General features: G+C 34.6%; 1 pseudogene; it reads right to left on the bottom strand.

Moving 5' to 3' along the window:
• Positions 1-16958: 16958 nt before the first annotated feature.
• LOC125110634 (40S ribosomal protein SA-like) lies at positions 16959-66781 on the bottom strand (annotated as a pseudogene).
• Between the last annotated feature and the right edge of the window lie 5308 nt (positions 66782-72089).

The raw sequence follows: 72089 nt of genomic DNA, 5'->3' as shown, positions 1-72089 counted from the left end.
CTGAAATCTCTGTATCCTACAAACTGCTTTCTTCTAGTCTTCTTGAATCCTCCATCTGAATACATATTTTTAAATGTTGTCCAAGAGTGTGAAGGAGTTACAGGCAGAGTTTAGAATTTCCCATCTGTGGCTTCTTCCTTTTCAGGAGTTTCCTCTAATTTCCAGCTACTCCGGTAGCTCCATGCTCTGACTATTGTCTCTTTAGCCAATATCTGTTTGAACTCTAATCTCACTCTGCAATTTCTGTGATAGAACAGTAGGAAATGCTTTTAAGGAAAAAAAAGCTATTTAAATATGGCCTTCTTTCTTTTCAAGAATTATGTCCTCTACAGTTCCTGCCTGTTTTTGTTTGCTTAGTGGTAGCTTCAAGTAGTTTGATATTTTGTGCAGAATTTATACACCATGGTCACAAGATTAATGCAAAATGACCTTCACTGGTCTCCCCCAAACTGGAGGTCCTCTACTGATCAGAAGAATTTTCTTTCAAAAAGAATGTTCACCTCATTACCAATGAAAGTAACAAACATATCTGATGTTATCTCATGTTTCTGTTTTATACTTTCTTGACAGTTCACATTTTTCAATCTATTTATTTTCCTTTGATAAATTGGCAGACACCGAGGATAAAAAAGAAAAATCTAGGAAAAGATAGACTGGTGGTCATGGACCAAGTAGCTTCATAACCAGTTTTAAAGCTGTTAAATCGATCAGTGATATATTACAAGTCAATGTATCAATAACAGACCTTTCTTACCCAAAGTAAGCCATTCTGAAGCAGGTTCACTCTAATATACATGCCACTGAATACCAAGCAATCAAAAACAGTCTCAGCCAAGCAACCATACTTTTACTGATGATGTTGCCCTGTGTGCACCTCTGAAAATCCACCCATCTCTGAATTCCGTGATTTCTCACAACCTGATATACAATTAGTAGTCTGCCTTGCTTGGAGAATTAGCAATTAATTCTAAATAGCTCTTCAGTGCTTGTCATGTCTTCTTTTTTTAATTAATTTTTACTTTTAAGGCCACATCTGTGGCACATGGAAGTTTTCAGTCTAGGGGTCAAATCAGAGCTGCACCTGCAGGCTGATGCCACAGCTACAGCAACATGGGATCCAGGCCTCTTCTGTGACCTATGCCACAGCTTGCAGCAATGCTGGATCCTTAACCCAAGGAGGGAGGCCAGGGATTGAACCAGCATCCTCATGGCATCCACTGAGCCAAAACCTTGCTTCATCTTTTAACAGTATAAATCCTATTTTTAATTTTACTAATTGCTACAATTATATATCCTCTCCAGTGTTGGCATACATCTCTCCTTCCCTCTCACTCTCCACTCTAATATTGTTGAACACCAGTTTTTTGGTATGATGTTCATTTTATATATTTATCCAGTTATCTAATTATATTTAACTACTATGTTTGCCTTTTTTCATTAAGATGAGTTATATTTTATATCCATAATTATACATTATTGCAGTTACTTTTATATTTAAGTTGCTTATTTGTGTGTTCTTTATTTTGATTCATTTTTGTACTGCTTGAAATTTGCCCTCGGCAATATTTATCATGAGTTCTTCCTAGTTTATTTCCTGTGTTTTTGTACATCCAAGATTTTTGTTTTGTCTCATTCTTCCTTCACACTATAATGATAATATGTTTGAATACAGTATTTGTTGATGCAACTTTTTACCCTTCACCCTGAAGACCTAGCCTCTTGTTTTTTAGCATTACTCTTGCAGAGCTATAGGACTATGATAACCTGTATTTTGTTGTTGTTGTTGTTGTTAGTAACCTTACATTTGTTTTCTGCCCTGGTGCCTTTAGGGTGCTTTTAAAACCCTTGAAATAAAATGATTTTATGAATGTTGTTTCTAATTTCCATCTCTGTTCATTTTGCCTCCTATATAGTGAATCCTTTTAATCTGAACTCCAGTTCTTTCTTCTTTATATGACATTATTTCTATTACATTTTTGAATATTAATTTCATTTCCACTTAATTTATTCCCTTATTTTTACTCTAGAAAAAAAATCAAAACTATACATCATGGAATACAAGGTCTTTTACCATTTCATCATTTACTATCTTTTACTGAATCCTTTCAACTCCATACCTAGACACATAGAACTGCTTTCTGAATACTAATTCAACATTCCTAATCAAGATTTTCACCTGATGTAAAGCATTTCTAGAATTCCTAGAGAGAATTGTTCAATGTCTCCATTATACTACCACTTATACTGATGTGTGCCTTATCAGAGCACATTCAATACTCTATGGCTTTTACATGTTCTCCCCTTTTAGACTGTGGGCATCAGAGGGTAAGCAACCTATAATTTGTCCTAATATCATCTGCTTTTACTACATCCTTGGCATAGAGTAGGCACTTTTTAATAAAAGTTTGAAGAATGAATGAACTTACAATTGCATTTTAAGAATCAGTATTCTATTCTCCATTAGAATACTGATCAGGAAGTCATAAAACAGACTTTAACATGCTTGGAAACTTCTAAATTATTTGACTTTGTAGTGCTGTGCCCTTGTGTCCTCACTTGTACTTTGGTGGGGTTTGGGTAAATAATTAATAAGTTCTCTTCCAGCTCTGAAATGTCATTACTCTCTAAATTCATTATTCCATAACCAAAATTTCTTCTGAATAGTAAGGTAGGTCTTTTTAGAAATTCAATGAAAGTTTAAGTTCATCAAAGAAAAAAAACATAACGACATACCTTTTACTATGTGCAAGACACATAATTTATTTCATCACAACCCAACCATGTAGATGATATTATTATCCTCATTTTACATACATACAATCTGAGACACATAAAGATTAAGTACTATGCTCATGTTCACACATTACCTATAAGTGATATGGCTAATATTTGGAAGCTAGGTAGACTTTCCTTGTGTTCTGTGCTCTTAAATGGCATTCTATGCGGCTTCGTATTGTTTCATGCAGCTAGAATTCAAATTAAATATAAATATTTTTGATAAAGTTCATTATTGCTTGTTCATAGTAGGTGTTCATATATATACATGTGTGTATGTATTGAATCAATGCATAAACTTTCATGAAATATCTGAATAAGGTGTTGTTATAGCATGCAGACTATAGATGTATGTACTCTGTAAATATAACAGAGCATATCTAATTGGATTTCTTGCACTTTTCCATATTTACATGTAGTGAATGCTAAAATAAAATGTAACTGAGATCTTTACAAAGCACCAAAAGCAGCCCTAAAAGAAGAACAATTTAAAAATGAAAACATTTTTCAAGTTCTTACGTTTCAGCTCAAGAATGCTACAAATAAAAACATTATTTATAAAATACAGTGGTAATAATGCATCTTTCAGGTTGACATAAAGAATGTATATCAGCAATAAAATTGTCAATATACTAGGCAGGTATAATACTCTAACTGTGTTCAATGCTATCAAGATATAGTGGCATTCAAATGTGAACAGAAATTCAGATCTTAGGATAGCCTTTATATTATATTCTTTGTAATTTTAAAAATAGAATTTAAAAAATCATGTAATGGTGGGCACAACTCTTTCAAAACCTTGATATGTACAGTGTAAGATTAAAAGTACCGTGTATTTACTATATAAAATATACAAACTACTGATAAGCAAAAAGATGTGAACCTATAAGCCTACTATTCGAAAATAACCATTGGGTATATTTCCTTCCTGTCTTGTGTGAGTAGGGTGAGAGAAAGAGAGAGACGAAGGGAGAGAGAATTTGAGCATATTCCAATATGTGTTGAGGATATGTTGGCAATGACAGTGATAATCCACATGCAATGTATCATGTTCCCTCGTAATCTTCAAGGACACACTACCTGCTGCAGAGTACCTGCTGTTTTTGGAACTACTAGCATTTGCTTTGATTCTTTTGTTGTTTCAGCTTCTAAGTCTTACTTTCTGTTCAAAACCACTTGTTGCTACTGCCACTACTGATACAGCCTAACATGAAAATAATCTGTCTATGCCAAGATCTCCCTCCTAATATTGCAGATGAGGAAAACTATCCCTCTCCCATTTTTTGTAGTCCATGAGGTCACTGGGAGCTGACATTCTGGGCTCTACTCTGTGAATCACACAGTCATTCATAGAGACACCTCCTTAAGGTTTCATCTCTACCTACCCTGTTTATAGGAACCCCATACAAATATAAAAATAAAACGAGGTCAGATAAGGGGCCAGATGTTGCTAATAAATCCAGTTTGTTTTCTTGACTCTTTCTGTTTGCAACAGTACTGTAATACCCACCTTCAATATGGTGTATGAAATCATCAATATATGGCCATTTGCTACATACAAAATCAGCAATTTACATACACTTTAACCCAATGACACTCATTTTCTTTTCTTTGAGCCTTAACCTCATAGGCCCTTTGCCCAATTCGTGATACTCCTTCATTGTTCATTCTCTTTTTATTCTTCCTTTCAGTAATTGAACTCTCATTAATTTTAGTTAGACATGGCTACACAGATAGAGACTATCTTTCCTTCTATCCCCCTCTGGCATGGTATCTAGCATACCCACACAGAGCATTAATCTCCTTTGTGCTCTGCTCTGGATCCAGGGTTGGAAATTGGAGTGGGGGGTACTGTCCAGATCTGCCAATTTTAAGTCAGATGGCATTGCAAACTTGCCCTGTTGTCTTGGCCTCAGGGTTCTCATCTTAAAGTGTAATGACCACATCAGATGCCTTGTCCCCTGCCTTCATGCATTGGTTAGTTTCTAGTGTCCCTTCTAACTTTAACATTATGTGATTCCAATGAGCATACACAGTTTCTGTTTAAACTTTTTCAAAGTCACTTACCCATGTATGTAATTTTACTTTCTCCCTTTCAGATATTTTTGAGAAAGCTTGATTTAGTGCCTACTGTGATTATCAAATGATCTTAGCTTATATGTCTTATGTAGACCTGTGCCTCCTTTAAGATGTCCTTTAAGGGCAGAAACCCTGTTTATATTTTGTAGTCCTTATAGCATCCAACAATAAGACTCATTAAATTCTTGTCAAAGTTACTTAATTCATGGTGAGAAAATGGACTGTAGTTTTTTCAATATATAGTAAAGTTAGTACATGAAATATGCACTATAAATTCAAAGACACACTGCTTTGAAATTTTAAGCAGCTAAGGTCCTACTTAGTAATACAGTTTATATATATATTTTGTCTTTTTACCATTTCTTGGGCTGCTCCCGCGGCATATGGAGGTTCCCAGGCTAGGGGTCGAATTGGAGCTGTAGCTGCCAGCCTACGCCAGAGCCACAGCAACGCAGGATCCGAGCCGCGTCTGCGACCTACACCACAGCTCACGGCAACGCCGGATCCTTAACCCACTGAGCAAGGGCAGGGATCGAACCCGCAACCTCATGGTTCCTAGTCAGATTCTGTTAACCACTGCGCCACGACGGGAACTCTGATTTTTTATATTTTTATTTTTGGCTATATCAGTGGCATATGGAAGTTCCCAGGCCAAGGATCCAATCTGAGCCTCAGCTCCAATCTACACTACAGCCAGATCCTTAACTCACTGTGCCATAATAGAAACTATAGTAATATACTTTTTTTTTTCTTTTTAGAGCCGCGCCTGCAGAATATGGGTTGAACTGGAGCTGCAGCTGCCTAACTGCTGGCCTATGCCACAGCCACAGCAGTGTGGTAACTGAGCTGCATCTGTGATCTATACCACAGCTTGTAGCAATGCTGGATTCTTAACCCACTGACTCAGGCCAGGGATCCAACCTACATCCTCATGAATACTAGTTGGGTTCTTAATCCACCGAAGCACAATGGGAACTCCATTAATACATTTCTTAAAGGTTCTAATTAACACTTTGATGGACTGAAAAAATTAACGTGTTTTTCAAATGATAATAATAATAGTAACAGTAATAATAATACCACATGCAATAATGAATCATTTTTGTAGCAGTAAGAAAAAAGCTGCCAATTAAACTATGATTGACTGTAAGATATCCTAATTTCAGAGATACAAAAAGGTCAAAAACATGTCTTTGAATTGATAAATTACTGAAGTAGTAGATAATAATTACTACAAAACAATGCTAGTATTACTACAACCTTTAGAGTGTTAGGTATTATAACTGCCTTACCAGCATGACCTTATTTATACCATGAGCTTGATGGTTCTATTTTATGAACACTAAAAAAAAGGATTAGAGAAAAATAGAAATTTTCCCAAGGTTGTAGCATCTGTCAGACTCTACAGAGTGTTTTTTTAGTAAATATATTATAATCTAGTGCTGTGTAGTTATTTCAAAAGTAGGCACTTCTAACTGGAGAAATTCCTGGGTTTGGATTCTTAGTTTTCATCCCAAACATTGGTGAATTGGAGTGGAATCTCAGGAAGGTCCTATTCCACATGTTTTTTCATACCCATGACATCATTTTCCTTGGTTAGCAAATTGGCTTTGGTTCCTTCATTCTTTTTAACAAGATACCAGGGGGATATAGTATTAACAGAGGGATGAAGTTCATGTGTTGTAGGGATTCCCCAACAAAATGTATTTCTGTAGTTGTTAATCAGACAACGTGTGAAGGATTTGTATCAGGGCTTCTGCATAGATGAAGAATGAAAGTTCCACAATTCTACATCCTTGGAGACATAAACTATAATTGGTGTACTGTATTAAAAAGCTAACAATTAGAGCCCCTGGTTGCTGATCAAGGACATGGTTTTTGTCTATAAATCAAAGACTGCAGGATTTTTGCTCCAAAGGAAATAGAAGACAAATTTGTACTGTCAATTCTCAATTATCTGGGTGCTGATTATTTAGTTTTCTTTCTCTTTCTTTGCTGCTGTGAGGCCCCACAGCACATTTGAGATCTTTAGTACTTGGATAGTGAATAACTTGAGAACTAAAGGATATACCTTCAGTGAGATAATTTTTCAGCTTGCTGGCAATTCTTGACAAGCTTAGATGGATGAAAATGAACAAGGATCATGTGATTGTGAGCAGACTACGCAGCTACATAAATCCCAAAGGTTAGTCATCAACAAAAACAAGATCGCAGTGTCTGTCATTTACTAGATGGGTGGTCTTAGATCAAATATGAACACTGCCAACCTTACAAGGTTTGTGTGAGGATTAAAAAATATATTTGTGTTTTATAAACTGGAAAGTGTTATAAAACACTTTATAAGTCAGAATTTTCTTTCCCTACTCACCATCATCAACCTACAATTCATCTGACCAGCTTAATTAAAGTGTGAATATCACTTAGAATTACTTTTTAGGGAAATGCTTCTCAAATGACTTTCTTCATAAAGGACCATTTAAATTTTTTCTTTCATTGTGAAATTCTAATTTTATAAATAGCAAATAAATTTCTGAAAATAATATAGATAAAAGAAAGATATATGAAATACAGATTCTAATTAGTTGTAATTAAATTCAAAGGGCATAAAATTAATGTGTCAAATTGCTGTAAAAGTTTCTAACCCTTTCTCCCTATTAACTATACTTATTCCATTGTGAATTGGTTACTAACTTTTCAGATACCAGTACTGTTCTGTGGATCACACTTTCAGTAGCATGGGACTAGAGGACCACACAATATGATACTTAACAGATTACAAGACTGCAAAATCTGGCCCCTGATTTCTATTAATGGTGGTCTCCTCACCGTTCTTTGAAGGTGTCACCCTCACTCTTAAAATCAAGTTCACCAAGACTTGAGAAAACACTTTCTTCTGTCCATTATGATCATACAACCCCTTTTGGCCTTGATAACATTTACCATTTAAATTTCCAATTTAACTTCACATCTTAAGAAAACCCCTTCTTGAACACTCAGACTCAGTTATGTTACTTTGTTATGGGTGTTAAATACATCTGGATGTCTTCTTTACAATACTTCCCTAACCTAAAACTGCTGCTTGTAATAAGTTGTTGCCTATTACCAACTACATATTGAAACCTTCTCAAGGCCATGGATTGTGTAAATGTTTTTCAGTTTCTGAATCCCAGTGCTAATAACTGCTTATCACATAGCAGAAATGCAAGAGATATTGCTAATTGATGGACAATTTTTCTGGGCTAAGTTTAAGAGCTGATTATGCAAAATAATTTCCCATAATAAATGCTAATACTTGTGCCCTCTTCTATTTTAAATTATTGAATACATAGGTTAGGTGTGTCATTTTAAACATGTCAACAACACAGAAAATTCTGCCAAACGTCACGTGGAAAGTGAATAATATATATCAGGCATGATTATTTAATTAATTTATTTATTTAGGGCCACACATGTGGCATGTGGAGGTTCCCAGGCTAGGGGTCTAATTGGAGCTACAGCTGCTGGCCTACATTACAGCCTCAGCAACGCTGGATCTGAGCTGCGTCTGCGACCCACACTGAAGCTCACAGCGGCGCTGTATCCTTAACCCACTGAGCGTGACCAGGGGTCAAAACCGCAACCTCATGGCTCCTAGTCAGATTCATTTCCATTGTGCCACAACGGGAACTCCATGTATGATTATCTTTAATACAGTTATGACAACTATTCATTCAAGTACAATTTTACTAAATCAATATGATAAGGATTGTGTCACTTTCATGCAAGCAGTTGAAATTTTCTCAACAGAGCAGTATATTGTGGCAATGGCTTTTACTATAACTTGGTCTCTCTTCGAACAATGTAGTGTTAATGGTTAAGAATCAAGAAGGCTCAATTTTGTGATAGTATGGTTATTTATATCATCTCAAGTGAACCTTAGAAACCTCATTTTATTTCTCAAAAACATTTATTCCAAAAATATTTATATGCCACTGTTTTGTTTATTTATTGAATGAGTAAATATTTTTATTCATGACTTGAACTTTCCATATGACTTATAATATTATATTACCATTTGGTTTGCATCTGTCATAATATATTATTATTTCACCATTTGTTTTGTATCTATCACACTAATTTGTGATTTAAACCTATGGTCATTGCCCCAATTTTTTATTTCCTACTAAATTTTCTATCAATACATTTTCCATCAGTTATCCATTTACCAAACTACATTTTAAAAAGCATGAAAAAACTTTAAGAAATATGCTTAAACATTTTGCATAATTCTCCATTTTCTGTAGTTTAGAGGTAGGATATTTGGTGGCTTGTGTATGAACGAGTGATTGTCTTCAACTCCTTAATTATAGGCTTTACAAACAAGCAGGGAGAATAAAATGTATTAAGTAATACAGGATAATTTTACCACTGTAATAAATAGGAAAAAATAGATTAACTTGAAAAAAATATATGTTCTTCAAGGTATTAAGGAATTGAATAAAGAGAGCTAAGAATATTAACTTTACTTATTAGTTTATTTCACTGTATAACAAATTACTACCCTAAATTTACTCATTTAAAACAGCACTGTATTTGGCTTATAGTTCTGATGTTCAGAATTCTGTGCCAATCATGACAAGGCTCTTTATTTGGAGTCTTACAAGACTGAAATGAAGGTAGTTTTTATCTGAGACTCAGAATACATTCCCAACCTCACAGGTTGTTGGAAGAATTTACTTTATTTTACGGTGGTTGTAGAAATGAGGACTCAGTTTTGCTGTAGTTCTTGGCTAGGGATCATTCTAAGCCCCTACAGGGAACCCCTATTCATTGGCACTTCACAACATGAATGCTTTCCTTCTTTAAGTCAAGTAGGGTCCTTATCTATGATTCTTCTACAACAAGCCAGAAACAACTCTGTGTTTTTAAAGGGTTCTTGTGATTGGATTAGGTCCACTGGATAATTTCCTTTCTCAAAGTTAATCATGAAATATAACACAATCTAGTCCTATTAGTAAAACTCATCATATTCAAGGGCTCAGAACGATACCAAGAAATATTCCAGGTGTAGGAAATCATGGACATAAACTTAATATTTTGCCTCCCAAAACTTTTAATGAAAGAAATCACCAGCTGGTATAAATTGTATAAATTGAGAATCACCAGATAGTTTTACTTATGGGTATTCACTGATTCTGCATTGAACTCAAAATAAATCTTAGCCCACAATGGTGGGATCTATGGTGGAAAAGAGAAATCAGCAAGGGGCTGTCTTGGACATGTCAGTAGAAATTATCCAAATTATAATACATGTATCAAAAAAAGAAAAAAAAAAAGAAGAGACAGGAAGAAGACAAAAAAAGTCTAAGATGCGTAACTGGACTTCCAGACATAAAGGAGAGGGACTAGAGAGAAGAGATATATATATAAGGATAGTATCTAGAATTTTTCAAATCTGTTGACATATCAATCCAAACGACAGATAAAAGAAACTTGCTGAGTGAGAAGCAGAATAAATATTGGAAAACTGCATATAACAATAAACTAGATAAAAAGGACAAGTTAATAGCTGACAGAGGGGGAATAAAAGCACTACCTACAAAGTCTCCACAATAAGATTTTCAGATGACATTTCAAAAGAGATTGTGGAAGATAGAAGACAATGCCAGTCTATATTTATAATTCTGAAAGGAAAACATAAAAAGAGTCAACAAAAAATTCTAGAATAATTATCCATCAAAATGAATAGGGAATAAATAACAAAAATTGAGAAATTCTATAAAACTAGCAGTCAAAATTAACTAATATGAAAATTAGACTATAAGATATATACTGTCTCCATCATGGCTTAACATAATAGAGAGTATGCTATTTGACTTTAGCGTAAATAAATTAGAAATAATAACAGAAAAATAACTAGAAATTCCCCAATTTTTAGAAATTAAACAATAATTCTAAATAACCTGTAGATTACAGAGTAAATCACAGTAGAAATAGAAGACATTTTGTGATAAATTATAAACAAAATGTAACATTAAAATTGAGGGATGTAGCAGAAGCATTGTTTAGATAGAAATTTATAGCTATAAACAACATTAGGGAGAAAAGTTCTCAAACAGATGATTTAACCTCCCAAAATAAAAAGCTAGAAAAATAAAGGATACTAAACACAGCAAAAATGGAAGAAAACACAGAGCAATGATAAATTCAAAAATCTATTAAATAGAAAATACAAAGAAAATCAACGAAACCAAAAACAGATTTGTGAAACAAAGTTGATAAACTCTTAGCAAAATAAATTACCAAAATCAATAATGAAAATATAGTATCTCCATAGATTCTACAGATAATAAATAAATAATAAGAGGACATTATGAACAACTTTATGCCAATATATCTGACAAATCAAATGGAGTGGAAACATTCATGAAAATCAAAACTTTGCAAACTGACACAAAAGAAACATAAAACTGCATTATGTACTTGAAAAAAAATTGAAAAAATTAGGCCACAAGTAAAATCATACCATAAAGAAAATGCCAGTCTTTAGGTCTATTTCTTTTAAATATTAGGGAAGAAATAATACCACCCTTAATTTTATTTTTAAATAGTATGGAAAAGGGAAAATTCCTCAGCTTTGTTATTAGATTAACACAATATTTACACGGAGATATAAAAGGCACTCTACAAGAAAGGAACATTATAAGCCAATCTGTGTCATGAATGTAGATTCAAAAAATCTTAAATAATACATGATCAAATTACACCCAATATTATATAACAAGTATACTGAGGTTTATTTTGGGACTATACAGCTTGATGATGCAAAACTGATTTTAAAAATCCACCAGTGTAAGTCATCACATAAAAATAATAAAGGAAAATGCCATTATAATAGTCTGAATAGGTGACAACCATAAAAAAAATTAGTAAAATTCAACAGCTGTTCATGACTAAAAATGGAAGCTTTCAGCATAAAGGTAAGGAAGGGAGAGTAAAAGAAAATAATTTACTGTTTTAGCTAGCAAATGGTAACTATCATTATGTTACATGTAACATCACACATAACAGTGAAATTGTAAATGTTTTTCTACTGAGGACAGGAACAGAGAATTATGTCCACTTTTGAACTTCTATCCAACATTGTATTGAAGTTATCTTCTATCCAACATTGTATTGAAGTTGGTATGACAGAGAGGAACAGAAGCAAAAGTGTCATTTTTTTCAGAGATGACACAATTATATTTGTAGAATATCCAAAATTTCTAAACACTTCACCCTTGTGAAAATTTATATTTTAGAATTCTGCCATTTTTTAAGATTACAAAGTCAAATGAAACAAGTGAAAAAAGAAAAACAAGTGTTTATCTACATACTAACAGAAAAAATACAAAAATGAAAATTTTAAATATCAACCATAATTACAATTAAAGACATAAATACTAAAGATTAAATCTAAAAATATGTGGAATAGGCAAACTATGCTATATAGGATGGATAAACAACAAGGTCCTACTGTATAGCATAGGAAACTTTATTCAATATTTTGTGACAAACCATAATGGAAAAGAATATGAATAAGTATTTATATATATATGTATGTATTTGAATCACTTTAATGTATGTATATATATTCAGATATATATGTATATTTGAATCACTTTAATGTATAGAAGAAATTAACACAAAATTGTAAATCAACTATACCTCACTAAAACTTTTAAAATAAAATAAAAAAACTAAAAGTTTGTATAAGAAACCTGCATTAAAAAAACCACTGTTGAGTGAAGTTAAAATATATGAACTGTATGTATTAGAATATTTAATATTATCCAAATGCCATGAATAACTTGCTCTTTAGCTTCAAAGCAATCCCAATCAAAATCTCAGCATCATATTTTGGTAGAAATTAACAGCATAATTCTAAGGTTTTTATAAAAATGTAAATGATTTGCTATAGCTCAATTTAGAGTAAGAAGAATAAGGTAGGAAGGACTTAATATACCAGATTTTAACATACACTGGAAAGCTACACTAATCAAAAAATGTTTATAGAGCATGGACAGAGAAAAAATAAGTAGAACAGAGTCCAGAAGCATACCGAAATGTGATTGTTTAATTCATATCAGGAACATATATAGATTTTATAATAAATTGTGCTGGATGCGTGTTTGTATTCAAATGAATTTTGAATCCTTACACCAAATGTACAATAAATTCTAAATGTATAATAAACTAAAATACAAAATCTAAAATGAAATAGCTTTTAGAAATACAGTGTTCAATAGAAGTATAATGTGAGCCACAAATGTGTGCCACATAAGTTATAAAAATATAAGGAAAAAGGTAAAATTAATTTTAATAATATGTTTAATTTTACTTAAGGTATTCAAATATTATATTCATATTTAATTAATACATGGATTATTTGAGATATTTTATATTCTTTTTTATATTGTTTTCAAAATCCATTGTGGTTTCCACTCAGCACACACCTCAATTCATACAAGCCATTTTCCAAGTGCTCTATAGTCACATATGATCTGTGGACAGCACCATTCTAGACAAATAACACTGGATAGGAGAGGCAAATATTTCTGAAACAGGGTGTCAAAAGCATAACCAAAAGAAGATTGATAAACTTTACTTTATCAAACTGATTACTTTTCATCAAACATACCAGTAAGAGAATGAAAATATAAACCACAGAGTTGGAGTCACTCCCAATACAAAAAACTTGATATATCAAGAATTATTATTTTTTCTTCATTTTTTGGCCATGGCTTGATGTGGGATCTCAGTTCCCAGGACAAGGACTGAATCTGGTCTGTAATGATGAAAATGCCAAATCCTAACCACTAGATCACAGGGAACCTCCCTATCAAGGACTTCTAAAAATCACTGAGAAACAGACAAATCAATAGGAGAAAGGGTAAAATGTGAATTCAGAGGCAATTGTTTTCTTTTCTTTTATGTGTACTTTTATATTAAAATATGATTTTATATTTTTCTCTACTTTTCAAAAATATCTTAGTATAAGGTTTCCCAGTTATTCCCAGGAAATTATTCTATATTCATTATTATTTTAATATTAATTTAAACATCAAAAATTAGGTTTGTTATTATATAATAATGTGCATATGAATAATTTTCCATTTGGAAATAGCTTAATATTATTTCATTATTTTATATTTATTTATATATATTATATACAAACATATTTCTCCCTACTTTTATGTTTTTCATCATCCTAACATATATTTTTCAAAAGCATTGTGAAATGCCATTATATTATAAAATCATTACTATAGTTAGATGCATAATTCTTTTTCAACTTATTTAGATTATTTGTGGTTTTTTTAAAATTTTATAGTGATTTTTATTTTTTCCATTATAGCTGGTTTACAGTGTTCTGTTAATTTGCTACTGCACAGCAGGGTGACCCAGTCATATATACATGTATACATTCTTTTTTCTCACATTATCATGCTCCATTGTAAGGGACTAGATATGGTTCCCAGTGCTATAGAGCAGGATCTCATTGCTTATCCATTCCAAAGGCAATAGTTATTAATCCCAAATTTCCAGGCCCTCCCACTCCCTCCCCCTCCCCCTTGGCAATCACAAGTCTGTTTTCCTTGTCCATGAGTTTCTTTTCTGTGGAAAGATTCATTTGTGCCGTATATTAGATTCCGGATACAAGTGATATCGTATGGTATTTGTCTTTCTCTTTCTGACTTACTTCATTTAGTATGAGAGTCTCTAGTTCCATCCATGTTGCTGCAAATGGCATTGTTTTGTTCTTTTTTATAGCTGAGTAGTACTACATGTGTATCTATACCGCATTTTCTTAATCCAATCATCTGTCGATGGACACTTGGGTTGATTCCATGTCTTGGCTATTGTGAATAGTGCTGCAATGAACATGCGGGTGCATGTGTCTTTTTTAAGAAAAGTTTTGTCTGGTTATATGCCCAAGAGTGGGATTGCTGGGTCATTTGGTAGTTCTATGTATAGATTTCTAAGGTACCTCCATACTGTTTTCCATAGTGGTTGTACCAGCTTACATTCCCACCGACAGTGCAGATTCCCTTTTCTCCACACTCTCTCAGCATTTGTTATTTGTGGACTTATTAATGATGGCCATTTTGACTGGTGTGAGATGGCACCTCCAATTTAGATTATTTGACAGTATTATAGATTTCATAGTTTAATAAAGAAAAGTTTTTATCCTTCTTATTGGTTTATTCAATTTTTTAGAGTGAAAACAATCATTTGGAAGTTTTGAAGTGATGCAAAAGCATTGTATAGTTAGTCAATAGAAACTAAGAACGTAATCAATTAATGTATACTCCAAAGTGGAATTTTGCAATTTTAATTTTAAAAAACACATGTGCAAAAAAAATAAAGACAGAATTTACTGGATTCATATGGTTCTGAGTGTGAGGTTGGTGTCTTGGTAATATCAAATAAAATATAGAGAACTTTCACCTAGCACTATTTCTCCTTAAGACAACTGCACTCTAGAAATGAAAGTTTTATAAAACTGTATAAAGTTCTGTGGAATACTCTGAAGGAAAGTGAAACACTATGAATGACATACATAAGGGTAAATATTAATTGCAAGATTAAATAAGTATCAAATATTTGGAATAAATTGTGTAATTTTGCAGCCTTAAATGATGGTCATTTTCTAGATGACCTTATCAAATGGTGTTTTGGTACCTGGCTCAATGGAATCTGAACCCAAATGAAGTAAGGAAAATAGTGTTTTTTACTATTAATCATGTAAAATTTTTCAGGTATGACCAAAAAAGACAATGATTTAGTGGAAAGAGGAGTCAGAATCCAGTTCTTTTTTTTTTTTTTTTGGCTTTTAAGGGCAGCACCTGCAGCATAGGGAAGTTCCCAGGCCAGGGGTCGAATTGGAGTTGTAGCTGCTGGCCTACACTGCAGGCACAGCAATGCTGGATCCTTAACCCACTGAGCAAGGCCAGGGACTGAACCTGCATCCTCATGGATACAAGTTGGATTCATTTCCGCTGCACCTCAACGGGAACTCCAGAATCCAGTTTCTTTATATAATCATTTGCGTGAACCTGAGCAAGTTATAAACTTTTATTTACATGGACAAACTCTGAAATCATATGGATACAAATGACACAAATTTTATATTTCTCTTTATTTGGGATTTTCACACTGAATGTAAGTTATTAAAACAAATTATAGACTTTCCCCTGAATCTTCAAAAACCTAGGGAAACTTTTGCTCTATTGAGCCTAATACTGGCGAAGAATTTTATATTTTACATATTTTTTGTATATCTTTTCTCACTAGATTATCCTAACAAGCAAAGGGGTTAGGAAGGCATAAGATAAATAGCAGTATTTATGAGCCACATGGTCCAACTTAAATTATAACCAGACCAAATCTGTGGTCGAGCACTACACTTTACTGTGGAGCTTTGCTGTTTCAGATAGAATTTAATTTGGTCAGACAATACAAAACAAAGAAAACCTATGTTCATATCATATAACCTCATCTGTATTCAAACTACCTTTTCCAGATTGCAAATATCAGCAGGGATAAATATGTAAGAATAGTTCCAGGAGTAATGGAGTTATGTCTTGCTGTTTGACACTGCTGGAAACTCGATCAGAAGTATAAGCTCCAGGCAAGGCGGAAGAAAGCTTTTTCACATGGGGAGAATAATGGTAATTGGGCAAGGAGGCTCTCATTATTTCCTACCGACACTGTATTCCAGCATTTCACTCAAATGAACAATGAACCTGCTTATATTCTTTATGGCATCTGAATCTCTTGACCTACTTATTAGAGAACTAGGATCAAGAAAGAGTTCTGAGAGCCCAAGATGGGTAGGGGATAGTTAGGCAAGTTTCTTTTTTAGCTATACCATCCAGAGAATGTGTGTCTGGTTTCCTATTCTTTAATTTAATTTTTTTGAATCATTAACCCATCATTTAAGACCTTACATAAAGCCTTTGGGTGTGATCTACTTTGGAGTTCACTCTCATTGGGGAATTTCTTATTCTGCAAAAAACTCCTTCATAAAGCAAATATTTTACCTTTATAAAAACACAAAGAGCCATGGTGCTAATTTTCAGTTAGGAGAGAGTATGAGTGAAGCCAGGCTGCGGCAGGGTGAGAAGCCCAAGGAATGCAGAGGCAGGTATCAAAGGAAAATAAGGAAGGTTTCCAGCTTGGAAGCAGCTGCAAGAAACACAGGGACATAAAAACCAGTAAAAGGAAGATAGGAGCTGAGACACCGGAGATAGCCAGGTTTCTTAGTAAACCACACTCTCACATTCAGAACCTCTGCAACAGAATTCGCAGGATCAAGGTACAGGATCCTGCACTTGTCATGTTTAGATTTCATTTTCAAATATTGAGACCAATACTGCACAGATCCTTTCAGATCCTGCTTGACCTAATCAGGTGTTTAGTATTCTCTGCTGATTATCATTTGCAGATCTGAGAAGCTCCCCCTCTGTGGAGAGTTAAGACACAGGTAATAGTGCTAAAGCAAGAGAGGACCAAAAAAATTATTAAAATTGTATAGATTTCTAAGGTACCTCAAAACTATTCTCCATCGTGGTTGTACCAGCTTACATTCCCACCAATAGTGCAAGAGGGTTCCCTAAACTCCACACCCCCTCCAGCGTTTGTATTTGTGGACTTATTAATGATGGCCATTCTGACTGGTGTGAGGTGGTATCTCATGGTAGTTTTGATTTGCATTTCTCTAATAATCAGGGATGTTGAGCATTTTTTCATGTGCTTGCTGGCCATCTGTACATCTTCTTTGGGAAAATGTCTCTTCAGGTCTTTTGCCCATTTTTCCATTGGGTTGTTGGCTTTTTTGCTGTTGAGTTGTATAAGTTGCTTGTATAATTTAGAGATTAGGCCCTTGTCCGTTGCATCATTTGAAACTATTTTCTCCCATTCTGTAAGTTGTCTTTTTGTTCTCTTTTTGGTTTCCGTTGCTGTGCAAAAGCTTCTCAGTTTGATTAGGCCCCACTGGTTTATTTTTTCCTTTATTTCTGTTGCTTTGGGAGACGACCTGAGAAAACATTTGTAAGGTTGATGTCGGAGAATGTTCTGCCTGTGTTCTCTTGCAGCAGTTTGATGGTGTCTTGTCTTATATTTAAGTCTTTCAGCCATTGTGAGTTTATTTTGGTGCATGGTGTGAGGGTGTGTTCTAGTTTCATTGCTTTGCATGCAGCTGTCCAGCTTTCCCAGCAATGCTTGCTGAAAAGACTGTCTTTTTCCTAAGTTATGTTCTTGCCTTCTTCGTCAAAGATTAATTGAACTTGGGTGTCTGGGTGTATTTCTGGGTCCTCTCTTCTGTTCCATTGGTCTGTCTGTCTGTTTTGGTACCACTCCCACACTGTCGTGATGATGGTGGCTTTGTAACATTGCCTGAAGTCTGGGAGAGAGATGCCTCCTGCTTGGTTTTTGTTCTTCAGAATTGCTTTGGCCATTCTGGCCTTTTGTGGTTCCATATAAATTTTTGGATTGTTTGTTCTAGTTCTGTGAAAAATGTCATGGGCAATTTGAGAGGGATGGCATTGACTCTGTAGATTGCTTTGGGTAGTATGGCCACTTCTACAATATTAATTTTTGCAACCCAGGAGCATGGAATATCTTTCCATTTCTTAACATCTTCTTTAATATCCTTGTTTAATGTTTTGTAGTTCTCTGTATAGAGGTCCTTTACCTCCTTGATCAGGTGTGTCCCTAGGTATTTGATTCCTTGGGGTGCAATTTTAAAAGGGATTGTATTTCTGTATTCCTTTTCTAATATTTCATTGTTAGTACACAGAAATGTGACTGATTTCTGAATGTTAATCTTATATCTTGCTACTTTGCTGAATTTGGTGATCAGTTCAAGTAGTTTTTGGGTTGAGTCCTTAGGGTTTTCTATATATAGTATCATGTCCTCTGCATACAGTGACAGTTTTACCTCTTCTCTTCCTATTTGGATGCCTTTTATTTCCTTTGTTTGTCTGATTGCTGTGGCTAGGCTTCCAGTACTATGTTGAATAACAGTGATGAGAGTAGGTATCCTTGTCTTGTTCCAGATTTTAGTGGGAGGGCTTTCAGATTTTCTCTGTTGAGTATTATATTGGCTCTCGGTTTGTCCTAAATGGCTTTGATTATGTTAAATTATGTTCCCTCTATACCCACTTTGGTAAGAGTTTTGATCATGAATGGATATTGGACTTTGTCAAATGCTTTCTACCATATGACCCAGCAATCCCATTCTTGGGCATATATCTGGACAAAACTTTCCATAAAAAAGACACATGTACCCACATGTTCATTGCAGCTCTATTCACAATAGCCGAGATTTGCAAACAACCCAAATGTCCATCGACAGATGATTGAATTAGGAAGATGTGGTATATATACACAATGGAATACTACTCAGCCATAAAAAAGAATGAAATAATCCCTGGCATTTGCAGCAACATGGATGGAACTAGAGCCTCTCATACTGAGTGAAGTAAGTCAGAAAGAGAATGACAAATACCATATGATGTCACTTATATCTGGAATTAATATATGGCACAAGCGAACCTTTCCACAGAAAAGAAAATCATGGACTTGGAGAATTGACTTGTGGTTTCCAAGTGGGAGGGGGAGGGATTGGGTTGGATTGGGAGCTTGGGGTTAATAGATGCAAACTATTGCCTTTGGAATGGATTAGCAATGAGATCCTGCTGTGTAGCACTGGGAACTATGTCTAGTCACTTATGATGGAACATGTAAAGTGAGAAAATAGAATGTATACATGTATGTGTAACTGGGTCACCATGCTATACAGTAGAAAAAAATTGTATCCGGGAAATAACAATTTAAAAATCATTAAAATTTCATTTAAAACTTAAAAACCAAATTTCCTTCATATTTTCCACTTAGGAGTTTTCTTTGGCTAGTGCTCCCACCTGTAACCATTTCTCCAACCCAATTGTCATTTGTTACAATTCTATTTCATTTTTCATGGCTCAGAAATTCAACTCTTTCGGGGATTATGTCTTATCTACCATCTTATTCTGCATCTACTTAACAGAGGTTTGGACTTTTTTGTGTAAGATGCTTTGGTCAAATATCTCCTAATGAATGCCTATTGTCTAAATCCTTTGGTCAGGTCTGTTGAAATCAAGAAGCATGATTAAAGGATTAAAGTCCATTTCTTCTTTACAATGAAGCTTTTCTTCCATGTATTTATGGAACATGGAGAACATTTACAGCAAAACTGATTCTTGCATTCATGTTTTTCTCCTCAATTGAAATCAAAAGCAAAAAAAAAAAAAAAGTGTTACCATCAACTCATTTCCTAATGTTATCCTCCTGGGCCTGATTTAATAGATTTTTATGAAATTTAATGGCATAATAGCTGGCTTTCTCTTTTTTCACCTGAAATCACTAAGCAATTCAAAATATGGAAGGCCCATATTTATGAGTCTTCCACCCCAAGTAGAAGAGAATTAGATGGACTAAAATAAATTCTTGATAAACTTTTGGAGTTCATTCCTTCATGAAAGGCCTTACCAGCCACACCATAAAGATTACAGTTCCCAAAATACAATCAAAGAAATAAATAGGTCAGCGTTCCATCCAATGTAAGGGAGTTCTCACATATTTTATTGCACAATGTGGGTATCTATGATTTATCACATTCCATTTTTCATCATGAGAAAGTCACAGGTATTGCAAGAGGTTATAAACCTTGATTTTTTTGAATCATAGTTCCATCAGCATTATTTACTACAGAAAACAACATTTGTGAGACAAGTAAATTTTACTTTATTTCCACTGGTATAATAAATAATTTATCAATTACCCTATAACAGGGAGCACTCTAGCTATACACAACGGTTTGGATATTAATTTGTTCCCATAATAAGGCTCTGGTTTATGATAATCTGTGTATTAACCTGAGTTAGCCAATATACTTTGACACCATGCTGATTCCATATGCAACAATTGCCTGAGAAACTGTGATATAAGTAAGTGAAGCACTGTATTGTACCAGCAATACTCTAATAGCCCTGGCTCTGCCACTTGAAAGTATTCAACATGGTAAATCTTGATAGTTCAGGACCATTACTTTGGAAACACCAGGTGAGAGAATCTGAGACCCACCTACCTCCTCTGCTGTGTCCAGAGAAGGAAAGAATATAATATTGGGCTTAGGGTGACAAAAGTTACCCATGGTTAGTACTATTTCATATGTGGGTGTGATACGGATGTCACATTATTGTTAAGATACCTCTGTTCTGATTTTTGATTAGAGATGCCCAGATACACTACTTATCCTTCGGCCTTTGGCTAACAATTACATTAACAATAAGAGCTATTTATTGAGTAACATTACTGTGCAAAGTTTTTAAGATTTACTATCTTATTTTATTAGTTCTAGGAAACTTATGGGTTGGAACTGGCTCATACTGGCTCTTGAGAACTGATTACATGACTCTTTTCCCAAGTGCTCATTCACTGCTATTAGAGTGGTAGCTTGAAATTGGCCATGGTGAAATTATTTTATTATGGAAGTTGACAAACTCTACAATTTTGGGCTTTTTAAATGTATGGTTCAACAGCACCACTGTGACATTTGGAATTAGATATTATTATTTCTATTTTATCAATGACGTAATTAAGGCTAAAAGAGGTGAAATATCATGGTTATAGTTAGTAGTCAGTGTGTAAATTTCAGACAGGAGTTTAAATCCATGTTTATTATACACCAGAATACAACTCTTTCCAATGTGGGTAAATTGTTGAGGCTGCGTGCACACTTAAGCAGGGTCAGCCACTGTGTATAAATTGACTGTTTTTCAATAAATTCAATCAAATGTTTACTTGCCCTAATGCTTTGGTTTTATTGATTTTTTTAAAAATGCAAATAGCCAGTTATCTTAGTAGAGTTTTTGCATAATGAAAAAAAATTGTTTTTTCAGTTAAGTGTGTTTTTTATGCGGGTCATGACTGCTAGGATATCTTGGCACCTTTTTCTCTTAGTGACATTGACAGGATGTTTTAACATTCACATCCCAACGGACAAATTTAGTAGGAACCAGAGGGGATGGAACTGCAAGAAGAAGGGATAAGTGGGAAAGGAGCTTTAAAATGTATCAAGATATAAGTTACAACATAACATTAAAAAAAAAAGGCATGGTGAGGATACATTGAGAAGTTATAGTGATTTTTTTCTTCAATGCATTATCAATAGCAAAAAAGATCCAGTTTTTCTCTCCAACAAGCAGGATAAAATTCCATGTCATTCTTATTGTAATCCAGAACAGTTTCTAAATTCAAAACATTTTACTTGACAGCTTGTCTTGTTTCTGTAATCTGTTGTTATGGAAATGACTAAGATGTCAAAACATTGTTCTTTATGATCCCACAGGGAAGGAGGGTTTTCACAGGAAAACTCTGAAAGAGGTTTAGAGGCAAACTAAAAACAAATTTGGACTTTGCACTCAAAAATCAAAACACATTTTTTGCTTGGCTGTGCTTTGATTTTCAAATTGCTTCTCCCATGTGGACATTTAATACTCTAGTTTGTGAAATGTCCATAAAGCCCATTTTCAGTTGTTTACCATACATTCATGAACCTGAATATGTCAATGACACCATTTCTTGATTGCATACTGGGAATAATTCAACCATTTTGATTGAATTGACCAGCCAAATATAAATGAAATAAATTAAACCAGTTATTTGGAATAATGGCTAAGCTAAATGATTGCTTAAAATATCTGCAGCCTGTGGATATCGTTCCATTATTTTGCAAACATATATATGTGTGTTACAAAAGGTCAACTCTTTCTCAAGTGTAAAATCTATTGTCTGGAATATTTATTTTAAAGATCAAATGAATTGCTACAATTTAAAAATATGCTTTAAAATGAAAACATGAGCTTCTAAATATGATTATAGAAATGTATTTTTTGTAAATAAATACATTTATTCTTTCTCATTTTAGGGCTTAAGGGACTGATTGCAATACCACTTTCAACTTGCCATTGTGTGGCTTTTGCAAAAGTTGGACAACTTGGTGCTGTGCAAATAATAAACCTAAAAAATTGACCTCACTACCAGCATGCCATCATGGAGAGAAGAAAGAAAGATTAAGAGCCAAAGCATAAGATACCATTTTCTGGGACACAGTCATCAGTAGGCCAGATACCCTTCAGAAAGGTGAATTTTGAAATATCCAAGTCTTTTGAAGCGGGTTCGTCTCCTAGAATCCATATCAGATAGATGTGTTGCTGCCACTAACTTGGCAGGTAATGATCTGCCACGGCAAAATGATAAAACTAAAGACCCTTAGAGTTTCTTTCTCAGACAAGCCACTAATCCTCTGTGTAATCTTTATCTTGAACCTCAATGGTCTCTAAGCTGCACAGTGGTGAGGATGATATCAAGACTGTTTAGCAATACATTCCTGGCTCCTAGCACAGTGCATGACAAAGAGCAGTTTCATAATAAATATTTGTGGAATGAGATTTAGTGAATCCTAACTTTTCTAAAGGTCTATGTATTTATCTGCAAAATGGGAATGGGGCCACATATAACTCAAAATGTGGCTGTTAAGAAACTGAGACTATGTGTGCAATTTTTTTTTTTGGTCATTTTTAGGACTGCACCCGCAGCATGTGGAAGTTCCTAGGCTAGGGGTCGAATCAAAGCTACAGTTGGTGACCTACACCACAGCCACAGCAACACCAGATCCTAGCTGTGTCTTTGACCTATACCACAACTCACGGCAACACTGGATCCCTAACCCACTGAGCAAGGGATTGAATCTGCATCCTCAAGGATACTAGTTGGGTTCGTTAATGCTAAGCCATGATAGGACTCATGCAAATAATTGTATTTTTTAAAAGGCTACTGTTATATTTGTCACTTTATAAGTATTTTTTCATTATTTATGGCAGCCATATGTAAAATATATACATTCTTCACTTACGATTATAGTAGGTATGAAAAAAAATTAACATTAAAACAAGGAGACTTTTTACAACCTTGGATTTTCTTATGCAAATTTGATGGTTATTTTTTTAAATGGAATTATTTCTGCATTATTATGAACTTCTGGCAGTATAACCTTAGGCAGTTTGAAATTATCCTAGATAATTAAAGTATTCTATTATTTAACCGTATCATGTTACTGATTCCGTTGCTGAAACAATGCTCTGCAGCCATGTACCCTGGAATTCTCTAGGTAATGCTTAAACTTGCATCTTTGTATATTTTATGTTTTTCTCTGAATTTTTGTCTAAGTGTTGAGTCCCTTTGTAATTTCCACTTTCATTTTTTAGCTTCAGTCAGTTCTAAAGATGGCCATAAATGTTATTGCTCTGGTCCCCAAACAAGGGAATTGATCATAGGCTTAATATTGATGATCTAATATTGATGATCTAATAGATAAATTGTATCATGAATTACTAAATGAACAGTCTATATTATACTATAGAAAAGTCCTCATAAAATAGGGGCAGATTACATTAAATCCATGCAATTACTGCTGTTATTATAATATTCTAAAGTTCTCCAAAAGCTATTTTAAAATTAGTCCATGATATTAAATATTCTTAAGAAAATAGATTTTATTTAAAATAAGGGAAAAAAAGCCACTCCCTTAAAAAGATGAAAGATGTATTTTGAAAAAGGGAAGGGAAAAAGAAAAAGACAAAACTAATGTTTCTTGACATCTACAATGTGGCAAGAACTATGACAGAATTTACCTATATAATTTTCAACAGCAGGCCTGAGATTATTGTCTCATTTTACAAATAAGAAAATGATTCTCAGACACTTACAGTAACATGATTAATACCACATAGTAAGTGGTGGAGAGCATGTATGATTTTTAAATAAGCATTAATTTTAGAATAGTTTTGGATTTACTGAAAAGTTAGGAAGATAGTAGAGAGAACTCCTATTCTCTCACACCTAGTAGCTTCCCTTACTGTTAACATCGTATGTTAGTGTACAACATTTATCACAATTAATGAACCAATATCCATGCACTATTATTACATTATTATTATCTAAATCTTTTAATGTATTCATATTTTCTTAGTTTTTACTTAATGTCTTTGTCTGTTCTAGGATCTCTTCAAAGATGTCTCTGTCTCTCTGTCTCTATCTCTCTATATGGTATATAAATATTTCTCTATGTTTATATATATAATTTATACATGGGTTTCTCTCTATGTATTATATGTATAATATTTGTAAATTTATAATAAACTTTATAATAAACTTATGTATAAGTATTTATATATAAAGTATTTATAAATATTTCTAAGTGTTTCCATTTGTACCTATAGTAAATGAATATACTGATGTCTCAAACTCTGGATGATGGGAGACAGGTGTTTCACTATTAGAGTGGGACATTATAGATTAGCAAATTTGGGATGAATGATCTATAAATCCATACTAACAATGAAAAAGATCTCTCCAACCATCCACCATCAAATTATGTAATTTTTTTTTTGTCTTTTTAGGGCCCCACCATGGCATATGAAGGTTCCCAGGCTAGGGGTCCAATCAGAGCTATAGCTGCTGGCCTACGCCAGAGCCACAGCAATACCAGGTCCGAGCTGCATCTGCGACATACACCACAGCTCACGGCAATGCCGGATCCTTAATCCACTGAGAGAGGCCAAGGATAGAACCTGCAAGCTCATGGTTCCTATTCGGATTTGTTTCTGCTGCACCATGGTGGGAACTCCCAAATTACATATTTTTTTGATTTCAGTGTACATGTATAGTAGTCTCAGAATTTTCAGCTATGGTCTATAGGAAATAATTATACCAAATAGGGTAAAGGCTGGAGACCCAGGGAAGAGCTGATGGTGCCAGTCAATTATAAAGGACTTTTGCCAGCAGAATTTTTCTTGCTCAGGAGAGGTCAATCTTTGTTTCATTATGGCCTTCAACTGATGAGATGAGGCCCACCCACATCATGATGGACCATTTACTTAAAGACCACTGCTTTAAATGTTACTCTTATCAAAGAAAAAATTTTACAGAAACATCCAGAAGAGTTTTTGATGAACTATCTGGACATTATGGCCAAGTCAGTTTGATACATAAAATTAATGATCACATCTATTTTTGAGGTTTTGTCATGACTGGGTTTAATTTTTGTCAAATCCTTTTACCATATATATATATATATATATATATATATATATATATATACATATACACACACACATATATATATTCATATGTTTTTCAGTCTATTATTTTTTATCAAACTATAGTGGATTTAAAATACTGTATCAGTTTCAGGTTTGCAGCATAGTGATTCAATATTTTTATAGCTTGTACTTCATTTAAAGTTATTATAAAATATTGGCTATAGTCCCTACATTATACAATATATCCTTGTAGCCTATTTATTTTATACACAGCAACTTTCCCTCTCAATCCCCTCCCTGTACCTTTGTCATCCTTTCTTTCCTTTCCCTACTGGTAACAATTCAGCCTATTAATATGATGAATTAAATGGACTGAATTATAAATATTGTGCTAATCTTACATTACTGCAACAAACTCCACTTGGTTATTATTACCATTTTAAACTTTTTTTTAATTTCTTTTTTGTTGCACCCATGACATGTGGAAGTTCCTGAGCCAGGTATCAAACCAGGACCACAGCAGTGACCTAAGCCACTGCAGTGATAACACTGGTGCCTTAAGCCACTTCACCATAAGAGAACTCTGATCCTTTTTAAGTTTTGCTGTGTTTGATGTGTTAATATTCTGTCTATGTTCAGTGAAGATAATAGACTAGTTTTTTGTTAATGTTGTGAGAAGTAATGTGGCAGAGACTGTGTCTTTTTGCTACAAATGTAAATGTGCTTACATAATTCTATTATTCACTTGCTCTCCAAACCTGGTTGACTTCAATCATCTCCAGATCTACTTCTTCAACTGTGGAATTAAAGGTTATGTTTAAATGAACTAAAGTGTCCATTTAAGTTCCAGAAATATGATATATATTCCTACATGTAATAACAAAACCTCAATTAAGTGACTGCTTTAAGTTTCATAAAAGTCATGGTCACTGTGTTGTTATCTTTTTCCAATCACTCCTATGGATGAGTAAAGCAGGTAGTAGTTTCACTATGCCTAGATAGAGTTACCAAAGTTCATAAAAGATCACAGTTTGGAATTCTCATTGTGGCTCAGAAGGTTAAGAACACAATGAAGTCTCTGTGAGGATGCAGGTTCGACCCCTGGCCTCACTCAGTGGTTTAAGGATCCAGTGTCACTGAAAGCTGTGTCAAGGGCACAGATGCAGTTTGCATCCCACATTGAGAAGGCTGGGGTGTAGGCCAGCAGCTGCAGCTATGATTCAACTCCTAGCCTGGAAACTTCCATATGCCACAGGTATAGCTGTAAAAAAAAAAAAAAAAAAGAGACTGCAGTTTCTAAGGGATGTTGCTAGGATTCAAATTCAAGATCTTTAGGCCAGCATGCCAAATATTTTCATTTTTACCAGAGTACAGATTTATTGCAGTAATAAGTAAATTCAGTCTCCAAAAACTATTTTTCAAAAGACCATCTTATCCCAAAGACAATTCCTGCTCTTGTTTACTAAGAAACTAGTTCCATGTATAAAAGACAAACTGGAAGTTAAGTCCTCGGAAGCTGTGTTGTATAAAAAATGGAGTTTTCTCAGAAGCCTATCTGTTTTCTTCTTTCTTTCTTGTGCTAGTTTTACTAAAGTTTATTTTCTACTGTAAATGTAAATCACACGATTACATTTTAAATGTATTTTTATGACACATGACTTGGCATAACCAGCAAAAAGTAAAGTGGTTTTGCAAGCCCAGATTGCAGAATGGTTATTAGATGGATATAATTAAATATTGGGGGCAAGGAGGGAGAGTTTCTGTATGCTGTCCAAGGGAAAGAGGAGTGAGTTGACAGTCCTCTGCATTTGGCATCACATTGGTATCTTTATGTCCTTTAGTTACAAAGAGCTTTGCTAAGCATTGCACTCCACAGTGATAACAAATTTATAATATATGGATCATATCCTGAGGCTGTCTTTTAAAAAAGTTTGCTAATATGATTTCAAAACAGAAGTCAGGTCTAGGGAGTCTCTAACTCCTTATGGAAATGATATTTGACTTTTCCATTACACCCCAACCCTATCCTCATTAAACTAAGCAGATTTATTCCAAGTCTGGTATTCGTCTGCTTCTTAAAAGATTAAGGCATTTTCCCTACAGGTTTGCAGATGAGTATATTTGTTGTAATGTTGCAAGGGCCATAGTTATTTGTTGTAGGCTATATAATTGCAAAAAAATAGCAGACTTCAGAAGCTTTGTGCTGATGGAGGATTCTAGGTTTTCCTGTGTAGGCAGATGTTCACCAAGAAGTAGTAAGTCTTTGCAAAGCATGTATCATATTACCTAGGGTGAAGCATGGACCATTTTTCAGAAATTGTTATCTGGAAGTATGTTATGAGGAAGGCGGAGGATGAATATAAAATAACTTTCAAACATGTAAGGGGATGATCTGGATGTTCATGAGATAGAAATCAGAAAATATATAAAGACAAGCAGTTCTGAAAGCCCACAGTCAGGCCTTAAAACTGTGATTAGTCAAAGATTTTCCCTTCATCTGCTTATCTGTGGTTGAATGACAACCCATGGCTGGAATCATATGACAATAATCACCATAATAAAAACAGTTACCCATTATTTTTTTTTGGTCTGAGCCTGTAGCATGCAGAAGTTCCTAGGCCAGGTTTCGAACCTGCACCAGAACTGTAATCAGAGCGACAGCAGTGACAGCGCTCAATCCTTAGCCTGCTGAACCACCAGGGAACTTCCAGTTATCCATAACTGAGTGCTGTGCTAAGAATTTTGAAGAAGTATTTATGAATGCAACGATTCTCATGCTAATTCTATGAAGCAATTACTGGTAATATTCTCATTTTACAGATAGGCAACTTAGGTTAAATGACTAGTTAAATGACATACAGACAATAATTGACAGAGCAGAATTCCAGAGAGGTCTGCGTCATTCAAAAACTCCTGTTCTTGAGGAAGGGGCAAGATAGGGGTATGGGATTATTTAAACTATGTATAAAAAAGATAAGCAACAGGATATATTGTATCACATAGGGAAACATAGCCATTGTTTTTTTAATAATGTTAAATGGAGTATAATCTATGACAATATTGAATCACTATGTGATACACCTGAAACTAATATAATATTGCAAATCAACTATATCCCAATTAAAAAAATAAACAAACAAACCAAAAAACCTCCCATTCTTGGAGCAATATTACATTGCTTCAGGATCTGAATGAATCCATAGTATCTGAATGATGATGCATAATTTCTTGGAACAAATTCATGTGTAATTTTATATACCAAGTCAGATGGAGCAGGGTGAAGTAGGGAAAAAAAAAACAATACAAAAGATATAAACAAACATGTACTTTGAAATCAGACAAACTGGAATCTCATCTTTTATAAAAAGGAAACTTACCAAAAAAAAGAACTCAAAGGATCATGCTTTTAGATAGAATAGCCAGAACTCTTAAAACTTGCCATATTTTGGTATATGTACCTGTTTTGTAATTAGTATTACTAATGTAACAAATTATAAAATAGTAATGGCTGAAATAGCACAATTTTATTATATGATAGTTCTGTAGGTTTTGTATCTGATGTGGATCTCACTGTAAAATCAAGATGTCACAAGGTTGGTTCCTTTCTGGAGCCTTTAGAAGAGAATCTACCTTCTGCACTTTCCTTGTCTCATAGCTCCTAATCTCTGTATTCAAAGTTAGCAATGTTGCATGTCTTTGACCATTTTTCCATGGTTGCAATTCCCTTTCACCACAGCCAGGAAAGGTTCTGTGATTTTAGGAAATCATGTGATTATACTGGACCCAAGTCGACAACCCCAGATAGTCTCCCCACTTCAAGGTCTTTAATCACACCTGCAAAATCCTTTTTGCCATGTAGCATAGGGTATTCACAGCTTCTGGCATTGAGACATAGACATCTTTGGAGAGCTGTATTTCTGCCTACCTTTGTGTATAAAGCTTGGAACCTGGTAAATACAGACTGAGATCAAGTTCAAGACTAGATAATAAATATAGGAAATACTCTAAAGGCCAACCTGGGAGTAAGGTAATTTTCTAAATATCAAAGAGATGTGTTTTCAATTCTGTCCATCTTTCTCATCTTACAGCCATGAAAATATTCCCTTTACCTAGAGCTTGATCAAGGCTGCTTTTCTATTCTTCCCTGTAAGGTGCCAGCAATGTTAGAAGCTGGAATAGGGAAGCACAAAGACACCATGGGTCTCATCTTTCCAGATCTTGCACAATTCTCCCCTCAAGCTGTGAAGCTAGTTTCTCCTGGAGGGATAAAAGTCTCTGTCAACTGATCTTTCTTGGGAATAAATGGCCTTTCAGAGTTTGGAGGGAGCAAGATTCTATGGATAGCTTTACCTGGTTCAGATCAATAATGAACATCGTATTATTTTTCAAAGAATACCATTTCCAGTATTCACTCCTGCATACCCATACCAAAATAACTATATATATTTATATATATATACACACACTTTAAAATTATATAACATATTTATTTAAAAAATGTATTTAGCTTTAGAAAGAAAGTAGGAAGAGGATTGTTACTGGAAATTGCTAGTAGGATGTACTCGAATCCCATTTCTTTTAAGCTGTGCTTAAAAACAATAACAACAACAACCAAAAACTCCCACAGAATTCATCTAGTAAACACTGATGTCCAGTTCAGAATGTCCTCTGTGGGAACCTCAAGTACAGAAAACAAAACAAACAAACAAAAAAAAACCCTTAAAAACTCACAAACACATTCATTCCAAGCCACTTTCTATTCACAATATGAATTGCTAAACTGTACATTTAGGGAGTTTATATGTGAAATATGAACAGACCAATTCAATCTGCCATCCCTGAGTAAATCTCTCACACTGCTATAGGAGCAGTGAATAGGCAATTGCTAATATCAAAGGCTGTAAACATGTCCACCTAGAGTTCCTAGGCAGTGACCCATTTTTATAGCAGAGCACAAGTGGGCAGCACAAATTATGCTAAAATACTATCAGTTAAGTGTTATTGAATTAAAAAATTCTACTTGGACAAAGGAAATACCACCTCTTGAAAGTATGTTAAGTAAATATTCTAACATTGCCGGTTTCTTCCCATGCTGTAAGTTGATACCCAGATATATCTATTTCCTCTGTAAATGGAATATTCTTTCAAGTTGGGTAGGTTAACTCAATTGCTGAGAGTCTAGAAAAGAGGTCAAGGATGAAAGAGTTTGCCTAATATAAAAGGAAAATAATGTTCCATCCATATAGACTATTCTCAAAATCCTGGCCAGTTACTTTGCAAAAGTTTGTCGTTATGGGGATAGATAGGAGAACACAGCATAGTTTAAAAGGAAAAATTAATACTAAAACGTTTTAGTCAGGAAAACCTAGGCTTCACTTGGGTAAAAAACACCAAACTCTCAGTGGCTTAACACAAATAAAGTCTCCTTCTAAGTCTGATTTGGGTCTGAGCAACTCTCCAGGGCAGCTCTCGTCCATGAGGTACTAAGAATTCCAGGCTTGTGGCATCTCTTCTTTGCATAAGGCTTTTACATCCTGCTGTGGCAGGAGAGGAGACCCTGCAGAGACAGATGTTGGCATTTACATATATTGGCCATTTGAACATGCTGGCCATTCCCAGCCTTTTTTCCAGGACTAGGTATTGCAAGGCAGCTGAGGAATATACTTTCAATGGAGTGGACTTGAAAATATTGGCAAAAACTAGTGTTGTCTTCCACACACAGGTAGGTAAAACACCTGTGGCACATACGTGTGTGACTCTTAGTATATGAAGAATAGGTAGTAGGATGTAATGGACATTCTATAGGATAGAAACTCAGAATTGAAATGTGATTTACCAACTGCTAGTAGTATAGGTGCTATTTATTCATACACAGTTTAAATTTTTCCAATTCTAGTGAGATGAAGTAGGAGGAATGGAGTTATAGTAATTTTCGTCATTGGTACCTTGTCGAGAAAACACTGATCCACTTAGTTACATACAATATGTTGATTATTATCATTTCTGCAAAAAGAATGGTAGATATATTCAGTATTCATAGGGCAAAATTTTGCATTTAATATATATGCCTTTTCTTTTTCCTATTATTAACCTTGAGTAAGCATATTTTGTTGATTTATTTACTTGCTAATGATATATCCCTTTAACCTTAAAAACATTTGAACTGTATTCTTTCACGATTACATGAGTTACATGGTGCTATACTTTTTTTCCCCCTAGTTATTAAAAATGTGGTATTTACTCATGTTGTTTAAAATTTTTTCAATTATTCATCCTGGATATGAAGGAGAGGATGGTATAATTCTCAATTCTAGTGGGATAAGGGTTACCAAATCCCTCTAGGGACTTTCATAGACTTAATAGCAATATTTCATGAGACACAAAAATCCAAGTACACATCAAAAGAAGATGAGGCTATCATGTGAGACCTTCAGAAGAAGCATCCCTGGACTCAGAGCAAAGTTCACATTTATAGCCAGACTCATTCTGTATCCAGTGATCATGCCCTGACTTGATGGGAGAAGAAGGAAATGGAAGGTCATTTTGCAGAACTTGGAGGTTGTGCAGTGTGGTAAGAGCATGATCTTAGTTTCTACATAAATCTTCTTGTAATTTTGCTCCTTTGAGTGGACTGGAAATGCTTCATTTGTTGTTCTTAAAAATGAGGTCAATGAGCTTCATGTTATTAGTAGGCTTTCCCGCAGGTCTGCAAGCCAGTCTGGTCTCTCTAGACAGTCTCTACGTTAACTGTGAACAACTGAGAAAGTCCACAGTGTCTGTAACAGGGAGTTGATGTGGGACGCAGAAATGACATTCTCACTCTACAGGGGTGCTCACATTTATTTAATAAAACACTCCTTCCTTCCTATCTTTCCTTTTTTTTCCCTTCCTGTAACAAAATAATATTTAAAAATTTATTATGTACAAATGATTATGCTAGGTCTAATGGAGTGTAACACAAATGAGTTAGATATGCTCCCTGACATGAACAAACATAAATAGGAATGTTGTTTCCGCAGGGATGTTGTCTACTTGCTACTCCAAAGCCCTGTTGTGATATTACAAATAAGTCCTTCCGATTTCCTAAAGGTTTCTCTTCAAGGCTGGATTCCCTGGCAGTAATAAAAAGGACAAGTGTGTTTCTGTGTGGCTGGTTTTGCTTTAGCAGTTAAAAGTGTAGGGTATGCAAAAGCCTCTGATTTCTGAACCTGTGTTTTTACCAAGAATCCATGGTATCTATATTCCCTGAACATTTTCAAACAATGCACTTTACTTTGCAAATATAGAAATAGCTTGATTTGCAGAGCATCCTAGGCATTTTCTTTTTCTTTTTTTCTTTTTTTCCTCCTCCCTGAATACTCTTAAGCAATCTTGGCTTTTAATTCATACACCACAGAAGAGCTTATTCACTTGGAGTAAAAAGTGATTAATGACATAAATGGTCAATAAACATGCTACATTCATCCCTAGGCAAAGAACACGTTCAGCCCAGTTTCCCACCATTTTCCTCATTTGGAAAGATTGACGTACTGTGAAAGTCTAGTCAATAATTGTTAGCATTTCTGAAAGCCAACCAAGTGAATTAGAGGTACATTGAATTATTTGGCAGAATTTCAAAGTCCCCGATCCACTAAATAACATAAAGCTTAATGTAACAAGACCTTGTTTAAGAATCCTGTCATTTTCCCTCCTAGAAGGCTTGCTTTCTTTAGCCATTCTTTTTTCTGTTTCTTTTTTAAAAGAACTTAATAACTTATTAAAATTGAAGTCAGTGTTGTGACATATGTTGGATTAGTCATGCCAAGTTTAGGGAAGCTGTATGATAGAATATGACAACTTCAGAAGCTTGACAACAAATGCAAAGTGAAAGATCCATCTTAAACTATTTTTAGCAGAAATAGGAAGAAAAGATATTTTCAAACATGGAACAAGTGTGAGTGTGTTTTCCTCACTTTTTTCAGTATGGACAGTGGCTTTACACCATTAATTGTAAAGGGTAACTAGAATTAAGACCCACTGCTGGATACAGACAGCTAATTTGCATTTTGACTCTTTAGTAAGAGGTGCTGCTATTTATAATTCATTAATAATCTACATAATATGGTATTTAACATTATCATAACATGGAAGCCACAGCGAGGTGCTCCTATGAAGCTGCAGATAGGTCCTATGACGATTGTTTTGAATGTCAAACTATAAGATACATTCACCACAGATGAGTCAGTGTTTTTCAAAATTATGTTCACAAATGACCTGACAGGATGTACCTTTGGATTCAGTATGTCTGGGGTGGGGCCTGGGAGCTCGCGTTCATAACAAGCTCTGAAGTAATGCCGATGCTGGTGATCACGCTGAAGTAGAAAATGAGTAGATCTTATGTGACCAAAACCATACAAAGAGAGAAAAAAACCCTCTGGAATAGCAAGTCTGGGCTTTCCGGTAAATAAGTCCATCAGAAAGAGATTCATTGGGCAAATAAATGTAGATTAAAAAGAGCAAGTTACTATAGTTACTATCATTATCATTAATGCCCATCCAAGCCATGTTTATTGCTCAATGAACTTCATACCACACATCCCCAGGACTCTGGTTCCACTGCCAAGACCATCTGTATTATGTAATGGTTGTATCAAACCAACTCTGATGTAATTAAACATTTTATTTATTTACTTTATTATCATCTAATTCTCCGATTACTAGGAAAATTTCTTTATTTTTTAATCGTTACTTCCCCAAAACAATTTTTTTCCTACTATACAGCACGGTGATCCAGTTACACATACATGTATACATTCTTTTTTCTTATTATCATGCTCCATCATAAGGTGACTAGACATAGTTTCCAGTGCTACACAGCAGGATCTCATTGCTAATCCGTTCCAAAGGCAATAGTTTGCATCTATTAACCCCAAGCTCCCAACCACCCCAATCCCTCCCCCTCCCCCTTGGCAACCACAAGTCTCTTCTCCAAGTCCATGATTTTCTTTTCTGTGGAAAAGTTCATTTGTGCCATATATTAGATTCCAGACATAAGTGATATCATGTGGTATTTGTCTTTCTCTTTCAAAGGGAAAATTTCAATTATAATTTACCTTCTCAGATAGGACTATTTAAAAGGAGAGAATGAGGTTAATGAAGTTCCAATAATTAAGATGAGATTTTCTCATTGAAAATAACTGACTCATAATAGGAAGAGAATCTCTGAATCAAAGAAGTATTCCAAAATCTCTGACAGTACATTTTATTGAAATTAACACAATGGCATTTAGTCAGTATCATAGTCCTGGATGATGTGGAATTATGCAAAATAGATCCACTTTAGAGTATGAATAAGCAGTTTCTTTCTTTCTTTCTTTTTTTTTGTCTTTTTAGGGCTGCACCTGTGGCATGTGGAGGTTCCAGGCTAGAGGTCTAATCAGTGCTGTAACCTCTGGCCTATAAGCCAGTCACAGCAATGCCAGATCAGAGCCTCATCTGCGACCTACACCACAGCTCATGGCAATGTCAGATCCTTAACCCACTGAGCGAGGCCAGGGATAGAACCCGCAACCTCATGGCTCCTAGTTGGGTTTGTTTCTGCTGTGTCATGACGGAAACTCCAAATAAGCAGTTTCCAGTCTGAAAAGCTGATAGTTGATCCTGGACCAAAAAAGCTATAAAAATTCATTTGGAAAAAAAAATTTAGGTTGGAAAAGAGATTTTTGTTAAATGGGGTAAGGAAGAAATTTGTCTTACCAGATATTAAAATGATAATAACAACCAAATATTCCAGCAGCTATGTCACTATATAAAACATATCTCAGTGTATAGAAAGTTAACAAAAATGTTTTAAAAAACCAGATAGGTAAAATATGACATTATAAAGCAAATAGAGAAATATTGGGTAAGTTTAGTAACGTGAGAAAACCTGAAAATGATTTTAAAAGAAACAAAATTAAATCTTTATTCCATGCTTCATTCCAAATGGATATTATATAAGTTAAACAATGAAATCATAAAAGTAATAGGAGATACAGGTAAATATTTTTATATATTGATTACTAGGGAGGTTTTTCCTAGGAAGCTATCAGTTGCAAAATCATTAAGAATAAGATTAAGAGACATAACTACTTTAAAAATAAATTTGACAAACTAGAAGAAATGGAAAACATTCTAGAGACTTACAGCCTGCCAAAACTGAATCAAGAAGAAATAGATCAACTGAACAGATCAGTCACTAGAAATTAAATCGAATATGTCATAAAAACACACCCTACAAATAAATGTCCAGGACCAGATGGCTTCACAGGCGAATTCTACCAAACATACAAAGAGGAACTTATACTGATCCTCCTTAAACTTTTTCAAAAGGTTAAAGAAGAAGTAACACTCCTAAAGACATTCTATGATGCCACTATCATCCTAATTCCAAAACCTAAGATACCACAAAAAAAGAAAACTATAGGCCATTATCTTTGATGAATACAGACACAAAAATTCACAACAAATTTTTAGCCATCCAAATCGAACAACATATAAAAAAAAATCATACACCAAAACCAGGTGAGATTCATCCCAGGTTCACAAGAATGGTTCAACATATGCAAATCAATCAATGACATACACCACATTAACAAAAGAAAAGTCTAAAACCACATGATCATCTCAAAAGATGCAGAAAAAGCATTTGACAAAGTCCAATATCCATTCATGATCAAAACTCTTACCAAAGTGGGTATAGAGGAAACATAACATATCAAAGCCAGTTACCCACAGCAAATATAATACTCAACAGAGAAAATCTGAAAGCCCTCCCACTAAAATCTGGAACAAGACAAGGATACCCACTCTCATCAATGTTACTCAACATAGTACTAGAAGTCCTAGCCACAGCAATCAGACAAACAAAGGAAATAAAAGGCATCCAAATAGGAAGAGAAGAGGTAAAACTGTCACTGTATGCAGAGGACATGATACTATATATAGAAAACCCTAAGGACTCAACCCAAAAACTACTTGAACTGATCACCAAATTCAGCAAAGTAGCAAGATATAAGATTAACATTCAGAAATCAGTCACATTTCTGTGTACTAACAATGAAATATTAGAAAAGGAATACAGAAATACAATCCCTTTTAAAATTGCACCCCAAGGAATCAAATACCTAGGGACACACCTGATCAAGGAGGTAAAGGACCTCTATACAGAGAACTACAAACAAGGATATTAAACATTAAACAAGGATATTAAAGAAGATGTTAAGAAATGGAAAGATATTCCATGCTCCTGGGTTGCAAAAATTAATATTGTAGAAGTGGCCATACTACCCAAAGCAATCTACAGAGTCAATGCCATCCCCCTCAAATTGCCCATGACATTTTTCACAGAACTAGAACAAACAATCCAAAAATTTATATGGAACCACAAAAGGCCGGAATGGCCAAAGCAATTCTGAAGAACAAAAACCAAGCAGGAGGCATCTCTCTCCCAGACTTCAGGCAATGTTACAAAGCCACCATCATCACGACAGTGTGGGAGTGGTACCAAAACAGACAGACAGACCAATGGAACAGAAGAGAGGACCCAGAAATACACCCAGACACCCAAGTTCAATTAATCTTTGACGAAGAAGGCAAGAACATAACTTAGGAAAAAGACAGTCTTTTCAGCAAGCATTGCTGGGAAAGCTGGACAGCTGCATGCAAAGCAATGAAACTAGAACACACCCTCACACCATGCACCAAAATAAACTCACAATGGCTGAAAGACTTAAATATAAGACAAGACACCATCAAACTGCTGCAAGAGAACACAGGCAGAACATTCTCTGACATCAACCTTACAAATGTTTTCTCAGGTCGTCTCCCAAAGCAACAGAAATAAAGGAAAAAATAAACCAGTGGGGCCTAATCAAACTGAGAAGCTTTTGCACAGCAACGGAAACCAAAAAGAGAACAAAAAGACAACTTACAGAATGGGAGAAAATAGTTTCAAATGATGCAACGGACAAGGGCCTAATCTCTAAATTATACAAGCAACTTATACAACTCAACAGCAAAAAAGCCAACAACCCAATGGAAAAATGGGCAAAAGACCTGAAGAGACATTTTCCCAAAGAAGATGTACAGATGGCCAGCAAGCACATGAAAAAATGCTCAACATCCCTGATTATTAGAGAAATGCAAATCAAAACTACCATGAGATACCACCTCAGAATAGCCATCATTAATAAGTCCAAAAATAACAAGTGCTGGAGGGGTTGTGCAGAAAAGGGAACCCTCTTGCACTATTGGTGGGAACGTAAACTGGTACTACCACTATGGAGATCAGTATGGAGATACCTTAGAAATCTATACATAGAACTCCCACATGACCCAGCAATCCCACTCTTGGGCATATAACCAGACAAAACTTCCCTTAAAAAATACACATGCACCCGCATGTTCATTGCAGCTCTATTCACAATAGCCAAGACATGGAAACAACCCAAATGTCCATCAACAGACAATTGTACTATGAAAATGTGGTGTATATACACAATGGAATTCTACTCAGCCACAGAGAAGAACTAATGCCATTTGTAGCAACACGGATGGAATTAGAGACTCTCATACTGGGTGAAGTAAGTCAGAAAGAGAGAGACAAATACCATATGATGTCACTTATATTTGGAATCTAATATGTGGCACAAAGGAACCTATCCACAGAAAAGAAACTCATGGACTTGGAGAACAGACTTGTGGTTGCCAATGGGGAGGGGAAGGGAGTGGAGTGGTTGGGGAGTTTGAGGTTAATAGATACAAATTATTGCCTTTGGAATGGATTAGCAATGAGATCCTGCTGTGTAGCACTGGGAACTATGTCTAGTCACTTATGATGGAGCATGATAATGTGCAAAAATAGAATGTGTACATATATGTGTAATGGGTCACCATGCTATACAGTAGAAAAAAAATTGTACTGGGGAGATCACTATTAAAAAATAATAATAACAAAAAATAAAAATAAATACAGTATTTTGTGTTGGTAAAAATAAATAAATAAAGCACTTATATGACAACACTTTTATCTATGGCTCTGCTGTAGTCAAATTATGATTCAAAGGGTAAGCTTACTAGCATTACAGTGAATTAGTAATGACTCTAAAAAGGGCTTTCATAAAACAAATATAAAAAGAGAATCAACAAGTAGGGAGATGGCCCAGGCAAAGGAATAAGCAGTTATCAAAGGAAAAGATAAAAAAAATCCAAAGTGGTTAGAACACACATGAAAACACAGTGTCAGATATAAGATTATTACTAGATAATTTGAAGGAAAAAAGGCCTATTAAATCTCTTAACACATGCATCAGTATTTATGCAGCATCTTTACTTCTAGTATGAATATTCAATAGTTTTTAATGAAATGTTTGTATTAGTTGAATTTGAAAAATAAATTAAAAATATAGTGTATAAGTGAATAATTCAAATGTATATCTTCTATACATAAAGTATCGTAATGATGTGTAGGTATATATATACTGATACGGAATCATGACCCTATGTACCTTAAATGAAATAAGTGGGGTCAACATACATTGTTAGACTTCCTTTATCATTCAAAACTCTCATTATTAGATCTAGCAATCCTTGGGCATATATCTGGAAAGATTAAAAGCTCTAATTCAAATAGATACATGTACCCCATTGTTCATAGCAGGACTGTTTACAATAGCCAAGATATGGAGGCAACCTAATTTATATATATCATATATATCCATAAGATATATATATGATATATATATATATATCTCACATCTTCTTTATCCTTTCATGTGTTGATGAGCACTTATATATATAATGGAATATTATCTAGCCATGACAAAGAAATGAAATAATGCCATTTGTAGCAATATAAATGGATATAGAGATTATTCTCTTAAGTGAAATGTCAGACAAATACAAATATCAAATGATATCACCTATATGTGGAATATAAAAAAATGATTCAAATGAGCTTACTCACAAAGCAGAAAAAGACTCACAGATAAAGACAAACTATGGTTACCAAAGGGAATGGGGGAAATAAATTAAGGATTAATAAACTAATATATTATACACTACTATATATAAAGAATCAAGTCCTGTTGTATAGCACAGAAACTATAGAAAATATCCTGTGATAAACCATAATGGAAAATAATCTGAAAAATTATATATATGTAAATATATATGCATATATATATATATATCTATAACTTACTTTGCTGTACACTTGAAATTAACACAACACTGTAAATCAACTATACCTTAATAATAATAAATTAATTAAAAAATAAAGCCTTCATTATTAAATGTACATGCAGGGTAAAAACCCTAGAAAAAAATAGATATTCACAGGAATTTTAGTAGCCTATTGGGATTATAGATAATTTTCTTTTCTTTTGTTTCTTTCTTTTCCTTTTCTTTTTTTTTTTTTTTTTTGATTTTCAGGGCCACATCTGCAGCATATGGCAGTTCTCGGGTTAGGGATAGAATCAGAGCTGCAATTGCAGGCCTACACCACAGTGACAGCAACACCAGAACCTAGCCGCAACTGCCACCTACACCATAGCTCACAGCAATGCCAGATCCTTAATCCACTGAGTGAGGCCAGGGATCGAACTCACATTCTCATGGATACTAGTCAGGTTTGTAACCCACCGAGCCATAACAAGAACTCCCAGTTTTCATTTTCATATTTAAGTATTTTCAATTTTTTAAAATAATAAATTGTCAAGAGCTTTATAATATAAAACAGGAAGTTTGTTTCTATATTTAAGAATAACAGGAAATAACACCACTTGTCACTGGCTCTCAGGAAGACCTTTTCCTCCTTAGTAACAACTAGATATTATTGTCACATTGCTGAAAGTACATTTATTTTAGAAACTCTGTAAGCAGATCATGGGTTTTGATTATTTCACCACCGGAAGTTTGACTGGAAACCCAAATTAATTTTATTCCATATATAATGGAACATCTTACTACTATGGTTTTTCACTACATGAGAAAAGTGGCATTGGAAACTAATGATGAGGGCAAAAATGAGAAATTTCTAGTGTAACTGTAACAACAGATTTCTGGTTTATGGTACTCCTCTCTCACTTGTGCTATCTTTTCTTCATTTATTCTTCCAAATCCATTAAACTAAACATATCATATTTGAAATATTGGTATATGCCTTTAGTTTGGTTGACTAGACAAAGGCTACTATAAATCTCAATAGATTCTATTGGTGTTATGAGTTTAAGGATAAAGATACAACTTTTGAGTGGAGAAAATGATGAAAATCTTTGTGGAGGAATACTATTTTGTCTAGATAATAAAAGGATAATTTTGATAAAGATAGCAGAGAGAATGACATTCCAGACAGGGAAATAATAAGGTCACTAAAACTAAGAGTGAGAACACATGACTCCTACATTGACAAAAGGAAAATAGTAACGTCATTAGATGGTGGAATATAGAATTTGTGAGGAAAAATAAGAAAAGAGTCCATCATAGAAAGTCTAAACTGGGAAGTCAGACATTTATTTAATAAGTTATAAGAAGCAAGAGAACTTTTTAGAAAGCCTGAAAAATCATAATAGTTGCAATTTAGTGTACTTTTAAAAAGCAAGCGTAGGAGTGGAAAAATGAACATTTTAAACGAAAAATCATTCAGGAAATTATTGCATTAATAAAGACAAATTGGGGCTAGAGAAGGATAATTAATTCTAGAGTTGTTGCAGACATAGAACCAGAACTGACAGATGATATGGATATGGCATAAAAGAAACAAAATCCTCTCAAATAGGAGTATTTAGGAAGATACTGGACATGGAAACTGTAGAAGAAGATTAACTCAGGAGGAAGAAGTTTGGTTTAGATTTGTTGAGTTACAGACATGTGCAAGTACCTCAGAAGTGGCATCATATTGGAGGTATAGACAATGGAGAAATGATGAACATATACATGTAATTCTGGGTGTCTTCAGCGAATGGATAATATTGAAGCATGAAGGAATGGATGGCGATCAAATTGGTGAGTAGCTCTGAGCAAAAAGAGAAGATCAAGGATAGAACCTTAGAAGGGTAAGTACATTAAAGAAGTTTGAAGGGGCAATTAGTGATAGGGATGGAGCAGCATATTTGCCTTCTTTGTTGACTGCTGCATTCCCAAAACGTGAAATTGTGCCTGACTTATAGAATGTCTTGATAAATATTGTTAAATTAATTAATATATAAAAGAGAGGGTTTTAAGAGAAATAAATTTGTGAACAGTGTGGAATACTGCCTTGGAAGAAGCAAAAACGAGGTCTATAGAGGAAAGTAGATTTTGCACTTGAGGTCATCCCTGATATTTGAGCAATCAGATTCAGAAGAAATGAAAAGAGGTGAAATAAGACTCCTTGGTCAATCATCCTATTGTTTTTACTCTCATATTCTGAGGATTTATTCTGTCTTTTCAAACCAGAACTTTTTCTCTCTTACAATATTCAGGATCTGGGCTTAAGTATGACAATATTTTCTTTTCTTTTCTTTCTTTCTTTTTTTTTTAATAAGACTATTGCCCTTAGAGCTTTATGCTTTTACTGAAAAAAAGGAAGAAAGAAAAAGAAACAATTGTTAATTAATTAAATCCAAGGAACACAACATCAGTTCAACATACAACTCAAAATATTAATTCAGTGTTTGGATAAAGTGGGCTTTGTCCCAGATGCTTAAACATCAATTTTACAAAGAACGATAAACAGCCACCGTGAGTGATATATAGAGTTAATTATTTTCAGTTAGTTTCCAAGCATTAAATTATGAGGGGTGTGTGTGGTGTGTGTGTATCTGAAAGATAGTGTTTGTATAAGTACAGCTTTTTGTCTATGTGCCAGAAGACTGATAATTTCAGACATCACTGCAACAAATCTCTTTGAATAGAAGAGAAATTCATGTGGGAAATGCTCAGATTTGAGGGGAAGGTAATTGCATTCCAGTTTAAGAGATTTAATGTGTACCATTTAGGAGTGTGCCTTGCATTTCTTGTTTACTTACACATTTTAGTTAGCATCATTGCATGAAAGTGCAACCTTTGGGTTTACCAGAGAAAAGTAACAAAAGCATAGCATTAAGAAAAACATCAATTTACTCTGCAGGGACGAGTGGTATGTTTACTTCATACCCTAAAATGAATGGTTATGTAGCACTTCTTTTAAAGCATATCTTAGTATAAGGCCATGGGATAGATTGTGTTACATTGGACACTTTGTCAGTGCAAAATAGATGAAAATGTGTGTAAATCTCATAGATATTCACTCACATTTAAAGGATGTCTTTGGTAGATGACTTACTCTGAATTGTGCAACTTTGAAAAGAAGCAGGAAATCTTAGCAGAGGATGGGGAAAAAAAAAGCTCTGCATTCAGACCTGTGACATTCTTTGTTTCTTACCTGCAGTGTGTCCATAGGCAAGCCACATAACCTCTGTGATGTGCTCAATTATATAAAAAGCCAAAATGGCAGACTCTTAGGTATAGAGTCCTACCAAATATGGGTATTTGCAAAGATAAAGGAAATAAAAATTTAGGAAGAAGTTTAGCTTATGGGAAAAAGCTGATAATTCTATTTAGATTAATCAAGTTATAGAAGTGTTGATGTTTACAAGCAGAGGCATCATTTAAGAGGTGGAGACTATGAAGACTGTATAGTTTAATGTGATGATACAGTAACAATTTATTCAGCACTCATCACAATATGTACAGACAGGTATTACACTAAGTATTTTCTCCACTGACCCTACAATTACTATATAAGGAAAGAATGATTATAACCCTAATTTGACTTATGAGAAAACTGAGATTTGGAAAGAGTGACTTGGATAAAGGTCAAGCAGATCAATGAGTGTTCAAACCAAGGCTGTCTGGGGCTCAGCTACTAACCCACAGTGCATCCTTGCTTCCCAAAAGCAATAATACCTGTGAAAGTGCTCTTTAAAGTAAAAGTATCACTGAAATCTAAAGTGATGAATCCAACCGGTAGATGATGTGCACAAAGACTGAGTTAGTACAACAATGATGAGTTCTAAAATGTATTGCATACTTTCCATGTGCCATGCACTCATCCAGGAACTTGACTGCAGGCAATCTACTTTTAGAATCAGACCTTCAAACCAGCCACCACCCCGCCTTCCCTGTGGCTCAAAAGGATTCAACTGACAACAGAGATTTTTTTCAGTGGCCGAGAGGAACTGTTTTGAGAAACTTGGTTTCATAAGTAGGATTTTGTCTTACAAGAGGAAGGATTAGCGTATGTACTCATATTTTCATGAAATAGAATGTTCTTGCCATACCAAATGAAATTGTTTACTTGTTTTGCTTTGATATTATTTCAATTTGATGAGCTTTGATCACCAATTGACATGGGTCTTATGAAGGGGAATTAACACATTTTAGGAGAAATAAGTCACAGAATTCTTCCCTAACACTTAACAACCTTTCTGGATACTGAATTTAAGGAGTTTAAACTGGTAGTTTCCTAATATCTACCTCCATGATCACACTGTAATCTTAACTCCTTTGTACCTCCCTTACTTCCTCCTCTTCTTAGTTAACTATTGAGACACAGACCTTCTACAAATATCAACAATCTTTGGCTGTGCATTGTATAAAACTTTAGGAACAACAACATACATTTTCTAAAAATATATGCAGATGTTTCTGTTTTGGTTTTCAGGAATACAACTAAAATTTTTATTTTTAATGATTAAAGTATAGTTGATTTACAGTGTTGTGCCAATTTCTGCTGTACAGCATAGTGATCCAGTGATTGAGGTTGTTTTTATACTATCATGATGGAAGATAGTCTGAGTAAGATTTTAAAGTGTCTAGCTTAGGTCACAATTCATTCATTTACTCAATCATTCATTAATTCATATATTAATTGAGCCCTTACCATGTGCTATGAGCTAGTCAATGGGAATATTAAAATAAATTAATTTTTTCCTCTGAAATCTTACCTTGGACCTTATTTCAAAAAGATTAGTTTTGCTTCTGTTTTTCTATTTATCACTTTGTTTAAATGCAATTATCATTTGATATGTGAGAATTAAACATATATTAAAAGTATATCATATTAATTACATATTAAAAATTTTATATAAAATAAAAATGTATAAAATATATAAATATATATTCCCTTTTACATTTTCGAGCCATGTTTTTTCCTAAGTTTGGAATACCTTTGGATTCTATTTCATTTTTTTCAGAGAAATTTAGGTATTTCCTTCCTAAGTTTTGGCTGATCTTAAACAGCTCTTGCTGTATCTCACTCTTATTCCTTTTTAGTTGTCTTTTTAATAGATTAATATCCAATAGTTTTTAAACTAGTCATTCTTTCCCTTCTAAGTACAAAGAAGGATGGTGCTTTATCTAGCAGGCTTAATCCTCCTCACTGATAATAAATAATGACTCAAGAGATACATGCACCCCAGTGACCACGGAAGCACTATTTGTAACAACCAAGACATGAAAACAACCTAAATGTCCATCATTGAATAAAGGAGATGTCCAGGATTAGATAAAGGAGATGTGGTGCATATATACACTGGACTATTAGTCGTAATAAAGAATGAAATCATGCAGAAACATGGATGAACTTAGAAATTATCATATGAAGTGCAGATGGAGAAACACAAACACAAGATGACTAACAGGTGGAATATAATAACACAAATGAACTTGCAAAACAGAAACAGACTCAAAAATTTCAAAATCAAACTTATGGTTACCAAAGGGGGAACACAGTGGGGATAAATTAGGGGGTTGTGATTGACATATATACACTACAACCATATATAATGTAGATAGGTAACAAAGACCTATTGTATAGTAAAGGGAAATTTACTCAATACCATCTAATAACATATATGGGAAAATAATCTGAAAAGGAATGGCTACATGTATATGTATAACTGATTTGCTTTGCTGTTATGCCTGAAGTTGACATACATTTGCAAGTCAACTATACTTCAAAAATTAAAAACAAAACCAATGAGATACAACTTTACAAACCTATTAGGATAGTTGCTGTAAAATGAAACAAAACAGAGATAACAAGTGTTGGGGAGAATGTGAAGAAATTGGACCTTTGTGCTACTATGGAAAACAGTAGAGTAGTTCCTAAAAAAAATTAAACATAGAGTTGCCATAAGATTCAGCAATTCTACTTTAAGGTATAAACCCAAAAGAATTAGAAGCAGGGACTCAAACATATTTGTAAACCCTTGTCCATAGCAGCATTATAAATAGCAAAAAGGTAGAATCAATATGAGTATCAATGGATAGATGACTGATAAATAAGTTTGCTATATACATAATATGGAATATTATTCAGCCTTAAAGAGGAAGGAAATTCCCATATATACAACAACATGGATGAACCTTGAAGATACTATGCTAAGTGAAATATACCAGACAAAAAAGAGCAAATATTGTACAATTCCACTTATATGAGATATTCATACCCAAAGGCATAGAGACAAAAAGTAGAATAGAGGCTGGGGGGAGGTAGCAATGGGGTGTTATTGTTTAATGGGTACAAAGTCTCAGTCTGGAATGATGAAGAAATTCTGGAGATGAATAGTAGTTATAGATGCACAATATGTGAACATACTCGATACCACTGAATTGTACATTTAAATGATTAAAATTATAAATAAAAAAATAAAGTTATCTCTACAAAAAAAACCCAGCAATAAACCCATAAAATTTATTTCACAGAAAAGAAATCAAACACCTGAAAATATTGTGCAACTCCAAAAACTGGATTCTAACTTAAGCTGGCCTATTAAGTGTATAGACTTTTTTTTGTTTGTTTCATTAAACTTCTTAGCATTGAAATTTTGAGCAGGCTGCAATCAGCAGTGAATCAGTGGTGGGATTTAGGAACCCCTTTTTCTTATTTTGTGAGTGAGGAGGATACTCAGGGCTCTACAAAGCATGTGCTTGCATGGGAGGCACTCAGCTGTGATCTTGGAGAACTGTTTCCACTCAAATGCTCAGGTATTATAAAATCCATAACTTCCATGACTACTTTGCAGCAGCAGAACTACAGAGCATCTGCAAAATTTTCCATGATTTACAGAGCTTTTAAAGCTAATATTTCACAAACTAATCACTTCAGAGGTACACATTTTCTTTTTCTAAACACAAACTAATCATGGAAGATTTTGCATTTCTATTGCCTCTTGTTCTCTCCTCCTTTTCCAGCTTGTGAAAGAAAAATTGCCTGTGATGCACTAATGTACCTGGTGACCCAATTCTGTTCTTCAGATAAAGATATTGGAGCTTCTTTTAAATGACCTATAGATACAACGTTTGCCAAACTAATTTAGAAGTTAACTTGACCTTTAAGAGAACTGTCTCCAATAGTGGTGCGGGAAAAAAAATGAGGAGCAAGCTACGACGCCTTTACTGTTGGTTTACCTGTAACATTCATAAAGCAAATGGAGCAATTAGAAGAGATATAGGGCACTGATTATTTTCTGAAAGAAGGCAACATTAAAGGATATGTTAATAAAGGCTTAGATGGAAGAGAAATAGGCTACAGACCTTGAAAAATATTATGCAACATGTATGATAATTTAAAAAAAAAAACCAATTTGTCTTATGGAAATAGGAGGGCTTTGAAATGGAAGGGTCTTATGGACCACTGAGAACAAACTTAGAAAAATGAGTCTGAGAGTTGAAGGACCTCCTCTCTCTCACAGTAACCAAGCAGGAAGAATTCATGACTCTGGGATCTCAGATTAGTGGTCTCTTCACACTTAGATATTTACAGTTCCAAGGTTAAGTACCCCACAACTAACATATAGCATGAGTCAGAATGAACCCATTGGATTATTTATAAAATGATAATAACAATGTCAGCCTCTTGGGTAGACAAATGCTTGTAAAGGAAAAGACATCAAACACTGTAACCTTAGGAATTAATATTAGTAAGCTTTCTGGTTGCACATATGGATATTACATACGCATTGGAACTACAGGCACATTCAATCAGCCTGGAAGTGAATTAGAGAAGGTATCACTTATGCAGCCTAGGTTCTACTAACCTGTAGCAGTCTAGCTGTTGCTGCTAATACGTGTAGCCCTCCTGCCTGATCATATATTGCTTCCCTTCTGTAGCTCATCTGGGACTTAACTGGAATACACTGAATGGGCAAGTGCCACAGACAGTATTAAATTATTTTCAGTGTTAATATGAGGAAAAGAGTCACAATTAAGTTAACCCAATCTTGCCCAAGGTAGGCTTACTAGGATGATCTTACTGACTTATCTGGAATTATTGTATTCGGTAGTATGAGCTCTTCATTCAAGAGAAAATATATTTTCCCCCATAGACATGGAGAAATGAATATTTCATTAATGAAAACCAGTGCAATTCTGGCCCTGATTTCAAACATGTCAGAATGTTTGGTTATTGTGATATTTTCCATGCAAGCTTTAACTATCTTGTGAAATTCTAGTAGTAAGTCTATGACAAACAACCATAATTGATTCTATTTGTCACAATGTATGAATAAAACACCACTTTATGAACACTACAAGTAGAGATGAAAAACAAAATGTCCCAAGTGTCAAATAATCAAAATGAAAACACAATATATGACTTGATTTAGAGATGACTATGACAAATGGACCATATCAATAACACATATGGAGGAAGTAAGGCTTACGCATAATAAGAGGAAGATATAAGATGCATACAATAACAAAACAAACAAAACAACCATGCAAGTCAACCTGGCTTATACAAAACAAATTTGGACCCATAGAATTATCTATTTGATTTACTTTCTACAAATCTAAAATCTGTTCAACACATTTTCTGTTCTATTAATTTTTAACCAATTGAAGTGATTATACTACAGCATTCCAATGTAGGTGGATTATCATGCTCAAATAAATATAATTCAAGTAAAGTACATATTAACTACACAGAAGAGCAGATATATTCATCTTTTTAAAATATTTTTTATACTATTAAGGATACTTTCTGGCTTTTCATCTTCTATGAGAGTATATATTTCCAGATGGATAAAATTATTATTTAAAAAACTTATCCATATATAACATTAGCTAACATTAAAATTAGGCTGAATTGGTTAGACATAACTTTTAAAGTATGATTACGTTTCTTGGAACTTCATGTGTAATTAATCCATAAGATATTATTGACAAAATGTAAGATTTGAAATTTTTATGACAAAATAGTCTTTTAATTAATATTGTTGCATGAATATTTAAACTGTAATGAAGTGGGTAATCAATAAGAAAGACAAATAAAATGAAACAAAATAAATACACATATATTTATATACCATAAGAAATTTCTAAGTATTATAGTACATTGTGAAATAAAATTCATATTTTAAGGCAAGACAAGAAAAATATAAATATAACAATTCTCTGTCCTTTGTTCTCCTCCCTCCCTACACTATGCATTGTGTTATCTGCAGTATCCATCAACCGGACCTCCCAAAAGGTAGGGAGTGACATTCTCACAGCACCAATAAGACAATTCCTTAAAAGATAATGTCCCTTCTTGATCTTGTAAGGGGTCACCAGAATGACATTTAGATCTATCAGGATGACACTTAGATCTAATTATGCAAACTGTCAACCATATGTCATTTGAAATACAGCCCTCTCTCTCAAAAAACTTGATTTCTATCCAGTGGACCAGTTCTCAGAGCTTGATTTCTAATGAGTGGAACAATTCTCAGAGCTTTCTGTGATGCTCTTCCTGGGTTATAATCCATACATTTCACTCAAATAACATTTACCAATTCTTTTTTAGATTGACTGATTAATTTTTTCATCAACATCATACCACTGACAATTTCTGGATATAAACTAAAATCTTACTATGTTTCTAAGGTACATCAAAATTAAAAAAATGTGTGTGACAACAATATGTATAAAACTGTGTGACAATGAGAGGGAACAGAGATAAATGTTTTTAAATTTTAATGAGTCATGGAGTGTCCAAAGATAAAATTTCTGAGCTTTTAATGAAATGACCAATAACCTAAGTCCTGATATAGGACAGTGTCCAAATACATTGTCCAGACCACAGTAGAATTTATAGTGGTGTAGGTGAACATACATGACATAGTAATACCTATAAAAGTAAAATTATAGCAGTGAAAAGTGGTATGACAGAGAAGTACAAGTTTCTTTGAAAGCACATTGTAGGAAGAAACTGACCTAGTTAGATTATAAAAAGCTTCCCTGAAGAAAATGCTAATTGAATGGAGATGTGAAGAATTCAAGTAAATCAGGGGAAGGGGGCCAGTGAATGATATTTTAAGAGCAGGAAGTGAATATGATAAGTTCCATGGCAGAAGAAAGCAAGGTTAACTAGAAAAACTGAACAAGGTAGATGTGGTTGTATCACAGAGAGGGGGAAGGAGTTCTGTATGAGGGAAAGCAAGAGGGAGATGAGCACAAGGCCAGGTCAAGGATTTCAGTGTTTAAGACCAGTGGGAATCCCTGGAAATATTTACATAGGGGGTGACAATATTTCCGTTTTAATTTGGATTCAGTCTAGTAGCAAGTAGATTGAGGTAAAAACAAAATATGTAAGGAGGACCATTAAATGTCTATTGCAATAGCCTAGGTAAGAAATAAAGGTATTTTGGCAAAGAAAATGAAAAATGCCATATGTGTTCATGGATTAGATGTGGGGTAGGTGAGAGGGAGAAGTCACAAATGGCTTGCTGTTTTCTAGTTTTTTTAATCTGTCCAAAAGGAAACATAAAAAATAGATATTATATGCCTTAGTCAATCAGGCTGCTTCTCACTTGATTCTAAAAATACCTGGTATCAACGAGGTTAAAAATTAAAAATCTGGTTTCAAGATTAATTTACTTTTAAATAGTTTGCTGTTCTACCATTAAGCTCCAGCTTATAAACTCATTTCTTTTTGGAATTGTGTTCATATGGATCCAATCTTTCCAATTTGTTAATAAATTAAAAAAAATACATAAATGATTTTAAAATACAGATATAGTTCCCCAAAATTATCAAAGCAAAATAAACTTCCTAGTTTAAAAAAGCAAGGTTTCATATTCCTTAACATAATTTAACTGTCAACAAACATGTAGGCAGTTACTTCTAATAGTCAACCTTGTACAGTTAGGTTGGCTCTGTTGGCAAGCTCCTGTTAGAAGTAAATATGATATAAAAACTGGGCAGAAAAATTCCTCCTACTCGGAAAATAGTATTTCTATTGCTGTCTAGGAAAAATTATCTCTTATCACACTACAATTAAAAATTGTTCCATAAGCATAGCATATTTTAAAAAATGAAAATGTTAAAACTTAGCGAATCCTCAATCAGTGGCTGGTCATCCAAAACAGAATTTAAATTGCAACTTTTTAATATAAATTGAAAAAATAATACAGACATATCTATAATGCTGGAAGTAAATCATCAATAATTTATTGGCATTGGTAGTTTCACATGTATCATGACATTTTGCCTTACTCTCTTGCATTGACTGTTTTCAAATTTTTGCTTTCCTCTCTTGATTCTGCTATGCAAATTTATTTTTCACTCATAATTGATCCTGTGGGAATTTCAAAAAATCACTGTGTAATTCTCAGTTGGAATATTCTGAAGTCCTTCAAGGGAGGCCCTCTTTATACCACTGGGATACTTCAAGGAGTTGGCATTATTTAAAATCTACTTTATCAAAGCAGCATAGGAGCTAATGTATTTTTGCACAGTGGCATTTGGAGAGAAAAGTGACCTGGAAAACCAATAAAAGCTATCATGTTCTACATATATAAAGCAAATAAATATATTCAAAGATAAGTTCAAAATTTATGAGTAGAAAAAAATTGTGTGGGCAGATGAAAAATACACATGGAGATGATCTTGTGATTTTTTTCCCTCTTATACTTACAGCTTTCAGTCAATACTAACTTGTATGAGATTAAACCTTCCCCCACACTCTTATCTGTTGATAGAAGAACATACAGCCTGCCTACTCTTCAGTCTGCAGTAGAGTTCAAATATAATATAACTTACATAGAATTACACAAAAGCATAATATATGTAATATACATGTAAGACATGCAATATGTAATATATATGTTATATGTATAGTAATATGTTATGATCATATATATATATATATTTGATCAGTCTTCATTTCCCTCTGTTAGGCTGCTGCAACAAAATACCACAAAGTGGGTGGCTCACACAAGAAGAATTTGTTCTCTTTTGTGGAGGCTGGAGTTCCATGACCAAAACGTCAGCAGGGATGCTTCTTCCTGAGGCCTCTCCCTTTGGTTGAATTTCTCACTGTGTCCTCACATGACCTTTCCTCTGTGATGCCTCCCTGGTGCCTCTTATAAAAGCACCAGTGGTACTGGGTTAGGGGCTCCTCCTTATGATCTTCTTTAATCTTAATTTTCTCTTAAAAGGCCCATTTTCAAAATGGTCACATTGGGGGTTAGGAATTCAACATGTGCATTGAGGATGGGGAAGGCAAAATTTAGTCCATAATAAGCACCCTCTTTGCTATTCTTATTGTTCAGTATGTATTCTGCTTTCAAGCATATATGCATCACATATTTTCCCCATGCACTGATTATAAGAAGGTCTTAAAATGAATGTATTGCTGAAGGAAGGCAAGCATATATTAAGCTTTATTTCTTTTCCTTTGTCTTTCTAAAGAATTAGGTAGGAACTATTTAAGGGAGACTTGCAAAGGAGATGCAACTTCTCATTTAGTCTCATTCGGAGCCAAACACACTAGGACACACTGTTTCTATGTATCTTTGAGAAATAAAGCAGGTGTGTTACAATTAAATGTCTGGGAAAAAAATATATACCCAGAAAGAATAACACAGCAAGAACTCTGCTGAAACCATGCCAGTGCACTGCTCTCCCTTGTTTCAACAACTGTGTATTTGGAGTAGACCAATATAAAATTCTATATTTAGTAATGGTACACAGAGTACAATGTAATAAACTTAGAATTATTCTTTTGGTCTAGGGTAATTTCAGTAAAGTGGCACATTATAATTATAGACAACCTATAGTGTTTGTACAGCTTAGAAAATGTTCTCTCTTCTAAAAATCACATAATTGTATAGTTTTTATGTTGGAGATGGAAAATTACTTTTCTTCTACTTAAACTAAAGAACACGTGCAGGTAACACAAACAAAAGTGGGTTTCTTCCAGATGGTCCCTATGCTTTCAAATTTTTATCCAACTTTGGAATCTCACATGACTGCACACATGCTTGGACTCTCACAATTATAAACATCTAGGGCACAAACAAGATGATCTAATAAGAGAAAATCTGGATGCAGATTTTGTAAATGGCTCTGAATAGTAAAAGAAAGTCTTGAACAGTGGCAAAGAACAAGGTCATCTTTTGAGTGAGACTGATTTATATAACTATACTCCAGAAGAAGATATTAAGTAGCTACAAGGATACATAAAGTATAACAAGGTATTTAAAGGGGGGGGGGAGAAGAAAAGATGAGTACAGAGAAATGAAATGAGTATAGAAAGTGGCATGTTATGCTAATCTTTACAGTAGTATCAGCATATAAATTTGGGCAAAGCTTTCCAGCAGCCTAACTTGAAGTAGTCATAGTCAGTCATATATGGTTAATAGCCCTCAAAATATAAACCAAGCCAATAAAGCTCAGAAGAAGCACAATTATTTTTAGTACTAAAATTATAAATTTCTTCTGTGAATACTCATAAAATAGACAATGTTTGACTTGGCAACATCCTGTTAATAACTTATTAAATATCTTTAATTTCATGTAGAATGCATCAAAAAAAATCCATTGAAGAGAATACTGCTTGCTTTTTCATGGAGCTTAAGATACTATTTTTTAGAAGTATGACCTGGCTTACACCTATTGCCTCACCATCATTATTAATAGCCCAAACGCAGTCTCAAAAATGTCCCAGTTAGGATAATAGATTATATGCTTACTCTAGTTAAAGTTAAGTTTTCATTTTATGGCAAGATGCATGTGATGTTGACCAAGTTAACTCTGTGAGACTTCAAACTTCTCATACCTAAAAAAATATGGATGGTACAGAGAATAACTGTGGTTAAAAAACTTTTTTCCCCTGTGTATTAGTTTTCCAGAATTGCCATTACAAAGTGCTGCAGAGTAGGTGTCTTAAATGACAGAAATTAATCTCTCACATTAATCTCTCACATTTCTGGAGGCTTGATGTCTGACATCAAGGTTAGGCAGGGTTCATTTCTTCTGAGGCCTCTCTCCTTAGCGTATAGATGGCTGTCTTCCTCCTGTGTCTTTACATGTTCTTTTCTCCGTTCATGTTATCATTTAATTTCTTCTTTTATAGACACAATTGAAGATGGGTTAGGGCCCTCCCTGTACCTTAATTACCTCTTTAAAGACCTTGTCTCCAAATGCAGTCATATTCTGAGGTACTGAGGTTTAGGAGTTCAACATAGGAATTTGGGATAGAAATCAATTCAGTGATAATATCTAGAATATACATCTATTTTCTCATTGTTGCTTAAGAATATTTTCCATTAAATTTCAAATGGAGTGGTCCTAACAAAGTCATCCACATTGCACATGATATTTGCAGAGCACATTCAGTCTAATTCTGAATGGAATAATTCTAGAATAATACCATGACTCTGAAGGAATTAGAGAGGGGAGAGAATTTGCTCCATTCTTCTTAAAATACTTGGTTTTACAGCCAAAAGGCCAGATGCATGTAGGTTCCAGTTTTAATGTGATTGTCTTTATATCCTATATAGTTCTTAACATACTTCCTGATCTACAATATCCTACTCCACTTCCTAAATATGCCTTATTCATTTCCCCCTTTGATTTAAAAGTTTTTCTACCACTGCAGGAATACCACGTATGCTTCAAGTATAAGATTAAGGAGTTTCCCTGACTCAAACCTTCATAATTAGTTGAACTTTTCTCTGCCTTATATTAGAGTTAGCTGTGTTTTCATAATACCCTTCCTAGACTGTAATGTCATTAAGATAAAGGTTGTATTTCTTTAATTTTAAATTGCCCTTCTCTGATCCATCTCTTTCTCCTAGTTTTTCCACTTAACACGGGACAAGTGTCACAGTGTTTAATGTCCAGCCTCATGCCCAGTGAATGGTTACTGAATGGATAAAGTGACAAAAAAGAGGAATTTGCTTTCCACACAGGATCTAGCATTGCCTCACTGCAAGATAAATACCATGTCTTCCATGGTGGCTTTTTTTCAGTGTTTGGAAAACTCAATGCTCATTTACACTTCCAGGGCTTAAAATTGTGATTTCATCAGCCCAGAATGCATTCTTACAAGTATTTCACCCTAATTTTAATACAGTTCTCAGTTCAACTATCACATCTCCATTAGCCTGTCCCTGATAACATTAGTTAAAATGTTTTTTTCTGCTAAGTCATTAGTTTGCTTTATTTTTTCACAGCATTTATTACTACTTGAATGTATTTATTTATTTAAATTTATATAGTGGAATGTAAGCTCTATGAAGTCAGGTAACTATCTTTTTTAAAATGAATTTTACTACATTTATAGGTGTACAACAATCATCCCAACCCAACTTTAGAGTATTTCCATCTGAAACTCCTAGTGCACCTCCCCACCCCCAAACCTGTCTAATTTGGAAACCCTAAGTTTTTCAAAATCTGTTAGTATCTGTTCTGCAAAGAAGTTCACTGTGTCCTTTTTTTAGATTACACATGTAAGTGATAGCATATGATGTTGGTGTCTCACTGTCTAGACTAAATTCACCTAGCATGATAATTTATAGGTCCATCCATGTTGCTGTGAATGCCATTATAGTCTTTCCTTGTAATGGCTGAGTAATACTCCATTGTGTATAGGTACCACATCTTCTTTATCCACTCCTCTGTCGATAGACATTTAGGTTGTTTCCATGTCTTGGCTATTGTTTACAGTGCTGTAATGAACACTGGAGTACATGTATATTTTCCAGTTATGGTTTTCTCTGGATATATGTACAGGAGTAGGATTGCTGGAGCAAATGGTCGTTCTATTTTTAGTTTTCTGAGGAATATCCATACTGTTTTTCCACAATGGTTGCACCAATTTACATTCCCACCAACAGTGTAATAGGGCTCCCCTTTTCTCCACACCCTCTCCAGCATTTATTGTTTGTAGACTTCTTGATGATGGCCATTGTGGCTGGTGTAAGGTGGTACCACAGAATGGCTTTCATTTGCATTTCTCAAATAATTAGCAACATTGAACATCTTTTCATGTGTTTTTGGCCATTTGTATGTCTTCTTTGGAGAATTGTCTCTTTAGATCTTCTGCCCATTTTTTGATGAGGTTGTTTGGTTTTTTTGGTATTGATCTACAGAAGGTGTTTATAAATTTTGGGGATCAATCCCTTGTCAGTCACTTCATGTGCAAATATTTTTACCCATTCTCTGGGTTGTATTTTTGTTTTGTTTAGCATTTCCTTTGCTGTGTAGAAACTTTGAAGTTTAATGAAGTCCCATTTGCTTATTTTTGTTTTTATTGTCATTACTGTAGGAGGTGGATCTGAGAAGATATTGCTGAGGCTTATGTCGGAGAGTGTTTGGCCTATATTTCCTCTAAGAGTTTTATAGTGTCTGGTCTTATACTTAGGTCTATAATCCATTTGGAGTTTATTTTTGTGTATGGTGTTAGGAAGTGTTCTAATTTCATTCTTTTACATGTGGCTGTCCAGTTTTCACAGCACCACTTATTGAAGGGGCTGTATTTTCTCCATTGTATATTCTTGCCTCCTTTGTCATAGATTAGACGACTGTAGGTACATAGGTTTAATTCTGGGCTTTCTATCCTGTTCCACTGATCTATATTTCTGTCTTTGAGCCAGTACCATGTGGTTTTGATGACTGTAGCTTTGTAGTATAGTCTGAAGTCTGGGAGCCTGATTCCTCCAGCTCTATTTTTCTTTTTCAGGATGTCTGGCTATTCTGGGCCTTTTGTGCTTCCAAACAAACTTTAAAATATTTTTTTCTAGTTCTGTGAAAAATGTCCTTGGTAATTTGATAGATTGCTTTGAATCTGTTGATTGCCTTGGGTACTGTAGTCATTTTGATAACATTGATTCTTCCTATCCAAGAGCATGGTATATCTTTCCATCTATTTGTGTCATCTTTGATTTCTTTCATCAGTGTCTTATAGTTTTCAAAGTATAGGTCTTTTGTCTCTTTAGGTAGGTTTATTCCTAAGTACTTTATTCTTTTTGAAGTGATGGTAAATGGTATTGTTTCCCTAATTTCTCTTTCTGATGTTTTGTTGTTAGTATATATAAATGCAGCCAATTTTTGTGTATTAATTTTGTATCCTGTGACTTTGTCTAATTCACTGATGAGCACTAACAGTTTTCTGGTAGCATCTTTAGGATTTTCTAGGTATAGTATCATGTCGTTGCAAACAGGGTTAGTTTTACTTCTTCCTTTCCAATTTGGATTCTTTTATTTCTTTTTCTTCTCTGATTGCCATGGCTAGGACTTTTAAAACTATGTTGAATAGTAGTGGTGAGAGTGGACATCCTTGTCCTGTTCCTATCTCAGTGGGAATTCTTTCAGCTTTTCACCATTGAGAATGATGAATTATATATGGCCTTTATTATGTTGAGGTAGGTTCTCTCCATGTCCACTTTCTGAAGGGTTTTTATCAGAAATGGGTGTTGGATTTTGTCAAAGGCTTTTTCTGCATCTATTGAGAGGATCATATGGTTTTTATTCTTTAGTTTGTTAATGTGGTGTATCACACTGATTGATTTGCAGATATTGAAGAATCCTTGCATCTCTGAGATAAATCCCTCTTGATTATGATGTACAATTCTTTCAATATAGTGTTGGATTTGGTTTGCTAGTATTTTTTTTTTTTTTTGAGAATTTCTGCTTGTATGTTCATCAGTGAAATTGGCCTGGCATTTTTCTCTCTTTTTTTTTGTGGTATCTTTGTCTGGTTTTGGTATCAGGGTAATGGTGGCCTCATAGAATGATTTTGGGAGTGTCCCTTACTCTGCAATTTTTTGGAATAGTTTCAGAAGGATAGGTGTTAGTTCTTCTCTAAATATTTGATAGAATTCACCTGTGAAGCCATCTGGTCTTGGACTTTTGTTTGTTGGAAGTTTTTTAATCACTGTTTCAGTTTCAGTACTAGTGATTGGTCCATTCATCTTTTCTATTTTGTCTTGGTTTAGTCTTGGAAGATTGTACGTTTCTAAGAATTTGTCCATTTCTTCTAGGTTTTCCGTTTTATTGGCATATAGTTGCATGTAGTAGTCTTTTATGTTCCTTTGTATTTCTGTGATGTCTGTTGTAACGTCTCCTTTTTCATTTCTAATTTTATTGATTTGAGTCCTCTCTCTTTTTTGATAATTCTGGCTAAGGGTTTATCAATTTTGTTGATCTTTTCAAAGAACCAGCTTTTCATTTCATTGATCTTTTCTATGGTTTTCTTTGTTTCTATTTTGTTGATTTCTGCTCTGATCTTTATGATTTCTTTCCTTCTGTTAACTTTAGGTCTTGCATGGTCTTCTCTCTAGCTGCTTTAGACGTAATGTTACATTGTTTATCTGAGCTTTTTCTTGTTTCCTGAGATGGGCTTGAATTGCTATAAACTTTCCTCTTAGAACTGCCTTTGCTGCATTCCATAGGTTTTAGAGTGTTGTATATTTGTTGTCATTTACTTCTGGGTATTTTTAAATTTCCTCTTTTATTTCTTCAGTGATCCATTTGCTATTTAGTAGCATGTTGTTTAGTCTCCATATGTTTGTGTTTTTTGCAGTTTTTTCCTTGTTGTTGATTTCCAGTTGTATAGCATTGTGGTTGGAAAAAATGCCTGATATGATTTCAATTATCTTAAAGTTACTTAAAATTGATTTGTGGCCCAGAATGTGATCAATCCTAGAGAATGTTCAATATACACGTGAGAAGAATGTGTATTCTGCTCCTTTTGGATGGAGTGACCTATAAATATCTATTAAATTCATCTGGTCTAATGCTTCATTAAGAGCCTGTGTTTCCATGTTGATTATTTTCTGTCTGGACAATCTGACCATTGCGTAAGTGGGGTGTTAAAGTCCCCACTTTTATAGTGTTATTGTCAATTTCTCCTTTAAAGGTTGTTAACAGTTGCCTTATATATTGAGGTGATCCTATGTTGGGTGCATATATATTCACAATTTTTATATCTTCTTCTTGGATTGATCCTTTGATCATTATGCGATGTCCTTCTTTGTCTCTTACAATATTCTTTATTCTAAGGTCTACTTTGTCTAATATGAGTATTGCTACTCCTGCTTTTCTTTGATTCCCATTTGCATGGAATATTTTCTTCCATCCCCTCACTTTCAATTTGTATGTGTCTCTGGAAGTGAAGTGGATCTCTTGAAGACTGCATATATATGGATCTTGTTTTTGTATCCATTCAGCTATTCTGTGTCTTTTGGTTGGGGCATTTAGTCCATTTACATTTATGGTCATTATTCATATGTATATTCTTATTGCCATTTTATTAACTGTTTTGGATTTGGTTTTGTTGCTTTTTTTTCTTCCCTTCTCTTTTTTCTTCTCTTGCGTTTTGATGACTACATTTAGTGTTGTATTTGAGTTGATTTTTCTTATTTGTGTTTGTGTCGATTGTAGATTTTTGGTTTGCAGTTACTCTGAAGATTTGATATAGGAGTCTCTCTCTGTCTCTGTCTCTCTCTCTGTCTCTCTGTCTCTCTCTCTGTCCTTCTCTCTCTCTCTCTCTCTCTCTCTATATATATATATATATATATTTATATATATGTGTGTGTGTATATATATATATGAGTTTAAGTTGTTGGTCTCTTAATTGCAAGTGCATCTCCAGTGTCCTGCATTTGTACCCTCCTCTTCTCATGATTTCTGCTTTTGTCAGCATGTTTGTATGCAGATGATTTCCTACCTTTACTGTATATATGCCTTTACTGGTGAGCCTTGTCATTTGTGGTATTTTTGTTTCCAGTTGTGGCCTTTTCTTTTCTACCTAGAGAAGTTCCTTTTGTATTTGTTGTAAAGCTGGTTTAGTGTTGCTGAATTCTACTAGCTTTTGCTTGTCTGTAAAGCTTTTGATTTCTCCTTCACATCTGAATGAGAGCCTTTCTGGGTAGAGTAATTTTGATTGGAGGTTTTTTCCTTTCATCAATTTATCATGCCACTCCCCTCTGGTCTGAAGAGTTTTGGATGAAAAATCTGCCGATAACCTTATTAGGATTCCCTTGAATGTTATTTGTTAATTTCTCCTAGCTGCTTTCAATGTTTTCTCTTTGTCTTTAATTTTGGTCAGTTTGATCAATATGTGTTTCAGGGTGTTCCTTCTTGGCTTTATTTTATATGGCACTCATTGTGCCTCCTGGTTTTGAATGAATGGTTCCTTTCCAATGTTAGGGAAGTTTTCAGCTATTACCTCTTTGAATATTTTTTCTTTTCCTTTCTCTCTCTCTTCTTTTGGCACACATAATATGGATGTTATTGTGTTTAACGTTGTCCCAGAGTTCTCTTAGACTGTCCTCATTTCTTTTCAATCTTTTTTCTCTTTTCTGTTATGCATCATTGATTTCCACTAGGCTATCCTCCATCTAACTTATTCATTCTTCTGCCTCTTGTATTCTGCTGTTGGTTGCTACTAATGAATTTTTTATTTCTGTTATTGTATTTTGTATCTCTGCTTGCTTAAATTTTAAATCTTGTATTTCTTTGCTCAGTGTTTGATGTTAATCATCAATCTTTGCCTCCAATTTATTTCCAATGTCTTGCATTATCTTCAGCATCAGTAGTCTAAAGTCTTTTTCCTGGAGGCTGATAATCTCCAGATGACTTAGCTGTTTTTCTGTTGCTTTTTTTTCCCTTGATCCCTTATCTGATTTATAGTTTCCTGTCTTTTCATTTTGTGTAAGTTTTTGGTGTGGTCTCCTTTTTGCAGACAATAGAGTTGTAGCCTCTCTTACTTCTGATGTCTGCCCCCTTGTGGCTGAAGAAGGTATGGGGCTTGCTGTAGGCTTCCTGATGGGAGGGACTGGTGCCTGCCCACTTGTAGGTGGGGCTGATTCCTATCCCTCTGGTGGGTGGGGCTCTGTCTCTGGGTGAGATTAGAGGTGGCTGTGTGCCTGGGGAGTCTTTAGGAAGCCTGTTTACTGATTTGTGTGGCTGTGATCCCACTTGAATTATTGTTTGACCTGGGGCATCTCTGCACTGATGGGTGGGGCCATATCTTCCCAAAATGGCCACCTCCAGGGGAACACATACCAATGAACACTCCCAAGACCCTTGCCTACAATGTCCTCCCCCCACAACAAGCCACAGTCGCCCCCTTTTTTCCAAGGAGATCCTCCAAGAACTAGTCAGGTCTGACCCAGATTCCCATTTAGTCTCCCCTCTGCCCTGGGATGGACCCAGTGCACATGAAATCTTGTGTGTGCCCTTCAAGAATGGGGTCTCTGTTTCGACCAGTCCTGTGGAGTTCCTGTGCACAAGTCCCACTGGCTTTCAATGGCAGATGCTCCAGGGGCTCTTTCTCCCAATACCAGATCTCCAGGCATTGGGACCTGATGTGGGGCTCAGGACTCTCACTCCTGTAGGTGAGTCCCTGTGACACATTCACTTTCCAGTCTGTGGGCTGCCCACCCAGTGGGTATGGGGTTGCTTATATCACATAATCGCCTCTCCTATTTTCCTGATGTGGCCTCCTCTTTGTCTTCTGGAGTAGGATATCTTTTTATAAGTTTCCAGTCCATTTGGTTGAAGGTTGTTCAGAATTTGTTTGTAATTTTGTTGTTTTTATGAGAGAAGGTGAGCTCCAGTCCTTTTATTCTGCCATCTCACTTATGTTAAATTCTCAGGGCAGGGAACTATCTTTTCATTAGTTTATCTGCATTGTCTAACACAGCATATTACAGGCACTCAAAAAATGTTTGATAGCTGAATAAATTGAAGAATCTTATATTTTGTGTTATTTTGCACCTCAGAAAAGAAGATATATCCATCTAATTTTATTTCATATTGATGAAAGATATGTTGAAAGTAGTAATTGTATATATTTAATTAATGAAGATCATGACCATTCAAGCAAAATTAAAAAAAAACCTAATAATACTTTTATGAACAAGCTTTCTGATACTACAAAAAATCAGCTATGAAATAACTGTTTGCCTACTATTTGTGTGTGTATGTGTGTGTGTGTATGAGTATGTATGTGCTTTATGGAAAACTACATATGCCCCAAAATCACAAGCAAGAAAAGAAAAAAATTACATAAATTGGATGTCATTAAAATTTAAACATTTGTGCATCAAAGGACATTATTTAAAAAGTGAAAAACCAGCTAGTGTAATGGAAGAAAATACTTCCAACTTATATATTTTACTACAGGTACAATCTCTAGAAAATATAAAGAACTCTTAAAACTCATCAGTAAAAAGACAACCCAATTCAAAAGTGGGCAAAGGACTTGAATTAGACATTTCTCAAAGAGGACAGAAAAACGGCTAACATGTACATGAAAAGATGTTCAACATTATTGTTCCTCAAGAAAATGCCTATCAAAACCACAATGATGTAACTAACACTCCACAACCACTTGTATTGAAATAAAAAAATAAAATAATAATATTTTTTTAAAATAATGGATAATAAGTATTGACAAGGAAGCTGACAAACTGGAAGTCTTGTGTGTTGCTGGTCAGAAGGTAAAATGGTTCAGCTACTGTAACAAATAGTTTGGCAGTTTTTCAAAAAGTTAAACAGAATAATCATATAACCTCCTGATCCTACTCTTAGGTATTTACTCAAAAGAACTGAAAAGGACTCAAACAAGCATATTTTAAACACTTTTCACAATATTATAACGTGGGAACAGCCCAATTGCCATTAATGAATGAATCTCAAAAACATTATACTAAGTAAAAAAAACCCCAAATACCTGAGGTCACATATCATATGATTCCATTTGTATGAAATATCCAGAATACATAACTTGAGAGAGATATAAGACAGACTGGTGGTTGCTGCGAGGTGGATAAAGAAGAGGTTGGGAAAATTTTCTTAATGAATAAAGGGTTTACTTTGGAGTGTTGAATGTTTTAGAATTAGGTAAAGGTGGTACTTGAACAACATTGTGAATATACTAAATGCACCAAATCACTGACTTTAACAATAGTTTAAGTTATGTGCAATTCACTTCAATAAATTATTCTCATAACTTATGATTTTGATTCCTCTGGATAGCAATATTTACTTGATAAAGACACTGAATATGTCTCCTAAAAATAAGTAAAATGTAGGACATGAACTTTAATGTATATAATTTATATTATGTAAAAATACATATTGCTTAAATGCCATCACTCAGTGCCAGCTGTCTACCTGTCTTTAGAGAATGAGAATATTCTTTACTTTTTAGGCTGAGAGAAGATTTACTGTACTACAAGATTTGTTCGTTTAATTTCTTATCTCAACCTTCAGTAACCACAGCAATCCCTTTAGGACAATATTCAAAAATCATAATAGGTACATTAGGATATTCAATGTGATTTTCTTGATCAGTAAGTATTCAAATGAGGCATTTACAACTAATTATTGAATTTTTTCATTAGGTGTTCTTTGCATCATTAAAGAAGTAATCCTATCAGCTGTAGCAAGGTATCCCATGGAGACCCACAGGAACTAGTACACATTGAGACTGGACATCACTCTGCCTGGAGGGCAGATTTAGTTTGAATTATGGGCTATGTCTATCTCAGTCCTTTGTCCCAGACTGTCCATCACCATGTATGCTCTGAGGATAGGTGAAGAATATAGACAGCTTAGTCATTTACGGTCCTGTGGTCTTCATAAGGAGACATCAGTAATGAACTTTACATATTCCCTTCCTATTACAGTTAAAAGGGAGAATTATGTCACTTCAAAATTCATATGTTGAACTCCGAACTCCTAGTGCTACATAGTGAGCCTTGTTTGGAGATAGACTCTTTGAAGAAGCAGTGAACTTAAAGTAGGGTCATTAGACTGAGCTCTAATCCAATGTAATTGATGCTCTTATAAAAAGGGAAATATTTAACATAGAGATAAGCCTAGAGGGAAGATAATGTGAAAAGATATGGATAAAAGATGGCCATCTACAAGTCAAGGAAAAAGGCCTAGAGAAGATCCCTCCTTTACTTATAGCTCTCAGAAGGAACCAGTCCTATAGACATGATTTTGACTTTTAGCCTCCAGAACTGTCAGACAATAAATTTCTGTTGTTTAAGACACCCAGTCTGTGGTATTCTAGTATGGCAGCCCTAATAAACTAATACAATTCCAAACCCTTGTCTCCTGTTTCCAGTCCCCAAAAGGATAATGGAGAGAGACTGATGGAAATGATCCTAAATCTAAATATTCAGTTTCTTAGTCCCCATTATGGTAGGAGAGATAGTCTTTGTCATTATGATTAATTTCTACTAAAAAGTTATAAATTTAACTTGTTCAGCAAGATCAAAAGAGAAGCCTTTTGGGAGTGTTTATTGGAAAACTTTAGCTTTCCTGATAAAAAGAACAGGTACCACTGGTCCCTGTCCTTTCTATTTTTATCTTGCCTTGAACCAGACAAGTAGTCAGGGGCTTCAGCAGCCACCTTGGAAACATGAGGTGAGAGGTAGGCACACATAAGATACTGGACTAGTAATATATGAATGTCCTTGAGAATAATATAATTTAGTAGTTGACAATTCAAAAAGATAGATGCACCCATATGTTCACAGCAGCACAATTTGCAATAGCCAAGACATGCAAATAACCTAAATATCCATTGACAGATGAATAAATTAAGACAATGTGGTACATATACACAATGGAATACTCTTTAGCCGTAAAAATGAAGAGAACAATGCCATTTGCAGCAATATGGATGAAACTAGAGATTACCATACTAAGTGAAATATGTCAGTAAGAGAAAGAGAAATACCATATGATATCACTTACATGTAGAATCTAAAATATGGCACAAATGAACCTATCCACAAAACAAAAACAGACTCACAGATATAGAGAACAAGGGGAAGGGGGGAGGGACTGGGGTAGACTGGGAGTCTGGGGTTATTAGATGCAAACTATTACATTTAAAAATGCATAAGCAATGAAGTACTACTGCATAGCATAGAGAACTATATCCAGTCTCTTGGGATAGACCATGATGTACCATAATATAAGAAAGGGAATGTAGATAATATATCTATGGCTGGGTCACTTTGCTGTACAGCAGAAATTGGCACAACACTGTATATCAACTGTAATTTCAAAAAAAAATCACTGAGTAGTTGAATAAATACTGACTCCTGAGTATCCTTGATATGGGCAAAAATTAATTTGAAATATAAAAAAACACTCTTAATTAGATATTGGTCAGCTGTACTCAATGGTTCTTCTGATACACCCCGTTAGAGTCTTTCACCAATGAAATAAATAAAATATAAATCTTTTTTTTTTTACTCAACCATGTTTCATTACACTTCTTTTTCATTCCTTCACAAGAGTCTTTCCATATAATAAACAAACATAAATGCATAAATTAATCTACTTATTAAAGCTGGAATTAAATACCTCAAAATAATGGTAAGAGTTATTTTTGTATATGGAAAATATGACTAGTTTTTCACCTTTCATATTCTGCATGTTAAAAGATTTTTCTTTTTTTTCAAGAAACATTATTTTTCATTTCCATTTTATGTTTGAGAGTTGTGGAAGTACTGCTAAAGCCAGGCTGAGCACCCTTGTCTTAAGCAGGGCACTGTTGGATAGGCACCAGGAAACCTGCACACTTTCAGACCAGTCTCTAACTCTGGGTTCAGGTTGAGTAACCTCATGAGCTGGAGCAGTGGATTCACCTTGAAATTCCTACTTGGTCACATTCTCAACAGGAATCTGCTCTTCCTTTTAAGACTTATCAGATTTCTACAAATGGAATTACTGTTGTGGTGTAGTAGGTTAAGAATCCAACTGCAGAAGCTTGGGTTGCTGTGGAGGCATAGGTTTGATGCCCTGCCTGGCAGCTCAGTGGGTTAAAGGATCCAACGTTGCTGGTGTTGGGGGAGGGAGAAAAAAAAAGGATATAAAAAAAAGAATATCTATAGAAACAGAGGTTGGGCTTGACCTCCCAAGTGTGTTCATAGATGCTAGAATGTGTAGAATTTCCAGGCAAGCATCCACCTCACTAGGACCTGCCAAGTGAGCTCCATTGTTGTTGCACTGGATGGCAATGTCCACATAGGGCAGGTGAGAGTCTATGTTTCACAGAGTGATAGTCCAAAGATACCTCTGTTAGAGGCTGGTGATCATCCCTGATACCAGCAACCACTGGAAGTTACAGCTCCAAGAGAGCTGCCTGGAAGTGATTAGCAAAGGTTCCCAGAGCAATAGCAGTGGCTCCAGGGCCATAAGCAAACTTCAGCACAGCTTACTGACCAGAATTCTTGGAGAACATGACACTGATATTAGTTAGGTTATCAGTGCAGTAAGAGTGCAGGCTGTCAGCAGAAACTTCTCCCAAGTTCTCTTAAGATTTATGATGTAGATGTCATCGCTTTACTTTTTGCAGATGTACTGTTCCCTTTAGATGTCAAGGTTGGTGTCACAGAAGTGGGTTCTGCTTCAAGGAATCTGAAGACATATTCCTCCTTAATTTGCAGGACATCAGAACCTCCAGACATTGCATAAATTTCCCTTTAAGTTATGATGGAAACCCAGAACAACCCCTTATGGACTTTTCTCTGGGTAAGGTTCCAAGTTGTTTCTATAAGTGGCATATACTACTTTTAAAAATCAGAATGAAATAATTAATGTTACATGGAAAAAGTTAGAGCAATGTTTATATTCTATGAATGGGGGACAGAAAAGCAATCATCAATTTAAATCCATTAGTTTTATTATACCAGATATGGATTTTGCTTAAATATTTATCACTGAAATATTTCACATCATGTTAAGAGTTTATACAACTTAAACACCGCATCTTTTCCCACTCACATTTTGATGTGATTTTTAAAAGTAAAATCCAGTTACCATGGCAATAAATGACATAGGAATGCATAGATTAAATTGGAATGGAATCAAACACTAGTTAAATTCAGAATCCATGCAACACTTTCATTTCAAACAAGTACTTTTTCTCTCCCCACCATCTTTGTAAATGGTAGCCAATCCAAACAATCTGTCCTAAAAAAGTTATACTCCTAAAATATGCATTTCTGGCAACTAGAATTCAACATAGTCACAGCAAAAAGTTATGGTGACATTTTATGGGTTTCTTTAAATCAGAGATTTTTTTTTGACAAATGGATAAATAGTTATCAGAATTCTGTGGCCACAGACAACTAATCCTTTGTCTTTTCTGGTGAAAACAAGTGAATATTTGAGTAATTGTGCATTTGAAATTCAGAGTGATAAATAATTAGTATGATTCAGAGTTCCTGTAGTGGCTCAGTGGAAACGAATCTGACTAGCATCTATGAGGATGCAGGTTGGATCCCTGGCCTCACTCAGTGAGTTGAGAATCTGGAATTGCTATGAGCTATGGTGGAGGTCACAGATGTGGCTCAGATCCCACACTGCTATGGCTATGGCGTAGGCCAGCAGCTACAGCTCTGATTCAACCCCTAGCCTGGGAACCTTCATATGCCACAGGTATAGCCCTAAAAAGACAAAACGACTAAAAAAAAAAAGAGTTGTTGAAAAATATTTAAAAGTAATTTAAGGCTTGATGTCGAATAAATAATGGGTCTTTTTCCACTTTCCCAAAAAAGGCTACAAGATACTGTTAGAAGTTCACATTCCCAGGGTGGTTCTCCCCCAAGTAAATAGTGTTTCCAGAGAATAGTTGAGATCCCCAGTGGTTTGACTGGTTGATCTTCTATTCATCTTTTAGTCACAAGCCAAGGGGATATTGGCAAACATTGTTTAGTACCAAAAAAAAGTAATAAAGTAATATTCTTTACAAGAATGTCTACACACAAGTAAATGTGTAGGGTCTCAAGAAGCACAAAGTGACTGTGAACATAGGTCTCTTGGGTTAATAGCTAGGAATCAAATGCATTAGGAAGTCCAGCAGGAAGGGGCTGATAAGAAAAATTCTTTGTTCCTTTGGATATAGCATTACTTAAGATAAAACTCGAGTACATTTTAGAGTGCTGAAGTCTAACTTGAGAATAAAACATGGAGTGAATATTGAAAAGAACAGCAGGAAAGCCTTTAAAAAACCACACTAAGCCAAATATTTGTGGTTGAAAAATAAATATTTTCAAGTCATTTTAAGGACACTTTAGTTCTGAACTCTCATTCATATAGAAGAGTGATTATCAGGTGTCTACTAAAACAGCCACAGGGAGTCCCCAGTATGATAAATATATTCATAAAGATAAAAATAATAATAAATAAGTCTATCAGAATTATGTGAAATAAGCTATATGCATAAATGAGTTAATGATTTTTGTTACTTTTTTATTTCAGTTAATTGGAATTATAAAACTAACACAGATTACTCTATGTCCTTAACAAAATCAGATGTAGCCTTTTGAATTTAAACATGTGTAATTATTTATGTATCATATAATTTATGTTTACAAACAACACTGCACTTTTATATTTCAGAATAAGTGAGTACCAGTCAAATGAGAATGGGAAGGAATATTTATTCAGAATTTGCTATAGCAAGGGAGTCAGCCACCATCACTTGTTATAGCAATCTCAAAGGCAGCAGGGAAATGGGAAAGCTTTCTGATGGGAAAAAATGGAAGTCTTCTGGTATGCCCTGATTGGGGATGGGTGGCAAGGGGAAGCTGTATGTAAAGTAAGTGAGTTAGTTGGGCCTCTTATATGATTGGTTAGGAGTGGATATTTGAATTTCTCTGATTTGTCCTAAGTTGGAAGTGGGACAAAAATTAGGGAAGCTGTCAGTTATTAATCAAATCATGGCTATATGGGGCTGTTACAAAGGTTATTGTTTGGCTTTCTAGACTGGCAACTAGAAATATCAGTCTGACTTGCCTGACTTATAAATAGGTTGGCTGTCTATAGCTAGAAAATGAATTGGCTTCCTGAGTTAGTTGTTGTGGATCAGATTATCTATCTATCTATCTATCTATCTATCTATCTATCTATCTATCTATCTAGTCTGGCCACTGTCCATTTGTTTATTCAGATTTTCACAGACTACTCAATAACTTGTTATTTTCATTTAAAGGTGAATCATTGCCATACCTGGAAGTCAGTGCATGTATGTTTTCCTCATTCTTTATAATAGGTGCATAATATAACACATTATAAGTAGACAGAAATATAGTCAACTATTCTGAAGGACATTCAGATGGCTTTCACTACTTTGCAATTTCAAATAATATTGCAATAAATCTCCTTAACTAAGCATCTTGACTTAATTGTATCATGAACAATCTTGGTCAAATTCCCAGAATTTAAATTGCTGAGTCAAAGATTATGTTTATTTGAAGTTTTAATACATACAAATGCATCATTTTAAGTGATTTTAACCAATGCCCTATAAAGAACATAGTTCTTAGAAGCTAAGACTACTGATGCCCTAGCTATGAACTCTAGACAGCAACAGATTTCAGATGGTATTCAAGGTGATAAAATAAGCACCCCTGGCAAGTCCATAGTACCCCATTACTAAAAGTTACTCTCCCTGAAAAGTGAATGGAACAAGGGAATTGTGAGCTATCATCAGTAGAAAGAAACTGTGGACAATCATTGGCAGATAAAAATTGAAAAGGGGAATTGTAGCTCAAAATATCAATGAATTTTTTTTAACTTTTTTGCCATTTCTTGGGCTGCTCCCGCAGCATATGGAGGTTCCCAGGCTAGGGGTCTAATCGGAGCTGTAGCTGCCAGCCTACGCCAGAGCCACAGTAACGTGGGATCCAAGCTGCGTCTGAAACCTACACCACAGCTCAAGGCAACGCGGGATCATTAACCCAGTGAGCAAGGTCAGGGATCGAACCGTCAACCTCATGGTTCCTAGTCAGATTTGTTAACCACTGTGCCACGACGGGAACTCCAAGGAATTTTTTTTTAAGGGAGATTGCTACTGTATAGAAAAGTAGAAGAAATCCCAGGAGCAATTTTCTGATCATTGGATAGTTCAACCTCCGTTAAATGTCTCTTGGAATAGGCAGCCAAGATACAAGTATCTGCTTCCAGAATAGAGCAGCAAATAAGAGACTTAGGGTGGTACCTGGTTACCTGGCAATGAAAGGCTGAGAGGAATGAGGAACATTACAGATAACTAGCTGTTTGTTCAATGTCTAGTTCTACATCTTATCCATTCTCACTCATAAATGGCACAAGTTAAGGGCATAGCTGGAGCTGGTGAGTTGTGCAAAAAGTCTAACAGGAATTCTCAACTACTAAGATGATACACAAATCCTTTTCAACATTTGCAGAAAGAAGAGGTAAAACAAATAACACTGGGATAAACTTACACATTTGGAAACAAAACCAATAAACAAGATTTTGAAATTTTAAAAAATTGCATTTTTAGTGTGATACTGTATTTTATTCAATAGTTAGACTAGGTGGCTTTAAGGAATAAGCAACTAAAGCCATACAAATTTTAAAAAATTTTTGAGATAGGCTAAAGTGCAAAATGGGCATGGCTGTAGAGTGACTGGGAAAGCTGGAAAATAAAGTCAGAGATAAATCATGAAAAAAATCTTAGAGACTTGGAGAATAGGTTCGGAAGTTCCAAAAAAATCACTTAAATAGAACTTCAAAAGAATAATATATAGTGGAGGGTAAGCAATAAAGAGATTAAAAAAAAAGGAAATTCTTCTACAGATAAGGAAAATATGAACTAAAAAGGCACACAATGTTAGATGGGATTTACAAAACTAAAGAAAATCAATTCAAACAGAAAACAAAGTAAAAATCCAAACCAACTCTTTCACGTATGTTTGCATATATTTGAATGAAAATCCCAATAGTTTCCAGAGAAAGTAAATTGTACAAACCAGGACTAATGATTACAATTAATTTATATAATTTGTTTACTAGGATTATCCACCTTGTTTGCTATCTAGGATGGCATATTTCTAAGTCACCCTGAAGGAATCTGGTCCTTGTCTGTAGCAGCCTCGGCTCTACAAGATATGCTTCCATCTTTCTGGCAATCTATCACTTTCACTCATTCTTAAACTTAATCAGTTTTTTTTTTTGACCTTTGACTCAGTGCCCTATTTTCTGTTTTATCTTCTTCCAAAGAGATTCTTCTTCTTCTTTTTTTTTTTAACTTTAGTGCTGAACATGCAGCATATGGAAGTTCCCAGGCTAGGGGTTGAAGTGGAGCTACAGCTTCTGGCCTATATCACAGCTATAGCAACATGGGATCCAAATCACATCTGCTACCTATACCACAGCTCACGGCAACGCTGAATCCTTAACCCACTGAGCGAGGCCAGGGATCAAACCTGCATCCTCATGGAGTCTGGTTGGGTTCCTTCACCACTGAGCCATGAAGGGAACTCACTCAAACAGATTTTTCATGCAAAGACTTATGGTTCACTAGTATTAATTTCTGAGTTGGTCTTCAAAAATGTCCCCTATAAAACCCTACAGGCATGGCATGGCCTTATTGAAAGACCTAGTCCCTGCTTGCAGCCTCCTGGCAGTCTCCTTTCAAGACATTTGTATACTGAATACAGAGAAAGATTTTTAAATATTTGAAGCCCATATTTTAAAATTTAATAATGGTTTGTGGCTCTTCAACCTTTTTACATAGTATCTGTTGTGTTCAAACACACATTTTCTAATGATTTTTATTTTTTCCATTATAGTTGGTTTATAGTCTTCCGTCAATTAAAAAAAATACACATTATATATTAATATATTCTTCTTGTATAAATTAAAATATTATAGATAAGGCAAATATCTATCATTGGATGCCATCATTAATGCTAGTTCTTTTTCCCATCTTTAAGTTTACTAACCACCTGAGTTTGGGATGTATCA

Source organism: Phacochoerus africanus, chromosome 1 (genome assembly GCF_016906955.1).
Source record: "Phacochoerus africanus isolate WHEZ1 chromosome 1, ROS_Pafr_v1, whole genome shotgun sequence".
Classification (NCBI taxonomy): domain Eukaryota; kingdom Metazoa; phylum Chordata; class Mammalia; order Artiodactyla; family Suidae; genus Phacochoerus; species Phacochoerus africanus.
Note: the sequence above shows the minus strand (reverse complement) of the source record. Positions and strands in the feature narration are given on the sequence as shown.